Genomic DNA, 72,089 nt, shown 5'->3' with positions numbered 1-72,089 from the left:
CAAATTTTTATACAAGTACTACCACACATATAAGGTATACAAATAAAATTTTAACTAAATTTTATGACTTGGTTTTGTGGTCCCGAAACCACATTCCGACTAGGGTCAAATTAGGGCTGTTACATGATTGTTATGAAAGCATTAATGTTATCATGGTCGTTAACCACGACGTTACGAGCAAGTACGATGAAGATACTATATGAAACTGAGGAAAATCCCATTTGAACCTTAGGAATAGTTTAGGATACAAGTGACATGTCACTAGGAACTAAGAAGTTTGAACTCGTTCAGTGGTCCGGGTTCGTGAGATATGTAGCATCTGAGCTCGTTGAGAAGTTCGAGTTCATTATGGATGCGAGCATCCTAGCTTGTTGAGTGGTCTGATTTCATTATGGATGTGTTACATGTTATGTGGTATCTTCGGCTACGTTTGTATATGTGGCACTTATGTGCAAGGTTTTCGCGTATCCAATAGTATTCTGAGTGCTCAACGGGTAATGTAAAGATTGTAATAAAAGTCCCAATGAGGGCATATGAAAGACGCATGGTTATCGATACTCTACGATGAGTACAGGTACGTATGCTAAACCTATGAGCAATGCTTTGATAAAGATCGATTTAAGATGAGCAAGTATGTATGAGCATATGATGAGTAAGCAAAAAGGTTTGAATGGAAAAAAATCTTTATGTATATGTTACCATGTTTTTACATGTTGATTGTTTATTACTTTTACATATTATTTGTGTATGGACTTACTAATCTTTAATGCTTACTCCCCTCTCTTTCCATCCGTAGTTCCACCAAGCTAGCTTGGGGACCGGAAGCTGTCAGAGTATTTGATCACACTATCAAAAGACTATTGGGTATAGTGAAATTATTATTTTGAGTATGGCATGTATAGGAACTTGGTCATTTTGTGATATGTGATCGCGTGATTTCATGATAGGTTTTAAATATTTATGATTAATCGTTCTTGAAACTAACTATTATCGTGATGTAGGCAAGTGTACCTATCGAACAGTAGTATAGTTTTAGCAAGACCAGATTGTTGAACCCAAAGGAGCTAAAAGTACTAGTAATGACTGTCTTTTTATTATCTAGCCTAGGAATAAAGAGGTTTTGTTTTTAACTAACTAATTATCTAAACTAAGAACTCACAGAGAATAGAATTGGGGAATTGCTTTTGGTAAAATCGATTGAATTAAGACATTACCTAAGGAAAAATCCACCTAGACTGCACTTGTTATTCTGGCTCCGAATCGGATGATTTATTCATTTAACTTGTCCCGTAGAAATCCCTAAGTTATGTTATTATCCCTATTGAAAACTAATAACGTTTAATCCCTAGATTGAATAATTAAGACCTTTCTCTAATTAACACCCTAGGGTTGCATTAACTCGATCTATAGATCCCCTTATTAGGTTTCACCCTAATCCAGCAAAATCTTGTCACCCTATGTCTAGTCGTGCAAATAACTCCGCTTAATTATGATAAATGTACTCTTAGACAGGGTCTATTCCTCCTCTAAATAAGAGCTTATCTTGAATCAGTATGTTGGGATATCAAAACAAGAATTAAGAACACATAATTAAGAACAAGTTAAATATTTATCATACAATTCAGAAAATAATAACAAGATTCGTCTTAGGTTTCATTCCCCATAGGTATTTAAGGGTTTTAGTTCATAACTAAATAATAAAACATCTCAGAATAATAAAGAATATAGAACATAAAGAAAACCCAACGCTCCTGAAGGGGAAATTGAGGAGAGATCTTCAGCCTTGATGGTGAATCCAGCTTCTGAGATGGATCAATCGGCTTCCTTGGAGTAATTCCTTACTCCCTATTCTGTGTGTCTTATTTTCTTCCTCCTCTAGGGTGTATTTATAGGCTTAGGAATGCCTAAAAGCCCTCAAAATTAGCCTTTTCTGAATTGGACTCAACTTGGGCTCGGCAAGGACATGCCCGTGTGACACGCTCGTGTACGATTACTTCAGGCTGTGCTCGAGCCTGCCAAATTGACACGACCGTGTGGTCTGCCCGTGTGAGGAGGTCTAGGCCGTGTTGATTTCGTACTTTGGCCCATTTTCTCTGTTTTTGGCCCATTTCTCGTTCCTGACGCTCTCCTATTCTCTCCTAAGTATAAAACATGAAATTAAAGCATTAGGAGCATCGAATTTACCAATTCTAATGGGAAATCATACATAAAATGTGTTAAACATGAGGTAAAAATATGTATAAATTACGGTTTATCAATATGTGTCATGTTATTTGGCCAATGTGTGAAAGCCTATGATGATGATGATTCTTTTGTAATGGCCATGTGATATGGCTCATATTTGATCATTTGGGTTGTAATCTAATTAACCATGCATGCATGTGCTAGTGTCTTAATGGTAGGATATGTTAATGCTTGGTGAATGCATGATAATGATGTGGTATGTTGTTGATTGATGAATGTATGGTAAAGTGTGGATTAAGTGCTAAAGGCTAAAGGATGACCTAATGACTTAAAATGGCTATGTGCATGAATACAAAATTTGAGGTTATGGTAACAAGTTTAATAATGCATGAAATGGGTGCAGAATGCCTCTAATGGTGTAACAAATGAGGGTGCAATAAGATGACATTATGAAGATGTGAGAGTGCCATGGGGTGGAATATTTGAGTGTATAAATATGTCATGTTGCATGTTGTAAAGTGTGTTTGAATGTATGAGTGATTGAGGGTGACCAATGGCTTGGAAAATAGGCTCCAAAATGTGTCTAGGTCGTGTGTCACACGCAGCTAGTCCCTTGGGCGTGTTGCTCAGCCGTGTGTCCCCTGCACCTAAAATTTCTAATTCAATTTGCATGGTAGTATACACTCGGGTAGAGACACGGTCATGTGTCTCAACTGTGTGAAAGACACGGCCTAGCACACGGGCGTGTGCCATGGTTGTGTACCCCTAAATAAATGATAACATCATAAACAGGATGTCCAAGTTTTTGGACACGGGCATGTCTATTCCATGTGAGGGACATGGGCGTGTGCTCCACCGTGTGAAAACCCCTGTAGGTTTGAAATGAAAAAAATAATTTTTAAAAATCCCACACGGGTAAGGGACACGGGCATGTCCCAAAGAACACGAGCGTGTGTATTGCGTCCACACAGGCATGTGAGGCTCAACCCTAGAAATTTTCTTCGATTTCTCTTAAGTTCTTAGATTAGTCCCGGATTGTTTTTAATGTATATTTTGGACCTCGTAGGTCCATAATGAGGACAATATGGTTTTGTTTGATTGGTTTTAATTTGGAATGAAATTTGATGACCCATGTGTTTTAAAAATACCCTGTCTATGTACGGTAATGCCTCGTACCTTGTCCCGATCTCGAGTACTGGTAAGGGGTGTTACATTTAGTGGTATCAGAGCTATATTTTAGTCGATTCTCGAACTAACCTAGCGTATTTAAGTCTAGCAATACATGTCATACGTATATATATAAGTAATGATAGTGTGGCCACTCCTCACAATATTAAAATGTGTTTTCATATAGTAAATGGATCTCGACAGAGCAGTGGCGGATGACGTAGAAAGTAACGTGCCTGCTCCAGTGGAAGGAGTGGTGCCATCTGAAAGTAGGCCCGAAAATATTAGTAGAGGAGAAGGAGGCAGAGAGGCCTTTCCCTGCATGATGAACGCATGGTACATAGACTTCGTTCGAACGAACCCAAATGCTCAACCCCCCTACCTCCCCTAAATCCTCAACCCGCACCTGCGATGCCTCAACATATGGATTTCATGAGATTTGCTAGAACACCTGTTGATAGAATTTGAAAATAATGTGCTGAGAAATTTAGGGCAAATGCTAATAATGACCCTGAAAAAGCAGAGTTCTGGTTAGAGAACTCGATACAGGTATTTGAAGATTTGTCATGTACACCCGAGGAGTGCTTGAAATGTGCCATATCCCTGTTGAGAGATGCGGCGTATAACTGGTGGAGAACGCTGATATCTGTAGTATCGCCAAAGAGGGTTACTTGGGAATTCTTTCAAGAGGAGTTTCGAAAGAAATATATTAACAAATGGTTCATCAAACAGAAGCGTAAGGAATTCCTAGAATTGAAACAAGGTCGTATGACAGTTAGCGAATATGAGAGAGAATTTGTCAGGCTTAGTAAACATGTTAGGGAGTGTGTACCCTCTGAAGCTAAGATGTGTAGAAGATTTGAAGATGGGCTCAATGAGGATATTAAGACATTAGTGGGTATTCTTGAGTTGAAATAATTTGTGGTACTTTTTAAACGGGCTTGTAAAGCCGAAGACTTGGTTAAAGAAAGGAAGAAGGCTGAGTCTGATGCTAGATGTAACATCCCAAACCTGACCTAGACGTTCTAGCCGAATCTGGCATGTCACATTAAAATGCTTTTTCGAAAAAAATTGTCTTATTAATAAATCTCGCTTGAAAGATAAAAGCCCCTTTGTTTAATTCTAAAGTCAACTTAATTATTTGTTAACCATTTTAAATTAGCCTTACTTTTAAAAACATGTTTGTTGCAGAAGCATTTCAACAATGTTACGAAAAAATGATGTTTTGAAAATAGATTTCATTTTGGAAAACCATGCCCTACCTTTAACAGAAATAAATCATAATAGTTAAAAACCCCAAAATTAAAAGCTAGAAAATTAGAGAAAAGACCTTATTACATCAAAAACCCAAAGAGAAAGCAATTTAAGTAATGTAAAAGTAATACAAAAATTTAAAGCTGTTCGTAGTATGGCCACCTCAGAGTCCTCCCATACTTCGAACCGCCTACTGAGGATTACCTAAAAAATTTAAAAGAGGGGGGTGAATTTACGGAAACTCAGTGTGTACAACCCTCATCGATCATAAAGCATGCATCACATCAATTTGGGCCTAAGCCCATTACAATAATGGTGGCACTTGGGCCTTAGCCCATACTAGCCTCAGCTGGGCCTAAGCCCATGTCATAATCAGAATCAGATTATGCAATGCACAAATACCCAACCAACCCTGCACTCCGTATCCTATCCAACCCTACACTCCTGTGGGGATTTAATCGACCCACCCATCCCTACACTCCTGATGCAGCACCGGTTGCGGCACTAACCAATTTCGCAGCAGAGCTGTCAATCACATAATGGCTTTAAGTCGTCGGTGGATCCACAGTTGTCAAGTGACCATGTGAACCTAACAAATCATATACTTCCTCCAAATCAATGATCCCGTCCCCCATGCAGCATAATATCACATGAATGCAAACATATCATAAATGGCATACAATAACAATCATATAACAAGTAGAGGCATTTTAGTCATTTTGCCCTTCGGGGGCATAACGGTCATTTCAAAAATCAGGGTCTAAGTACACTTACTGAACCATCAGTAGGTTTACAGTCGTCTCACGCTACCTGTGGAACATTTAGCAAACAAATCGTGTGATTGGGCCCAAAGCCTATTTAAGCAGGCCCATAGGCCCACACGACCCATTAGCCCACCAAGCCCAAATTCGATCCAAGCCATGTGAGTGACACGGCCGGTCCAATGTTTTCCCACCTATTGGTGAGTTTTACACATCTAGCGCCTACGAGCCCATTAGGCCCGTACGGCCCAAATTGGCCCAACATGGCCCATTATGGCCACAGCCCATGAGTTCGCTCATAGTGGCCTCTACTATTGTATCAAGTTTTCCACACGTGCATTCGCACGCTCGTGTAGTAACTGTTGCTGTTCTTTCAGCTTTTCGGTATTTTGGGATTTGCTGATCTAGAGTTAAGGTGGTGTATGTACACACCTGGTTTACGAAACGTGCTACGAATCCCCTAGCAACGAACCTTAAATGATAAAGTTTACACCCCTAGACAGATCTGCGTTTACAAAAGCCTTGTTAAAAGGGATTGTTAAAACATGTGGTTTAATCCACACTTGGCACAAACACTTACTTGATCAAAACTAGATGTGAGATATCGATTGCTTCCCATCACTTTCCCTACTATCAACCCTTGAGCAAACCTAGGTACCAACCAACATCAGACTAAGAGAGATAGGAAAGATTTAGCAACAGGGAAAATAAGAACACCAACAATGAAAACCAAAATAAAGAAAATGAGTCACCATGAATTACACTTGATCTAGGCAAAAGAGGAGAAGAATGCAGCCTTATGATAGGAGAATAAAAGGAAGACGAATTCGGAAATAGCTGATAGAGAGAGAGTAGGGAGTATTCAACTTTATACACCTTAAGATCAAAGAAAAATAGCGTTTTGGCAAGGGAATTCGGCTCACAAGAAGATGGTTGAGAGAAGAGGGATTTCGGCTATGAAAGACTAGAGGGAAAATAGAAGAGAAAGGCCACGGTTTAGAAAAAGAAGAGGGTTAGCATTTTGATCATGTGGTTTCATGATAGGTTTTAAATATTTATAATTACTCGTTCTTGAACTAACTATTATCGTGATGTAAGCAAGTGTACCTATTGAACAGTAGTATAGTTTTAGCAAGACGAGATTGTCGAACCTAAAGGAACTAAAAGTACTAGTAATGACTATCTTTTTATTATCTAGCCTAAGAATAATGGGGTTTTGTTTTAGTTAACTAATTATCTAAACTAAGAACGCACAGAGAAAAGAATTGGGAAATTGCTTTTGGGAAAATCGATTGAATGAAGACAATACCTAAGGAAAAATCCACCTAGACTTTACTTGTTATTCTGGCTCCGAATCGGACTATTTATTCATTCAACTTGTTCCGTAGAGATCTCTAAGTTATGTTATTATCCCTATTCAAGACTAATAACGTCTAATCCCTAGATTGAATAACTGAGACTTTTCTCTAATTAACACTCTAGGGTTGCATTAACTCGATCTATGGATCCCCTTATTAGGTTTCACCCTAATCCGGCAAAATTTCTAAGCGCGCAATCAACTCCGCTTAATTATGATAAATGTACTCTTAGACAAGGTCTATTCCTCCTTTGAATAAGAGCATGTCTTGAATCAGTATCCTGGGATATCAAAACAAGAATTAAGAACACATAATTAAGAACAAGTTAAATATTTATCATACGATTCAGAAAATAATAACAAGATTCGTCTTAGGTTTCATTCCCTTTAGGTATTTAGGGGTTTTAGTTCATAACTAAATAAGAAAACATCTTAGAAGAATAAAGAGTACAAAACATAAAGAAAACCCAAAACTCCTGAAGGGAAATTGAGGAAAGATCTTCAGTCTTAATGATGAATCCGGCTTCTGAGATGGATCAATCGGCTTCCTTGGAGTAATTCCTTACCCCTTCCCCGTCTCCCCCTTTTTCTCCTCTTCTAGGGTGTATTTATAGGCTTTGGAATGCCTAGAAGCGCTCAAAAGTGGCCTTTTCCGAATTGGACTTAACTTGGGCTCGGTAGGGACACGCCCATGTGACATGCCTGTGTGCGATTACTTTAGGTCATGTTCAAGCCTGTTAGAATGGCATGGGCGTGTGCTATACCCGTGTGAGCCGTGCTCTAATTCTGTCAGATTGACACGGCCGTGTGGTCTGCCCGTGTGAGGAGGTCAGGCCGTCTTGATTTCGTACTTTGGCCTATTTTCTCCGTTTTTAGCCCGTTTCTCGTTCCTTTTGCTCTCCTATGCTCTCCTAAGTATAAAACATGAAATTAAAGCATTAGGAGCATAGAATTCACCAATTCTAATGGAAAATCATCCATAAAATGCGTTAAACATGGGGTAAAAATATGTATAAATTACGGTTTATCAAATACTCCCACTCGTAAGCATTTGCTTGTCCTCAAGCAAAATCCTCAACTCATAATCAAAATAAATTCTTCTCAACTTATAATTCTTATCGATAATATCTCAAAATATTCTATAGGTAATCATACATTGAGAATTCAACTAAAAGAACATAAAAGTTTCAAACATTCCAAGTTGAGTATTTCATCATGCAAACATAGGTGTCTCTCCGCATCTAAGTAATTACCTTTGATTTAGAATATCACAGAGTTTCACATCCTCACAAAAGATTCACTCAAATCACTCGCGGTGTTTAAGGACAATAAATGAAGCACTCAATAGTCAGTAATGAAAAGTCATTAGCATAAGCTTGCATGAAAATCAAATCTCCACCACTATAATTTAAGATGATACATCAATCAAAAGGTCTTTAGAGGGTTGTAGTGAGGCTTGGTTAGGAGGGTGTGGTCACAAGCTGAAAGAAAGGGTTAGAATCGAGATTGAATTGAAAAATTGCTTAACTAGAAAAAGAGTTAATCTTCACTTTCGTATAACAGAGCTTCTTCTTAGAATATGAAATTACAGATATGTATACATAGTTTTTTTAAGAACAATTTAAATAATATAAACTAACTATTAAGAACAAAACATAGCTAAGCAATTCATTCAACTCAAATCTCGACAAAAATAGGGATTAATTTAGGGGATTTCAACAATAATGGGTTAAAGGTTAATATTAAGGTAATGCAAGAAATGGGTTGTTAGGCTCAAGGGGTTTACTAAGGGTTAATCGTGGAGGTAGGCTTTTCATGGCATGAGTGGGTTAATCCTAAGTGCATTAATCATTTTGATATATCAAATCAAATGGTGTGGTCTTGACATGCATAATCAAGCAAGTTCTAGAATAACAGTTCAATACTAACGCACTCAAAGCAATAATAAAAGTGAGCATGAAATGATTAATAGATGCTCAAAAGGCTCAAAAATATCACAAAAATTATGGCTTTTTGATGTTTAGACTCGTGAATTCCAATTCAAAGTAATACCTAGACTTAGGAAAACAACCTATAATTTTAAATTCTTAAAAATCAACTTATCATGCTTGATTCTCTAATGTCTTAAAGTTTAAACAATCAATGCATAAATGCCTATGTTTTAATTCAAGAAATATCAATCAAAATCATAAATCAATTAAAATTTATCCTAAATATGATATGCAAGTTTTTCAAGAGAATAAGGTGATTATTCAGGGATTTTTCTAATAATGAATGAATGCCCCCCCACACTTAAGATGTACATTGCCCTCAATGTACAAAGATAGATATTAGAGTATAAAAATGAGATAGGGAGAGAAGTGAAACTTCCTGTATGATGAATTCCTCGAACTAGAGTTTTAGAGAGTGAACGGTTTGAGAGTGGAGGAGGATACTCCGGCAGTCGTAGAGGCTCATTAGGCCATGAGTCCTGCGCCAAAAGAATATTATATCTAGTGGTAGCTATGGTCGTGGTCGAACAGGACATGGTAGTCATGGAAAACCTTTCCCGGTGGAGTTTTAGTTCCTATGTGATGATGAGCTTAAGAGCTCTATATAACTGTGATAAAATCAGGAACTTTTTAAGGAATATTAGGAAGAATAATTACTCGAAAAGAAATGACCGAATTTAATAATTAAAAATAAAATTTCTAAAATCTAATAAAAATAAAAAGTAGTTTCAATAAAAATTAAAAACATAAAATAAGAAATAAATATTTCTAAACATCTTCATCGCTGGATGGTTCGCGAGGTGGGACTGGCGATGAGATGTGGAGGTGCTGACAAATCTGCTGTAGGGTAGCATCAATGTTGTCAAAATCATTGAAAACACTGATGCTCAAATCGGGTGAGGCACTCAGAGATGTAGCATATGAAGCCGCCGCATGAACTGGACGAGAGGGTGGTGGTGGCTGAGTCAGTGGGTCCTTATGTTGTGGGGGGACATCATCGGGAATGTCCTCGTAGGCCTCCTCCTCGGTAGATTAGGCAAGATGATATTGGGGAGGGTAGGTTCCTCGGCGCCTCTCAATCATCCTCATGCTACGCATGCTCGAGATGCCTTGTGGAAACATCTGGCCGATGAGGGTGAGGGATGATTCTTGGGCTGCGGTGTTGAAGAGCCAATGGAGATGACCCCCTTCCGATGCCGCTCCGTCTGGTGCTGAATCGCAAGGGCAATAAAATAGGCAAGGTCGATGACGTGCCCTTGCGACATGCACCATAAGAGGTAGACGTCGTGGGTGTTGATGACGCCAGTTCTTTGTCGCCTCCTTATAATCGTGTGAGCTAGAATAGCATGTAAGTACCTCAGAGATGGTGGGAGAACTAATGCCTTGGAGTGGCTAGGATTGTACGAGGCCGTGCAGGGGTCAAAGTGTGTCAGCACTTCGAGGGGGAGAAATGTATATGGCGACTGAGAGCATGTAGTTCATTCTCCTCCTTGAACTCCTCCATATATAGGCCTAGTGCAGCACCAAACTTTGAGACGCTTAGCTGGCGAATTAACCCACCTAAGCAAAACTGGACCGCGCCTGGATCATCATACCTTGTCATTACGGTCTGAAGATGGAACGTTGTGCAGAGTTCCATTGTGAGCTCGAGGTATGTCAGTTCAATAATCCCAAAGAACAACTCCCAAGGGTCAGTGGTTAGGAGAGCCCAAATCGTGTCAGCCATCTGAACTTATTCTATGGCAACCCAGTCGATGCAGTGGCCTGCAATTAAGGGTCGAGCCCGAAGTATTTGAAAAAGCTCTTCTTGGGGCCTTCAGGGGAACTGTAGGAGAGGGTGACTAATTTTCGCGGTTGGACCGCAGAAGATGACGCTCCCTTCCTCTTCTTCGAGGCTGGTACGACGGTTTTCTTTCCTCCTGAAGACGACATGGTACCTACGATCAGAATCATCAAGTCATCTTCATGAGTGGTCAAATTAGAAGGAATACAATTTTCAATTAAAAAGTCGAATTTCAGCCACAACCAAACATAACTAATATAATAATTTCGTGACTTTATCATTGTATGTAGTAATGGCATCTGTAAGACAAAAGAATGAAGCTTTCCTAACAACATGAAATGTATGATAAATAATTGAAAATTGTAAATTTCATGAGAGACATTGGCATGGAAATGTCATGAGGATGGGCATGGTAAAATCATGGGTATGAAGTTTCCCTAATCACTTGATCATACATTGTATAATATCTAACCTAAGATTGCAAACTAAAGGATAAAATAATGAGCAAAATGAAAAATAGTTCAAAAGAAATGAAGATTATGCTAATAATAAGCATTAGTAATGAGTAAAATAGAAGTGAAAGGAGTAAACAAACGCTAAGGGAGAGAGATTGAGAGTTAAAAACGAAGTTGGAGGTGGCGCACGGGCTTGGCAGGGAGGCCGTGTGGAGTAGCAGCGGCTAGGGTTAGGATTTTTGAATGGAGAAAAAAGTGAATAGTGCAGAGTATTTATAGATTTTGGGGCACACCGCCATGGCACACTCCCGTGTTCCCCAATTTTAGCCCTTGTGATTCGCGAAATTCAAAATTTGGGCCCGTCTGAGTTTTAGTACACGCCCGTGTTCCTCGAGTGTGTGAGTACACATGGCCGTGTCGCACGGTCGTGTCTAGCTTTGTTCACTTCTCCCACTCCTGTATGTTCAAGCTCCACGCCGGTGTTAATTTGGCAGGTTTAACCACGAGTGTTAGACACGGGCTTATCGCACGCCCGTGCTATTTTATCAGGTTTGCCCATGGTTATTCCACACGGGCGTGTGGTACGCCCGTGTTGTTTTGGCAGGCTCGACCACGGCCATATCACACGGCCGTGGCGTTTAATTGCAGCCCGTGTTGGGGAAATCTTTTGCCCTGTTTTCACAAGGCCTGAAGCATGCCTGTGTGCTTGGCCGTGTCTCTGTGAAAGCACTTGTATTCAAGATTTCTATTAGTAAGTTAAGAGTTAAATACCAAAATTTAAAGAAATTAATATTGTTAGCACTCGAGTTGCCTCCCGAGAAGCGCTTATTTATAGTCTAAGCTCGACTTACCTCTCCAGCGAATGGTCATGGTGGTTTGAGGAGTTTATACTCCTCATTCCTACTATCAATCTCATCAAAATAGGGTTTTAATCGGGTGTTGTTTACCTTAAAAGTGCCGAACTTGGGATGACTCACCTCTACCATACCGAATGGAAAAATACTGAGTACCGTAAGAGGGATTTTCTCATTCAGTGTGGTTGTGACAATGTGGGGATCCGCAGCATCTAATAAGGCCTTATCACCAACCTTAAGTTGATTTGGAGAGGTATCGGGCACGTTTTGGCGTAGTTTCGATTTGTCGGGTGTTCGTGGTTTGTGTGTTCGCCATTCATCAGGTTCCTCAATTTGTAGTCTTCAATCTTCATGAACAAGTCCACTACTATTACTTGAGAACGACTTGTGTGCTTCCTTCAGACTCATTTTCTGCAATGTAGGTTGCACCATATTGTTAGTTTTAGTAGGATGGTTTAAATAATTACCTTCAATCCCTAATGTGTCGTCAGAATTTTGAGCTTGAAGGGTGATTGTTTTGTCTCCCACCCGGAGTGTGAGTTCACCTGTGCTAACATCAATGATGGTTTTAGCAGTTGCTAAAAAGGGCATCTTCAATAATACCTCTAGGGAATCTTATAGTTTTATCTGCTAATTGAATGCTCATCCTAGTCTGTTTGGGTTTCCCGAGACCTAGTTACTTAAACATTTTGTAAGGCATAACGTTGATACTAGCCCCTAGATCAGCCAATGCATAATTAATATCTAAACTCCAATTAAGCAAGGAATAGTAAAGCTCCCTGGGTCTTTTAGTTTGGTGGGTAGTTTATTTTGGAGAATGGCCAAGCAAACTGCGTTCAGCTCCACATGCAATGCCTTGTCCAACTTTCGCTTATTTGCTAAAAGTCCTTTAAAAATTTCATTACGTTTAGCATCTGCGATAGAGCTTCAATAGACGGTAAGTTAATATGTAATTTTTTTAAGAGTTTAAGGAATTTACCAAATTGTTCATCTGAGTGGTCTTTCCTTGTCGCGTTGGGGTATGGCACACGAGGTTTATATTCGACAGTTACTAGTTTATTTATATTTTGATCTACCTCACCTTGACCTTTGCTTACCACAGTTTCTTGCCTTGGTTCTGGTTCAGGCTCAATGACTACTTCATCTTGAATATTAATTGTGTTGAGTTGTTCCCTTAGGTTAGGTTCGGTATTACTTGGAAAACTACCTTGTGGTCGTTCGGAGATCAGTTTGGAAAGCTGGCCTATCTGAGTCTCGAGCCCTTGGATCGACACTTGTTGATTCTTAAGTGCTATCTCAGTGTTCTGAAAACGGGTTTCGAACACTGATATGAACTTTGAGAGTATCTCTTTAAGATTTGACTTCTTTTCCTGTTGGTAGGGTGGTTGTTGGTAGCCCGGAAGATGTTGTGGTCTTTGATTTCCTTGACCACCCCATAAGAAATTGGGGTGGTTCCTCCAACCTGCATTATAAATGTTACTGTATGGATTGTTTTAAGGTCGAGGATTATTACCCATGTAATTTAATTGCTCGTTATCCATGTTGTGGGCATAAGGTTGATATTCTGAATTGTTTGTTCCACCACCACTTGCTTCGCACTACATTACTAAGTGAACCTGTGAAGAACTAAGAAAACCATCAATCTTTTTATTTAAGAGTTCTACCTGATTAGAGATGTAACACCCCAAACTCGGCCCAGACGTTATGGCCGAATCTGATGTGCCATATTGAAGTTAAAAATCCATGCTTCATTTTAGTATTTTATAAACTGACTTTTGTTGAGCTAACAAAGTGAATGGAAGTTGGGCACCAGGTAAGAATCCGTAACAGAGGAGGTGAGCCATGAAGGCTGCTTAAGTATCAAGCTCTTCGATTGGATCCAATCCTAGACATGCCCACAACCATTGCCACACTTAGTTACAACGAGTTGAAATTTTGGAAAAAACGCGTTGCAATTCATTTAAGTTGATATTGTTGATAAACCGATTATTTGTATCGTTGCGTTATTTCGAAACAAGTATCGTTTTGAAAACGCGTCCTAAGTCTAGCCCATTTGAATTATTAACAACCAGTTTAAAGTTATTAAAAATAAAATAATCCTAGAAAAGAAAAGAAAATAAAGTTAGAATGGCCTTATTACAACCCAAAAATAAATAGTAAATAAGATAATTAAAGAAAACCAGTCACTCGTTTCAAAGCCCAAAATCGATCACTGTGGCCACTCTGAATCCCCTCCGGCTCTAAGTCCCCAAATCAAGGCTCACCTGCAAGGTTAAGGAAAGGGGGTGAGTTTGGAAACTCAGTGTGTAACAAGCTCCTTTCAGAGCCCAAAACAATATCAGCCTGCTGGGCCTAAGCCCAAATTCAAACTCAGCGTATACTGGGCCAAAGCCTTTTCATATTTCATATTACTAGGCCGAAGCCTTTACTGTAAAGGGTATGGCCCGTAGGCCCATTTCAATATCACAAGTAATGTCAATGAAAGAATGCAAACCCATTTGGGGAGACTACTCGACCCACCATCTGCTACTCTCCACCCGTACCAACCAAGCTCTCCATGTGGGGAATAACTCAACCCACCCAACCAAAACTCTCCACTGGCAGCATAGCTGCTTTATCATATAACTGGAGGCCTAGCCTCTTTTAATAACTGGGGCATAAGCCCTTTTCGGTAAACTGAGGCATAAACATTTTTCGATAAACTGGGGCATAAGCCCTTTTGCACTTCCTCCATCCATATAAAAACCCAACCCAATGCATTTATGAATACATCATGTGCAGATCATACATATCATATACATATTGTACGTATCATGTGCATATCATATCAATATTGTATATCAAAATCCCATGTGTCAAATTCATAATTAAACCCTAGGGGTATAATGGTCATTTTTACCTAGGGGCAAAACAGTCATTTTAGTACTATAAGGGTAATTTCGTACTTTTACCAACTATTAGGGTTTTCCATGTTTAATATCAGTTTCCAACAATTTCAAGTGTTTTAACAGCGATTCTGGCCCATTCTTAGCTATACCGAGTTATTGGGCCAAAAACCCCTAATGGGCCCTACATAGCCGAATTAGTCATCTAGCCCCATTTAGCCTATATTCCTCAAGGTAATAGCAGTCTTAACGCACAATTTAACAGAATTCCTTTTTCTCCCAAATTTACCCAAATGGGCCTGGAAGCCCATTGGGCTCGATTTCAACCCCTCGAGGCCCAACTTACCGTGATGCCAAAAATCGTGCTCTTACCTATTCCAACAATCTCGATCATCAACTTAGCGAATATAACTAACCAATGAGCGTGAGTAAGGTGTTCGCTTGCTCACAAGTCCTCGAAATGCCAGAATTTCTGCATTTCGACTTTTCGGCATTTATCGATTTAAGCTACGAAAGAAGGTTCGTTACACACCTGATTGCGATATTCCTCGACGAGATCTCCTATACAATTTCTCCTATAATCAACCACTTATCGATCAGCTCACAATAATTAAACCAAAACGAGAACCATCTATTATCAACACTTACACATTCGGCCACCATCCATAATGGCCTTAGAATCCATACCTTTGCCGAAGTTGATGACTAGATCTAGTCACTTCGATGATTCGAGCTAATCCAAGTCGACACTATGCCTTGCTGCTCCTCCACTATACAAACCATAAAAAAGATTAAAAGAAGAACCCAATAAAGCCTATACCCACATTCGGCCACCTCCCTAAACTATAGAGGTTTCGGCTTTTGTCAACAGTTATTATTGAAATCGTTTAGAGTTCGAGCACTTACCACAGTCTCTCTTTTTGAATCCGTCTATGCCTAGAAGATAAGAGAATTGACCACTAAAAAGTGAAAAGAAAAAGAGGGTTGCTGGTCAACAAAGAATCGGCACCACCTAGCTTCACAGATTTTGACTTTTGCGGTATTTCGGCAGAAGTGGAGGTAGGGGAAAGAAACAATAGATGAATGGAGGGAAGTAGTGGGCTGGGTTGGAAGAAGGAAAAGGAAGAAAAGATGAAAGAAGAGATGGTAGATTCAGCTGAAAAAGAAAAAGAGAGAAAATACTAAACAAAAGGAAGGAAACGGCACAACCTAGACCCTAATGCCGAAAATCCCCAACTAAAACCCCTCTACCGAAATCCCCTCTCTAATCCCTTCAAATCGGCTAACTCTATCCCCCTCTCAAATCCCTAAAATCTCTCCCCTTATCCCTCCTTAATCCATGCATTTGACTGATTCAAACTCTCTCCCACAGAGTTCCATCTAGCTTTAAACTCTAGCATGCACATGCATAAAAATAACATTACCTTTGCCATCACAGGGAATCGAACCCAAGTCTTCCCTTAACCACTTACACGCCACTTTTCTAGCCCCTTAGTGGCGTCACTTAGCCACTTTACTAGAGGCTCTTCTGTGATACATTTTACCCACAAATTTTAAGAAGACCACCTATCCAAGGCCTCTAACTTCTTAAGTCCAAAATTCAAAAATTCTACCGGGTTTTGGCCAACACATGGGCCTTCCATAAGCCCATTTATACACTCAAATTATGAATTCCACAACCGAATACCAAATTATAAAAACTTTACCAAAATATCGAGTATCGCGGTAAAACCCGAAAATCAGGATGTTACAACTCTACCCTCCTTAAAGAAATTTCGGCCTCGAAATTTACCTGATCCAAACAGTTGAGGGTATTGTTGACGCATTGCTTCCTCAGTTTCCCAAGTAGCTTCTTCCTTGCCATGGTTTCTCCAAAGTACCTTCACTAATGGAACTGACTTCCTTCTCAACACCTTGACGTCGTGATCAAGTATTTGCACTGGTTCCTCTTTGAAAGTCAAATCTGACTGTACTTCGATTTCTGCAACTGACACGATATGAGTTGGGTCAGATCGATATCTCCTTAGCATAGACACATGAAAAACGTCGTGAATGCGATCCAGCTCTAGAGGTAACTCTAGCTGATAAGCCACCCGCCCTATCCGCTTAATAATTCGAAAAGGCCCAATAAACCGTGGACTCAACTTGCCCTTCTCACCAAATCTCAATATATTCTTCCGAGGCGAAACTTTCAAGAAGACCATGTCCCCTATAGCATATTCAATATCCTTACGTTTCAGATCGGCATAAGACTTTTGTCGATCTGCCGCCTCCTTTAATCGATTCCTGATCACCTTAATCTTGTCTTCAGTATCTGTTACCAACTCTGGTCCAAGTACTTGCCTTTCCCCCAATTTTGCCCAACAAGTAGGCGAACGACACCTTCGCCCATATAGTGCCTCATAAGGAGCCATCTGGATACTTGCTTGGTAACTGTTGTTATACGCGAACTCTGCCAATGGCAAATAGTCTTCCCAACTGCCCCTAAATTCAATAACACAACCCCTCAACATGTCTTCTAGAATCTGAATAACCTTCTCTGACTGCCCATCCGATTGAGGGTGAAAAGCCGTACTGAAATCCAATTGCGTTCCCAACACCTCATACAACTTCTGCCAAAATCGAGATGTAAACCTTGGGTCTCGGTCAGAAATTATCGATACCGGTACTCCAAGCAACCGCACTATCTCCGCCACATACAACTTGGCCAACTTCTAAAGTGAGTAATCGGTTTGGACAGGTATGAAATGGGCAAATTTCGTGAGCCTATCCACAATTACCCAAATCGAATCCTTCTTAGAAGGTTTCAATGGCAACCCACTTACAAAATCCATAGTTACCCTTTCCCACTTCCAAAGTGGTATCTTTATCGGCTGTAACAATCCTGAAGGCAGTTGGTGCTCGGCCTTCACTTTTTGACACGTCTAACATTTCCCCACAAATTTGGTCACTTCTCGCTTAAGTCCAAGCCACCAATATAGCTCTCACAAGTCTCGATACAACTTACTCACTCTTGGATGCATAGCACAAGGTCCATTATGTGCCTCTTTCAAAATCATCAATCTCAAGTCAGAGTCCTTCGGCATACAAATTCTTCCTCGAAAACAAAGAACTCCATCATTATTTAACCCAAAGTCGGGGTTCTCCCCCTTCTCAACTTGCTGAAATCGAGAAACCAATGACTCATCCTCCAACTGCTGCTTCTTAATCTGCTCCACCCAAGTCGGTTTCACTTGTAACTCTGCCAATAAGCTTCCATCATCATACAAACTTAAAGGAGCAAACACTGCCTTCAACTCTGCCACAGTCCTACGACTTAACGCATCAGCCACGACATTTGCCTTACCTGGATGGCACTCAATCGAACAGTCATAGTCCTTTAACAACTCTATCCACCTTTGCTGTCTAAGATTCATCTCCTTCTGAGTCAGCAAGTACTTAAGACTCTTGTGATCCGTGTAGATAACGCATCTCTCCCCATACAAGTAATGCCTCTAGAAAGTGACTTCCTTTAGCCAAAACTCGCACTTACTAAACTTTGCATAAAGTTGCTTTTCCCTTAGCACTTGTAGCACAACACAAAGATGCTTATCATGCTTCTCTTCCATTTCCGAATACACCAAGATATCATCGATAAAAACGACTACGAACGGATCCAAGTATGGCTGGAACACCTGATTCATTAAATCCATGAAGGCTGCCGATGCATTAGTCAATCCAAAGGGCATAACTAGAAACCCGTAATGACCATATTGAGTCCTGAATGTCATCTTCTAATTATCCACCTCTTTGACTCTCAACTGATGATATCCTAACCGAATGTCAATCTTAGAAAATACCGAGGCTCCTTTTAATTGGTTGAACAGATCATCGATTCTTGGTAACAAATACTTGTTCTTGATCGTCAGTTTATTCAACTGCCGATAGTTGATACACATTCACATGGTCCCATCTTTCTTCTTTATGAACAACACTGGTGTGCCCCACGGGAAGACACTTGGTCTTATAAACCCTCTATCCAACAGTTCCTGAATCTGATCTTTCAATTCTACCAACTCCTTTGGTGCTATCCTATAAGGCGCAATGGACACAGGAGCTGTTCCAGGTAACAAGTCCATTCCGAACTCGACTTCTCTGTTTGGAGGTAATCCAGGAAGTTCCTTCGGAAATATATCTTGAAATTCTTTAATGGTCCTAACCGACCCCACAGTCATCCCCTCAGGTTCAACTTGACTTACAAATGCCAAGTACGCCTCACAACCTTTCCGGTCTCCTAAAGCCGAAACAACATTGGACAAAAAATTCCTTCGTTCCCCTATGACCATTATCTCCTCATCTTCGGCAGTTCTTAGTACCATTCTCTTAGCAGCACAGTCCAACGTCACCCTACGCTTAGCTAACCAGTCCATTCCCAAGATAAGATCAAAATCCCCAAATGGCAGCTCCATCAAATCTCCTTCAAAAATCTTATCTTGTGTCTCTAAAGGCACCGCCCTAAAGAGTTTATCTACCTTAACCGAGTGTCCTAAAGGGCTTATCATCGATACCCCACTCACCGTCTCCTCGGGAAGCACCCCCAAAGCCCCAGATACATCATAAGCAACATACGAGTGAGTGGAACCCACATTAATCAAAGCAGTGTAAGGCGTGCTATGAATGAAGAACGTACCGGTTATAACATCAGGAGCGTCACCCTCCTCACGGCGTTGTGAAGCATAAACCAACTCTGGCTGTCGAGCTTCAGCATGTCTAGCACCCCTGCCAAGTACCCCACGTCCTCGTCCATTTCCATTGCCACCTCTACCTTGCCCATGACCTCTCTGTGGTGGTGGTCCTCCTCGTTATGGTTGGACATCCCTTTGCTCCCCAGCTATTTCCTAAGCTGTTCTCCGAGGACATTCTCTAAACTTATGCTCCTTGGACCCACATCGAAAACATGCTCCAGTTCGTTTCCAGCACTCCCCTATATGCACCCTACCACAATCCCTACAAGCCTGCGGTCTAAAAGTATTCACTGGAACTGCTCGAACCGGATCCTTCATTCTTGCTCTTTTAACATTCCTATTTACAGCACTTGGGGGTCTAGAATCCCTCCTAAATCTGGGTTGATCCTTCTCACGATTCTGCCGCTCAGTCCGTTTTACCTCCTCGGCTCTCTTAGCCTTCTCTACCAATGTAGCAAAATCACGCTCCCACTGTGGAACTATCAATATCCTAAGCTCATCGCGGAGGCCATCCTCAAATCGAACATTGCACTCATATTCAGTTGCAACTATCCCGCTGGCATATCGACTCAGCCTCAAGAATTCTGCCTCATACTCCGCGACAGTCTTATTACCCTGAGTCAGATTCAAAAATTCCTTCCGACGGGCATCCACATAACTAGCTCCAACATACCTCCCCTTTAAAAGCAGTTTTGAACAATTCCCAGGTTACTCGTTCAATCGGGGTACTCTCCCTCACGGTGATCCACCAACGATATGCCTCGTCTCGTAGTAGCGACACAGCCCCCTTCAGCTTTTGCTCCACGAGCAATCTAAATAAATCCATAATCCACTCTGTTGCTTCCGTAATATTCACCACATTTGGGGCTACTCCAGATCGCCCTAAAACTTACGCTCCATTAGCACAGAGTCGCTCAGAGATGGATCCCTATTCTTGTCCCATGCTAGCTCCAAGAACTCTTTCTAAAACCCTTAACATTGCTTGGGACAAAGCATCATCCCCCACAGCCCGATCATAATACCCAGTCTCAGTAGCCTGTGGCACGGATGCCTCCTTAGCTGGCCTATGCCCTGAGGATGAAGATTCAGCCTGCACCCTTCCGCGACCACGTCCGCGGCCTCATCCACGAGCTCCTTTTGTACTCATATCGACTTATCTGATTACGAATTTTATGACATTAGTTTAATGTTTAATTATTTATTACGAGATGTCTTATGGAGATATAGCAGTTCAAGGATTGTTTTCGCATCGTCGTAGCTTAGCTACAGTTCTCACTCCTACCGTTTTATAGTTTTACCCTATCTAAAGTATCATAGTAGGGTCTCAGTTCTATTTATAGCATCATATCAATATCACATAACGTAAAGAGGGTATACTTACAGACTTGGTGCCGGGGATTCAGTGCGCCACGTCTTTCTCCAAACCAAAAACCACAAACCATGTATTTAATCACAGAAAATAAAAAAATTGAAAAAAAATATCTTTGTTTTGAAATTCTCGATTTTAGACTCGTTTTAAAAAAAACTTAAACCAAAATATTTTTGAAAAGATCTTTCCAAAACCATTTCCAAAAATACCCTTCTTGGTCTAAATTAATTTTTTTTCAAAAAGTTTTTCGGACCCGATCCACAGCTGAGTTATTGCAACTTGGCTCTGATACCACTAAATGTAACACCCCAAACCCGGCTCAGACGTTATGGCCAAATCTGACGTGCCACATTGAAGTTAAAAATCCATGCTTCATTTTAGTGTTTTATAAACCGACTTTTGTTGAGCTAACAAAGTGAATGGAAGCTGGGCACCGTAAGAATCAAGTAACGGAGGAGGTGAGCCATGAAGGCGCTAAGTACCAAGCTCTTCGATTGGATCCAATCCTAAACATGCCCACAACCATTGCCACACTTAGTTACAACGAGTTGAAATTTTGGAAAAAACGCGTTGCAATTCATTTAAGTCGATATTGTTGATAAATTGATTATTTGTATCGTTGCATTATTTCGAAACAAGTATCGTTTTGAAAACGCGTCCTAAGTCTAGCCCATTTGAATTATTAACAACCAGTTTAAAGTTATTAAAACTAAAATAATCCCAGAAAATAAAAGAAAATAAAGTTAGAATGGCCTTATTACAACCCAAAAATAAATAGTAAATAAGATAATTAAAGAAAACTAGTCACTCGTTTCAAAGCCCAAAAACGATCATTGTGGCCACTCTGAATCCCCTACGGCTCTAAGTCCCCAGATCAAGGCTCACCTGCAAGGTTAAGGAAAGGGGGTGAGTTTGGAAACTCAGTGTGCAACAAGCCCCTTTCAGAGCCCAAAACAATATCAGCCTGCTGGGCCTAAGCCCAAATTCAAATTTAGCGTATACTGGGCTGAAGCCTTTTTATATTTCATATTACTGGGCCGAAGCCTTTACTGTAAATGGTATGGCCCGTAGGCCCATTTCAATATCACATGTAATGTCAATGAAAGAATGTAAACCCATTTGGGGAGACTACTCGACCCACCATCCGCTACTCTCCACCCGTACCAACCAAGCTCTCCATGTGGGAATAACTCAACCCACCCAACCAAAACTCTCCATCTTTGGCAAAGATAGTGCTTTATCATATAACCGGAGGCCTAGCCTCTTTTAATAAGCAGGGCATAAGCCCTTTTGATGGCTGGGGCATAAACATTTTTCGATAAACTGGGGCATAAGCCCTTTTGCACTTCCTCCATCCATATAAAAACCCAACCCAATGCATTTATGAATACATCATGTGCAGATCATACATATCATATACATATTGTACGTATCATGTGCATATCATATCAATATTGTATATCAAAATCCCATGTGTCAAATTCATAATTAAACCCTAGGGGTATAATGGTCATTTTACCTAGGGCAAAAGCAGTCATTTAGTACTATAAGGGTAATTTCGTACTTTTACCAATTATTAGGGTTTTCCATGTTTAATATCAGTTTCCAACAATTTCAAGTGTTTTAACAGCGATTCTGGCCCATTCTTAGCGAAACCGAGTTATTGGGCCAAAAACCCCTAATAGGCCCTACATAGCCGAATTAGTCATCTAGGCCCATTTGGGCTATATTCCTCAACGGTAATAGCAGTCTTAACGCACAATTTAACAGAATTCCTTTTTCTCCCAAATTTACCCAAATGGGCCTGGAAGCCCATTGGGCCCGATTTCAGCCCCTTAAGGCCCAACTTACTGTGATGCCAAAAATCATGCTCTTACCTATTCCAACGATATCGGTCATCAACTTAGCAAATCTAACTAACTAATGAGCGTTCGCTTGCTCACAAGTCCTCGAAATGCCAGAATTTCAACATTTCGGCTTTTCGGCATTTATCGATTTAAGCTACGAAAGAAGGTTCGTTACACACCTGATTGTGATATTCCTCGACGAGATCTCCTATACGATTTCTCCTATAATCAACCACTTATGGATCAGCTCACAATAATTAAACCAAATGAGAACCATCTATTATCAACACTTACACATTCGGCCACCATCCATAATGGCCTTAGAATCCATACCTTTGCCGAAGTTGATGACTAGATCTAGTCACTTCGATGATTCGAGCTAATCCAAGTCGACACTATGCCTTGCTGCTCCTCCACTATACAAACCATAAAAAAGATTAAAAGAAGAACCCAATAAGGCCTATACCCACATTCGGCCACCTCCCTAAACTATAGAGGTTTCGACTTTTGTCAACAGTTATTATAGGAATCGTTTAGAGTTCGAGCACTTACCACAGTCTCTCTTCTTGAATCTATCTATGCCTAGAAGATAAGAGAATTGACCACTAAAAAGTGAAAAGAAAAAGAGGGTTGCTGGTCAACAAAGAATCGGCACCACCTAGCTTCACAGATTTTGGCTTTTTCGATATTTCGGCAGAAGTGGAGGTAGGGGAAAGAAACAATAGATGAATGGAGGGAAGTAGTGGGCTGGTTTGGAAGAAGGAAAAGGAAGAAAAGATGAAAGAAGATATGGTAGATTCAGCTGAAAAAGAAAAAGAGAGAAAAGACTAAACAAAAGGAAGGAAACGACACAACCTAGACCCTAATGCCGAAAATCCCCAACTAAAACCCCTCTACCGAAATCCCCTCTCTAATCCCTTCAAATCGGCTAACTCTATCCCCCTCTCAAATCCCTAAAATCTCTCCCCTTATCCCTCCTTAATCCATGCATTTGACTGATTCAAACTCTCTCCCACAGAGTTCCATCCAGCTTTAAACTCTAGTATGCACAAGCATAAAATAACATTACCTTTGCCATCATAAGGAATCGAACCTAGGTCTTCCCTCAACCACTTACACGCCACTTTTCTAGCCCCTTAGTGGCGTCACTTAGCCACTCTTCTGGGATACATTTTACCCACAAATTTTAATAAGACCACCTATCCAAGGCCTCTAACTTCTTAAGTCCAAAATTCAAAAATTCTACCGGGTTTTGGCCAACACATGGGTCTTCCATAAGCCCATTTACACACTCAAATTATGAATTCCACAACCAAATACCAAATTATAAAAACTTTACCAAAATATCGAGTATCGCGGTAAAACCCGAAAATCAGGATGTTACAAGAGAGCATGGTGACCTAATCAACGTTATAAACGCCGGTTGTTTTCGTTGGCTTTGTCCTCATGGCTTGCCAATGATAATTATTCAGTGACATCTCCTCTATAAACTCATAGGCATCTTCCGGTGTTTTATTGTTGATGGTTCTACCAGCAGCTGCGTTAACAATTTACCGAGTCGAATGATTCAGACCATTGTGAAATGTTTGTACTTGGAGCCAAAGCGGTAACCCATGGTGAGGGCACCTTCTCAAAAGGTATTTGTATCTCTCCCATGCATCGTAGAGTGTTTCTAAATCCATCTACACAAAAGAAGAGATATAATTGCGTAATTTAGCTGTTTTAGCCGGCAGAAAATATTTTAGTAAAAATTTTTCAGTCATTTGTTTCCAAGTAGTAATTGACCCTCGTGGTAATGAGTTCAACCACTGTTTAGCTTTGTTCCTCAATGAAAAAGGAAACAACTGAAGACAAATGGCATCATCAGAAACGCCATTGATTTTAAATGTATCACATAGTTCTAAAAAGTTGGCTAAATGAGCATTGGGATCCTCATCCTGCAAACCATCAAACTGAACAAATTGTTGTATCTTTTGAATAGTGTTAGTTTTAATTCAAAAGTATTTGCAGCTACAGTAGGTCTCACTATGCTCGATTCAGTTCCTGTTAAAGAGGGTTTAGCATAATCATACATAATGCGTGGAGCAAGATTTTGATTAGCCGTAATTGTAGGAGGTAGCTGATTGCCTTGGTTTTCAGCCATCTCTTCGGTTTGAGTATTGTCTTCTTGCTCGTTGTCTGTGTATCTTAAGCTTTGCCTTATTTCTCTTTCGTTTCTATGTACTGTGCGATCGATTTCTTTGTCAAAAAGTAATGGTCCCGACGAGTTTCTTCTAGTCATAAACTATGAAAACCTTCCAAAAGAAGGAAAAAGTAAGTTAATAAATAATAATGAAATTAAATTAAATTGCAAGAAAAATAAATGGCTAAAGTAATAAAAATTTAGCATTCCTAATATCTTAGTTCCCCGGCAATGGCACCAAAAACTTGAACGCATGGTTTTGTTATAGGTTTTAAATATTTATAATTACTCATTCTTGAACTAACTATTACCGCAATGTAGGCAAGTGTACCTATCGAACAGTAGTATAGTTTTAGCAAGACTGGATTGTCGAACCCAAAGGGACTAAAAGTACTAGTAATGACTGTCTTTTTATTATCTAGCCTAAGAATAATGGGGTTTTGTTTTAATTAAATAATTATCTAAACTAAGAACGCACAGAGAAAAGAATTGGGGAATTGCTTTTGGGAAAATCGATTGAATGAAGACAATACCTAAGGAAAAATCCACCTAGACTTTACTTGTTATTCTGGCTCTGAATCGGACGATTTATTCATTCAACTTGTTCGTAGAGATCCCTAAGTTACATTATTATCCTATTCAAGACTAATAACGTCTAATCCCTAGATTGAATAACTGAGACTTTTCTCTAATTAACACTCTAGGGTTGCATTAACTTGATCTATGGATCCCCTTATTAGGTTTCACCCTAATCCGGCAAAATCTTGTTACCCTATTTCTAGGCGCGCAATCAACTTCGCTTAATTATGATAAATGTACTCTTAGACAGGGTTTATTCCTCCTCTGAATAAAAGCATGTCTTGAATCAGTATCCTGGGATATCAAAACAAGAATTAAGAACACATAATTAAGAACAAGTTAAATATTTATCATACGATTCAGAAAATAATAACAAGATTCATCTTAGATTTCATTCCCCTTAGGTATTTAGGGGTTTGAGTTCATAACTAAATAAGAAAACATCTCAGAGAATAAAGAATACAAAACATAAAGAAAACCCAAAACTCCTGAAGGGAAATTGAGGAGAGATCTTCAGTCTTGATGATGAATCCGGCTTCTGAGATGGATCAATCGGCTTCCTTGGAGTAATTCCTTACCCCCTTCTCTGCACCCCCTTTTTCTCCTCTTCTAGGGTGTATTTATAGGCTTTGGAATGCCTAGAATCCCTCAAAAGTGGCCTTTTTCAAATTGGACTTAACTTGGGCTCGGCAGGGACACGCCCGTGTGACATGCCCATGTGCGATTACTTTGGGCCGTGTTCAAGCCTGTTAGAATGGCACGGGCATGTGCTATACCCATGTGAGTCATGCTCCAATTCTGCCAGATTGACACGGCCGTGTGGTCTGCCCGTATGAGGAGGTCCAGGCCGTGTTCATTTCGTACTTTGGCCCATTTTCTCTGTTTTTGACCCGTTTCTCGTTCCTTTCGCTCTCCTATGCTCTCCTAAGTATAAAACATGAAATTAAAGCATTAGGAGCATCGAATTAACCAATTCTAATGGAAAATCATCAGTAAAATGTGTTAAACATGGGGTAAAAATATGTATAAATTACGATTTATCATATTCGACTCAAGCCAGAAGGAAAAAAGAGAGGTAAAAGGATTAGAAAAGAAGGGAGAGGGCTAGAAGATGAGAAATGGTGAAGAAATCGGCTAACAAATGGCCTAAATGGTAATGTACTTTCAGCTAAAACAAAACAGCGGATAACCCGGAGTTAGAGAGTCTTGAAAACAAAAGGCAAAGGTACCAAAACGAGTGAACAAAACAAAAGAAAACACCAAGAATTCTTCTAGCAAAATTTGGCTATACCAAAACAATACCCCAAATGTCGAAAATGAACCAAATTCCCCCTTGCTGAATTCTTGTGCAACCCAAAGTCCCCATTCAGCTAGACTTCCTCCTAGTTCAAATCCTCCTTGATTTCCTTCAACAATTAACTCTATCCCTTAACTTCCTCCTCATATCCCTTTAAGTCTCATTCAACCTTTTTCCTATAGAGTTTTGATCAAACTCTACCACCTACACGTCTTTGAAGAAAAATAAAACATCCAGTGCTCCTTCCAAGCCTCAAACCCCAGTCCTCACTCTCTTATGAGGCATCACTTACCACCTAAACCACCATGCTTCTTTTGTCAAATTTTACCATTCAAAATTTAAGAAGCATTCAACCTAACATCAGGGTTCCCTTAATGCTAAAAACTAAAATTTTTCCTATGCCAAGGCTTGAACTCGGGACTTCATCGAGCCCCCCTAACATCCAAAATCGCTAACCCAATAGGACTAACATGTAATTGAGTCATTTTCTTGCTCTCAAGAATTTTAGGCGCTTCAAACCCAAGGCCCAATTCTTCTAAGCCCAAAATTCTGGGCGTTACAGCTCTACCACCTTAAAAAAATTTCGTCTTTAAAATTTCCAACTCTCCAATAGTCACACAACCTAGGTTACACCACTATGCTTCTGCTGCGCACTCTAATTTTAATTTCAAAATAGATAAATAGTGCACTATGGATAAAGTACGTACCAGTATTCGCATCTAGAGCGTCTTCGTCCTCTCGGCAGTGTGTTGCATAGACCAAAGCTAGCTGCCTTACCTCAGTATGATCAGCTCCTCTTCCTAGTACTCCACAACCCAAACCGTTTCTATCCCTAGTCTGACCACGACTTCTAGGCAGCTGCTAACCACCCCTCAGTGGCTATACATTACCTTTACCAAAGACCTGCATCTGATCTGGTCTTCTAGAACACTCTCTAAGGTGATGCTCCATGGAACCACAACTCAGACAGGCTTCTGTTCTCCTCCAGCACTCTCCTGCATGACTTTTTCCACAAATAGCACAAGGTGGTAACCTAGTAGTAGCAACAGGGGGCTCCGCTTTGACCGGCCCATCCACTTTGGCCCTTCTCTTAGGCCTCTGATCGTAATTAGAGGGCTCAAAATCCCTTTTATTTCTGCCCCTTTCTCTTTCTTGGTTTAGCTGCTCAGTGCACTTTAAATCTTCAGTAATTTTTGCTTTCTCCATCAATGCTACAAAATCTCACTCCCTTTGAGGAGAAATCAGTACCCGAAGACTGTCTCTAAGGCCATCTTCGAACCTAACACAACATTCATAATCTGTTGCCACTATTCCTTTCGCATACCGACTGAGTCGTAAGAACTCTGCCTCGTACTCCGCCACAGATCGGTCTCTTTGAGTCAAGTTCAAGAATTCCTTCCTTCGGGCATCCACGTAGCTTGCGCCCACGTACTTCCTTTGAAACACCGATTTGAAGAACTCCCAGGTTATCCGATCAGGCTGAGTGCCCTCTTTCACGGTAAGCCACCACTAGTAAGCTTTCTCTCATAGCAGCGAAACTGCTTCTTTTAGTTTTTTTCTCAAAAGTGCAATCCAGGTCATCCATTATTCTTTCGATGGCCTCCAACCAATATTCAGCCACATTCAGTGCTACTCCCATGATTTTTTTGAAGATCACGACTCCATTCAATCGGAGTCTCTCAAAAATTGACCCTTGGCTCCCAATACTAGTGTTGGGCCCAGCGACCCTTTCTAGAATCCTTAACATTGTTTGGGACAATGTATTGTCCCCAGCTGCTCGATCATACGACCCTGCCTTAGGTATTGGTGAAGTCGGTGCTTCTCTTACCTCAACGTTGGGCATGTGACCTGATACCGAAGATCCAACCCTAGCACTTCCACGGCCTCTACCGCGGCCTCTTGCACCCCTTCTAGTGCTCATTATCACTTCGTATATAGTCTGGTTTTGAAATTTTATGCAATTTAGCTCATAGTTTTAGTAATTAAGCTGATGTTTTATGACAGTAGTAGTTAAGAGTTGTTTTTGTAATCGCAGGCTCGCTACAGTTTTAGTTTCCTATAGTTTTTCAGTTTACTCTAGCTAAAGAGTCTCTGTATAGTCTATCATCTAAAGTAAGCCCAGTAACTATTTATAGTATAACATTTTAAAATAGATTTCAGTATCGGGAGAACTTACTTGGTTCGACGCCAGAGACTCGGTGAACCACATAATAAAAATCTTTCAAAATGCTTCAAAATCATTTGTAAATAACTTTAAAATCCAAAAACTAAGGTTCATTTCCCAGTCAAGTTTTGCAACTTGACTCTGATACCACTAGATGTAACACTCCAAACCCAGCTAGACATTATGGCCGAATCTGGCGTGTCACATCAAAATACTTTTTTGAAAAACTTTGTCTTATTAATAAATCTCACTTGAAAGATAAAAGCCCCTTTGTTTAATTCTAAAGTCAACTTAATTATTTGTTAACCATTTTAAACCAATCTTAATTTTAAAAACATGTTTGTTGCAGAAGCATTTCAACAATGTTGCGAAAACGTGATGTTTTCAAAACAGATATCATTTTGGAAAATCGCATTCTACCTTTAACAGAAATAAATCATAATAGTTAAAAACCCCAAAATTAAAAGCTAGAAAATTAGAGAAAAGGCCTTATTACATAAAAAACCCAAAGAGAAAGTAATTTAAGTAATGTAAAAGTAATACAAAACTTTAAAGCTGTTCGTAGTGTTTCCACCTCTGAGTCCTCCCACACGTCAAACGTCCTACTGAGGATTACCTAAAAAATTTAAAAGAGGGGGTGAGTTTACGAAAACTCAGTGTGTACAACCCTCATCGATCATAAAGCACGTATCATATCAATTTGGGCCTAAGCCCATTACAATAACGGTGGCACTTGGGCCTTAGCCCATAGTAGCCTCAGTTGGGTCTGAACCCATGTCACAATCAGAATCAGATTTTGCAATGCACAAGTACCCAACCAACCCTACACTCTGTATCTCGTCCAACCCTACACTCCTGTGGGGATTTAATCGACCAACCCATCCTTACACTCTTGATGTAGCACCGATTGCGGCACTAACCAATTTTGCAGTAGAGCTGCCAATCACATAGTGGCTTTAAGCCATCGGTGGATTCACAATCGTCAAGCGACCATGCGACCCTAAAAAATCATATATTTCCTCCAAATCAATGATCTCATCCCCCATGTAGCATAATATCACATGAATGCAAACATATCATAAATGGCATACAATAATAATCATATAACATGTAGGGGAATTTTTATCATTTTGCCCTTCGAGGGCATAACAGTCATTTCAAAAGTCGGGGTCTAAGTACACTTACTGACCCATTAGTAGGTTTATAGTCATCTCACGCGACCCGTGCAACCTTTAGAAAACAAATCGTGCGATTGGGCCCAAAGCCCATTTAAGCAGGCCCATAAGCCCACACGACCGATTGGCCCTCCAAGCCCGAATTTGATCCAAGACATGTGAGTGACACGACAGGTCCAATGTGTTCCCACCTATTGGTGAGTTTTACACATGTAGGGCCTACGAGCCCATTGGGCTCTTCCGGCCCAAGTCAGCCCAACATGGCCCATTACGGCCATAGCCTATGAGTTTGCTCATGGTGGCCTCTACTATCGGATCAGATTTTTCACATTTGCGTTTGTGTGCTCGTGTAGTAACTGTTGTCGTTCTTTCAGCTTTTCGGCATTTTGGGATTTGCTGATCTAAAGTAATAGTGGTGTATGTACACACCTGGTTTACGAAACGTGCTACGACCCCCTAGCAATGAACTTTAAATGATAAAGCCTTGCTAATCTCCCTATTCGATGTTAAAGTTTACAACCCTAGACAAATCTGCATTTACAAAAGCCTTGCTAAAAAGGATTGTTAAAACATGTGGTTCAATCCACACTTGGCAAAAACACTTACTTGATCAAAACTAGAAGTGGGAGATCGATTGCTTCACATCACTTGCCCCACTATCAACCCTCGAGCAAACCTAGGTACCAACCAACATCAGACTAAGAGAGATAAGGAATATTTGGCAATAGGAAAAGGAAGAACACTAACAATGAAAACCAAAATAAAGAAAATGAGTCACTATGACTTACACTTGATCCAAGCAAAAGAGGAGAAGAACGTAGCCTTGTGATAGGAGAATAAAAGAGAGATGGATTTGGAAATTGCTGATAGAGAGAGAGTAGGGAGTATTCAACTTTACACACCTTAAGATTAAAGAAAAATAGCGTTGCGACAAGGGAATCCGGCTCACAAGAAGATGGGTGAGAGAAGAGGGATTTTAGCTATGAGAGACTAGAGGGAAAATAGAAGAGAAAGGTCACGATTTAGAAAAGGAAGAGGGTTAGCATTCGACTCAAGACAGAAAGAAATAAGAGAGGTAACAAGATTAAAAAATAAGGGAGAGAACTAGAAGATGAGAAATGGGAAAGAAATCGGCTAACAGATGGCCTAAATGGTAATGCACTTTCGGTTTAAACAAAACAGCGGACAACCCAGAGTTAGAGAGTCTTGAAAACGAAAAGCAATGGTACCAAAACGAGTGAACAAAACAAAAGAAAACACCAAGAATTCTTCTAGCAAGATTTGGTTGTACCAAAACAATACCTTAAATGTCGAAAATAAACTAAATCCCCCCTTGTCGAATTCTTGTACGACCTAAAGTCCCCATTCGGGTAGACTTCCTCCTAATTCAAATCCTCCTTGATTTCCTCCAACAATCAACTCTATCCCTTAACTTCATCCTCGTATCCATTTAAGACTCATTCAACCTTTATCCTGTAGAGTTTTGATCAAACTCTACCACCTACACGTCCTTGAAGAAAACTAAACCATCCAGTGCACCTTCCAAGCCTCGAACCCCAGTCCTCACTCCCTTATGAGTCATCACTTACCACCTAAATCGTCATGCTTCTTTTGTCAAATTTTACCATTCAAAATTTAAGAAGCATTCAACCTAGCGTCAGGGTTCCCTTAATGCTAAAAACCAAAATTTTTCCTATGCCAAGGCTTGAACCTGGGACTTCATAGAGACCCCCTAACATCCAAAATCACTAACCCAACAGGACTAATATGCAATTGTGTCATTTTCTTACTCTCAAGAATTTTAGGCACTCCAAACCCAAGGCCCAATTCTTTTAAGCCTAAAATTTGAGACGTTACACTAGAGATACAAGGAAGAGGTATATGAGTAAGTCATTACCATCCCAGTCTAAGAAATGTAGAGAGATGTATTCTCATATGCATGTGTCAATTGGACATTCATACAGGAACCATAGGAAGTAGAATTCAGGTTTCAGATCTCAAGCTACGCCTGTGGCAAGCATGGGTAATGCTAAACCTTCCAAGGCTGAATGTCCGCACAGTGGTAGGTGTCATTCTGACAATTGTAGAGTGAGTGAAGGATCTTGTTTTAAATGTGGTTCTCTAGACCACTTTATTAAGGATTGTCCTGAGAGGATAGAGAAAGAAAGAATTCAGAGTCCAAGATCGACTGACGCAGCTTCTAGGGGAAGACCCTCGAGAAATGATGGGAATGAGTCTGGTAGTAAGAATGTGACACGAAATACAATAGTGAGGTCTAGCTAGGGCTCCGGCTAGAGCCTATGCCATACATGCACGCGAAGATGCAACTTCTCCTGATGTGATCATTGGTAAATTTTCTCTCTATGATACTAATGTTATTGCTTTGATAGACCCTGACTCCACTCATTCATATGTGTGTATGGAATTGGAATCTAGTATGAATATACCTGTTGAGTCTATAGAATTTGTAATTAAGGTGTCTAACCCGTTAGGAAAGCATGTGATAGTTGATAAAGTATGTAAGAAATGTCCTTTAATGGTTAAAGATCATTATTTTTCGGCCGACTTGATGTTGTTGCCGTTTGACGAATTTGATGTCATACTGGGTATGGATTGGTTGACACTACATGAGGCTATAGTGAATTGTAGTCAGAAAGTTATGTAATTGAAATGTGAAAATAGTGAAATTCTTCGGGTTGAATTAGATGATACAAATAAGTCGTCAATGATGATTTCTTCAATGATTGCTCAGAGATACTTGAGAAAGGGGTATGAAGCTTATTTGGTATATATATTGAATACAAAAGAATCCGATTTGAAAATCGAATCAATGCCGGTTGTGTGTGAGTTTGAGGATATATTTCCAAAGGAATTTTTGGGTTTGCCTCCAGTTAGAGAAGTGGAATTCGGTATTGAGTGAATTCCAGGAATGACACCCATCTTTATTGTTCTATATAGGATGGCCCCAACTGAGCTAAAAGAATTAAGGCCATAGTTGCAAGAGCTGACCGATAAAGGTTTTGTGAGACCAAGCTTTTCGCCGTAGGGTGCTCCTGTACTGTTCGTGAAAAAGAAAGATGGCTTTATGAGATTATGCATTGACCATCGACAACTCAATAAGGTGACAATAAAAAATAAGTATCCTCTTCCAAAGATTGATGAATTGTTTAATCAACTGAAGGAAGTTACGTGGTTCTCTAAGATAGACTTGAGTTCTGGATACTACTAGTTACGAGTGAAAGAGTCTGATATGCCTAAGCTGCCTTTAGAATGAGGTATGGCCACTACAAGTTTCTTGTTATGCCATTTGGGTTAACAAATGCTCCTGCCATGTTTATGGATTTAATAAACAGAATTTTTCGGCCATATTTAGATAAGTTTGTTATGGTGTTTATCGATGATATTCTGATTTATTCTAGAAATGAGGCAAAGTATGCCGAGCACTTGAGAACTGTTTTACAAACTTTGAAGGATAAACAGTTATATGCCAAGTTTAGAAAAAGTGAGTTTTGCCTTCGACAGGTTGGGTTTTTAGGCCACATTGTTTCCGGGGACAGTATACGAGTTGATCCCAATAAGATTTCTGCTATTGTTGAATGGAAGCCACCGAGGAACATAACTGAAGTTAGGAGCTTTTTGGGTCTAGCTGGTTATTATAGACGATTTGTGAAAGGATTTTCAATGATAGCCACCCCAATGACGAGATTGCTACGAAAGGACGTTAAGTTCAAATGGACAGAGAAATGCCAGCAAAGTTTTAAGAAATTGAAAGCGTTTTTAATCGAGTCACCAGTGTTAGTACAACCGGAATCAAGGAAAGAATTTGTGATTTACAGTTATGCGTCCTTGAATGGACTAGGTTGTGTACTTATGCAAGAAGGAAATGTGGTAGCTTATGCTTCGAGGTAACTGAAGCCTCATAAGAAGAACTATCCTACGCACGATTTAGAGTTAGCCGCTATTGTATTTGCTTTGAAGATTTGGCGACATTACCTATTCGGGGAGATATGCCATATCTATTCAGACCATACAAGTCTTAAATATCTGATGACTCAAAAGGACTTCAACTTGAGGCAGCGAAGATGGCTTGAATTGTTAAAAGATTATGAACTTGTGATATATTATCACCCTGGTAAGGCAAATGTAGTTGCCGATGCCTTAAGCAGAAAGTCTTTATTTGCTTTGAGAGCTATGAACGTACGGCTAGCCCTATCTCATGATGGTGCTATTCCAATAGAGTTAAAAGCTAGACCGACTTTTCTTCAACAAATTTGTAACGCTCAAGAGGCTGAAGAGTTATAAGCCAAGAAAGCTCAGTGTGAGTCGGACAGTGAATCTGATTTTCAGAGAGATCTTAATGGTTGTCTGAGATTCCGTGGAAGGATTTGTGTTCTGAAGGATGCTGAGTTGATTCAGAATATTTTTCATGAGGCCAATAATGGAGGTATGTCAGTTCACCCGGGTAGCACAAAAATGTATAATGATTTAATGAAAATGTATTGGTGGAATGGCATGAAAGGAGATATATCTAAATTTGTGTCGAGATGCTTGATATGCCAACAAGTAAAGGCCGAACAGTATTTACCTTCAGGTTTACTTCAGCCTATCTTAGTTCCCGAGTGGAAATGAGATAGAATTACTATGGACTTTGTGATAGGCTTGCCGTTAACACTGAGAAAGAAAGATGTCGTATGGGTAGTGGTTGACAGACTGACTAAGTCGGCTCATTTTGTACCGATACGTATTTATTATTAACTTGATAAGTCAGTTGAACTGTATATTTCTGAGATTGTGAGACTTCACGGAGTATCTTTATCGATTATTTTGGATAGGAATCCGAGATTTACTTTGCAATTTTGGAAGAAGTTACAAGAAGTTTTGGGTACAAAGTTGAATTTTAGTACCGCTATTCATCCACAGACTGATGGACAATCTGAGAGAGTAATTTAGACACTTGAAGTTATGCTTAGATGTTGTGTTCTTAAATTCCAAGGTAGTTGGGAAAAGTACCTACCTTTGGTTGAATTTGCCTATAACAATAGCTATCAGACGAGTTTGAAGATGGCACCTTATGAAGCATTGTATAGACGTAAATGTCATACACCGTTGTATTGGACTGAGCTTAAGGAGAATAAGATTCATGGAGTAGATTTTATTAAGGAGACTGAGAAAAAGGTGAAAGTAATTCGTGATAGTTTGAAAAAGGCATCAGATAGACAAAAGTCGTATGTGGATTTGAAAAGAAAAGAAATTGAGCATCAAGTTGGTGACAAAGTATTCTTGAAAGTATCACCATGGAAAAAGGTTTTGAGATTCAGTAGAAAAGCCAAGTTAAGTCCTCGTTTTATAGGACCGTATGATATTACCGAAATGATAGGGCTTGTTGCTTATCGATTGGCTTTGCCGGCTAAATTAGAAAAGATTAGCAATGTGTTTCATGTGTCTATGTTACACCGGTATAGATCCGACCTTTCACATATGGTTGTACCGACTGAAGTTGAAATCAGACCGGACATGACTTACGGTGAAGAACCTGTTAAGATCTTGGATCAAGAAGTCAAATAATCGAAAAACAAAAGTGTTACTCTTGTGAAAGTTTTGTGGCAAAGACATGGGGTTGAAGAGGCTACATAGAAGCCCAAGGAGGCTATGAGGAAACAATACCCAAACCTTTTTACCGGTAAGATTTTCAGGGACGAAAATCCCTAAAAGGAGGAGAGTTGTAACATCCCGAATTAAGGCTTAGTCAGAATAGTGGTTTGAAGACCACAAATCTGAGATATAAATAATTATTTTATGATTATTATGAGGTTTATGTTATGAATGCATGCTTGCGTGAAAATTTCATGAAGAAATTCTATGCATAAAATGTCTAATTGCATTTTAGGGGCCAAATTAAATAAAGCGCAAAACTTGCATTCTAGAAGCTTTAAGCATGAAATTGCATTAGATTATTAATTAGAAGGTCCTAATTAGCAATTTGAGAAATTTCTAAAATTTCGAACAAAAATGGACATGCATAGAAAAAAATTGGAAAGAGAAACCCTAAGGGCATTTTGGTCATTAGGTAATTAAAAGAATAAAAAGGGAAAATCAAACCAAAAATGTGTCCATCTTCCTCCTTGGCTGCCTAAATCACAAAACACCATAGTTAGGGTTTTGTTAACATTTCCAAGCTTAATAGTAAGTGTTCCCTAGCCTCATTTTTAATGTTTTTTTATATTTTTGAAGTCCTAGTAACATGATCTACCAATTTCTAGCTATATTTTGAGCTAGGGTTCATGTATGAAAATTGACCCATGCATGAAATGCTTGTATTTTGATAATTTATGGAGGAATATGAATGTTTGATGCGTGATGAACATCTTTTATTAGGTGATTTTTAGTGAAAACACCTAAACAAGGGACTTGTTTGTAAAAGTGTAAAAGTGAGTAGTAATAATGTGAAATAAAAGAAAATATGGGCTGATATAAGCATAGAAAAGGTTCAACCAAGCTTGGGTAATCAAGAAAATGCATGCATTTCATTTTACTAGCCTGGGGACTAAATCGTAAATATGTGAAAGTTTAGGGGTCAAAATGTAACTTTGCAAAGTATGATTTATGGACCCGTTTGAATAATGTGAATAATAAATAAGTTAAATTTGACATTATAGATCAAGAAAAACATGAATCGGGACTTGATCGAGGAAAGAATAAAGTATACGACGACTAGGCTCGATTATCATCTTTTTGTACTGAGGTAAGTACATGTGCAAATAATCTGGTATTGTAGTATGTTTTAATGCTTTAATATGATGTGATAAATGTTTTATTGTAATTATGAGTTATATGCCTATTGATTGTTATGAAAGCATTAATGTTATCATGGTCGTTAACCACGACGTTACAAGCAAGTACGATGGAGATACTATATGCAAGTGAGGAAAATCCCATTTGAACCTTAGGAATAGTTTAGGATACAAGTGACATGTCACTAGGAACTAAGAAGTCTGAACTCGTTGAGTAGTCTGAGTTCGTGAGGTATGTAGCATCCGAGCTCGTTGAGAGGTCCAAGTTCATTATGGATGCCAGCATCCGAGCTTGTTGAGTGGTCCGAGTTCATGATGGATGTGATTCATGTAACATCCGAGATCATTGAGAGGTCCAATTTCATTATGGATGTGTTACATGTTATATGGTATCTTCGGCTACGTTTGTATATGTGGCATTTATGTGCAAGGTTTTCGTGTATCCAATAGTATTCCGAGTGTTCAATGAGTAATGTAACGATTATAATGAAAGTCCCGAAGAGGGCATATGAAAGAGGTATGGTTATCGATCCTTTACGATAAGTACAGGTACATACGCTAAACCTATGAGTAATGCTTTGATAAAGATCGATTTAAGATGAGTAAGTATGTATGAGCATATGATGAGTAAGCAAAAAGGTTTGAATGGAAAAAAATCTTTATGCATATGTTACCATGTTTTTACATGTTGATTGTTTACTTCTTTTACATATTATTTGTATATGGACTTACTAAGTTTTAATGCTTACTCCCTTCTCTTTCCATCTTTTGTTGTTTCGCCAAGCTAGCTCGGGGATCGAAAGCTGTCGGAGTATTCGATAACACCATCAAAAGACTATTGGGTGTAGTGAAATTATTATTTTGAGTATGACATGTATAGGAATTTAGTCATTTTGTGATATGTGTCATGTTATTTGGCCAATGTGTGAAGGCCGATGATGATGCTGATTCTTTTGTAATGGCCATGTGATATGGCTCATATTTGATCATTTGGGTTAATCTAATTATCCATGCATGCATGTGTTAGTGTCTTGATGGTAGGATATGTTGTTGCTTGGTGAATGCATGATAATGATGTGGTATGTTGTTGATTGATAAATGTATGGTAAAGTGTGGATTAAGTGCTAAAGGTTAAAGGATGACCTAATGACTTAAAATGACTATGTGCATGAATACACAATTTGAGGTTATGGTAATAAGTTTAATAATGCATGAAATGGGTGTAGAATGCCTCTAAATGGTGTAACAAATGAGGGCGCAATAAGATGACATTATGAAGATGTGAGAGTGCCATGGGGTGGAATGTTTGAGTGTATAAATATGTCATGTTGCATGTTGTAAAGTGTGTTTGAATGTATGAGTGATTAAGGGTGACCAATGGCTTGGAAAATAGCCTCAAAAAAGGTCCGCACGGGTAGACACACGGGTATGTGTCTTGGCCATGTGTGACACATAGCCAGCCCCTTGGGCGTGTTGCTCAGCCATGTGTCCCCTACACCGAAAATTTCTAAGTCAGTTTGCATGGTAGTAAACACACGGGTAGAGACACAGCTGTGTGTCTCAACCGTGTAAAGGACACAGCCTAGCACACGGGTGTGTGCCATGGCCGTGTATCCCTAAATAAATGATGACGTAATAAACAAAATGTATAGGTTTTTGGACACAGGTAAGGACACGGGCGTGTTTAGGCCGTATGAAGGACACGGACCTCTGCTCGGCCAAGTGAAAACCCCTGTAGGTTCGAAATGAAAAAATAAATTTTAGAAATCCCACACGAGTAAGGGACACAGGTGTGTCCCAAAGCACACGGGCGTGTGCATTACCTCTACACGGGCGTGTGAGGCTCAACCCTAGAAATTTTCTTAGAATTCTCTTAAGTTCTCAGATTATTCCTGGATAGTTTTTAATGTATGTTTTGGACCTCGTAGGTCCATAATAAATACAATATGATTTTGTTTGATTGGTTTTAATTTGGAATGAAATTTGATGACCCATGTGTTTTAAAAATGCCCTGTCTATATATAGTAATGCCTCGTACCTTGTCCCGATCTCGGGTACAGGTAAAGGGTGTTACAAATGTGGTTGCCAAAAAAAAGCATAAAACTTGCCCAAAAAGCTAAAGTTATCTTTATACAGATATACATGGTAGGAAAAACTTAGTGGATAAGTTTGATTTCCCTCCAAACCCCTCGTTCTTTGTAACTAAGCACTTCTCTCTTTTTCATAAATGTTGGTCTTACAGGTTATAGAAACTTAGTCCTATACTAACCAAATTTTCATTCTTCTACCCAAATTGTTCAACCAGGATAATAAAATTATAATAAAGTGTACGATTATTTCAAAATAAGATTTTAACACCAATGGTTTAACATTTTGTCTAACAACTATAGTGGCGTATACTCTTCAAAAGAGTCTGCCAAACCACCAAGCTCACTTACTGCAGGCTTCGCCCGAAGACGCACTCAAAGAATTTTTATACTTAGTCTAATTTAAAACCTACCTACTCTAAACTTACTCTACATGCCTTACTTCTATAAATAGTATTCGAACACTAGGGCTTTATTGGGCGGGATTTTACATGTCTACCTAGTAGAGTCTTGGTAAAACAAACCCCAAGGTATGTTCTCAGATGCGTTCTTTAACTACATGCTCTTCTATCAAACACTACCATCTCCTTAATGTGTTATGTCCTTATGTGGTTTCTTTTAGGTTTAGCTATATCCACATTGTTATAGTGTTATAGCTTTTTCATACCTCATATTCGTACCTCCATAGTGAAGTTTTGAATATGCAATAAATGCTTAAGTTGCTTCATTACAATGCACAAAATGGGTATTCAAAGAAAGTTGGGAATATACACTAGTTATGAGCTTCCTTGTATTATTAAATGTGTTGAATAAATTCGAGATTCAATTATAACATGATTTGATGATTACAACTTTGACTTTACAAGTTTTTCCAACATCAGGGGGAGAGAAATGATAACAGTTGGATGAAATAAATTACTTGGACTAAACCATAATTATCTAGATTCTCGTAGAAAGTAATTTAAAGCAAAAGTTCAAAAAAGATAATTCATTTTATCTCAAGTTAACTACCAAATGCATTTACTAACTTGATGAGAATAACAAAATGCCAAGTATCAACTAATGTTTTGATTTGAATAGAAGTCCTAATAGTATAACTTATTAGAATAAATGAAAGTAATGCATGCCTAAATATGGTAAATTTATTGGTTCCAAATATGAGAAATCTCATATAAGAAAATAATAAATATAGATGGTCATATAATGGAGGCAGGTGCTTTAGAAGAGACCTAAGACAACTAATCATTAAAACTCCAAAAGAGGTTCGGGTAACTAAAGATGAAAATAAAGTGATCTCGATAAATTATGTCAATATGAGAAAATATGGAACCGTGAAAAGTAGAAAGTTGCCGACAACAATTTTGTATGCAATACTATTATTGAAATAAAGAAAGAAAATAAGGATATTAAATAAATATGTTGGGAAATATTGACATAGATTAGATTGACCAAAAATGGAAAAACGTAATTCGAGTAGAATTAAATTCATATTTTTTTGGACCAGTAGTCTAAACATCTAAAGGTATACAACCAGTGGGGGGTACAAATGAGTAAATTTTGCAAAAACTGAAATAAGAAAAAGGAAGTTTTTCACAAAGTCTTGACATTGATTATAAATGGTTTCTTTTGTGGTGGGTGCAATAACCTTTAGATATCTTGTTAATTTGATAGTTCATGAAAGATTTGGCATGTGACTAATTAGTGTTGTTATAGACTTTTATACAAATCACTACATAATGAAAGTTTATATGAAAATTCTTAAAGGATTTAGAATATTGGAAGCATATAGAAATTTTTGAGAAATTGTTCAATATATGGATTAATTTGATTTTAACATATGTATTTTTATATAAGATCATGATTAAAGTTTGTTATGATTAAAGAATGAATATATAAAATTTGAGATATCATGTGATGTTGTTATGAAGGGAGTAAATACGCACTTTATTTTTTTTTAGTAAGATTTTAATAAGGCACATTCTCTACCAAAGGACATTCAAAGGAACTATTATGATTATTTTATAATTCAACGTTTATTAGTAGAGTTTTATATCATGTATAATTCTTATGTCTATAAACCCATTGATTAATAAAATTCATAGTTCTATTTTTGCTCTCCCAATTTCTTTATTCCTTACTCTTTTTTATCTTTATTTCATAATATAAAAAATATTTTTCAAAATATTTTTACTTTTTAAAAATTAATTAATTACTAACATTACATATATATAGACTATCACCGAGTACCACATACTAAATCGGATGATGAAATAAATCATTATGTTTTTTATTATATCAATTTTTCAATATAATTTAAATAAGAATGCGTGTTAAGTTTAATGATAAGAAATTTTGAACTCATTTTTTTAATATTTAATAGAAACTACTTGCATGAAACTTCGAAGAGAACAAAAAAAAAAAAAAAGGAATTATTATCAGAGAGATTTGTCCAACAAATGACATAGCCACTACCCACTATTTTATTTATATGCAAATTCCTTTAATTGTTGCAACAGCTACAAAGTTGATCATGACAGTAAAAAAGAATTCTAAGTTCATGATTGCATGATTAAGTAGCTAATTTGTTTGTTTCAAGAATAAAAGCTCTGCCGCATCGTCTAAACCCACAATGGCTGCCTGCTTTTAGATCTCTGAAGTTAACGATTTCCTTGTATTAGATCCTCCTGCAGCCAAAAATGAAGCTATTGTTACTACATAAAAAGACCTGCAATTTAATATATTTGAATGTATTCAAAGATAAGTATAAGATATAACTAATATCCGAATTTAGGGTAAGGTCGGTGGACATAGGTTAAGTAATTAATTGTTATATTGTATGTAGTATGTAGTATGCGGTACTCAAAAGCAACCTTTTTCTTTTCACTGAAAACAAGACCACCTAAAAAAGATTATAATACGTTTCAATTATTTGACAAATGGCAAATCCATAACCAACAAGGAAAGATAGTGCAGAAGCTGATGACTGCAACTTTTCATCTCATACAATATGTCTATATATGCATTCTTATTGTTACAAGCTACTAGGCTACTGTAGCATCATTTACTTCATCAATGAAAATTGAAAATTAGTGTCCTTTAATAGGTAGGTAAAATGAAACTATCTAATAAGGGCACTTTTATCTTTCAAAGAAGGTGTGAAGCAAATCTCAGAGGACAGGTCAATATCATAGGATTTAATCTATTACGCCAAATTCCCACAAAAATCCATTCTATTTATTTCACCTCCTTTTTGTCTCATGCTTGCTACAAAATCTAGTGCACTAAAGTATCATGATATTTTTTTTTTCAAAACAAGCTAAACCAAAGCCTAAAAGAAAAGGGATAACTGTTCATTCATTTCTTTTTCCTAGTACTGATCATTTTCCCAGAAAATTTCATTAAGGAAATAGATTAGACAAGAAGAAAAGAGTAATTTCTAGCTTTCCCCTTAACATTTATAAAATGAATATAGGCAAGGCATAGACAGTAAGTTAAAGAGGCAGGGAAAAAACAGTTTACCTAGAGTGAAAGATTGGTGCCATGAAAAATAGGAAGCATTCAATCTGCAAACAGAGAAAAGAATAGAGAGGCTTGTTTTTTTATTCAACAAGGACCAGTACTCGTACCCTCCTCACTTTCTGATCTTAAGTGTACTTGTGGTTGTTCTTGTAGTGGCTGAAGCAAAAGCTGTGATTGAAATGGAAGAGTTCCATGAGAATGATGATGGGGATGATCTTGCTCTTGTGGCTGAATCTGATAAAGGTTATCAAAGCACCCTAAAGCCAAAGAAGGTGACATGGCGGCTATCTGATTAAACCCTGTTGCAGTGACTGAACCAGCCCCTTCAAACCCACTATTATTAAACCTCAGCATATCTGGCTGCTGTTGATGATGTAGCTGTTGCTGTTCATATCCTCTAAGAAAATCTTGTTGTTCCCTTGCTGCTACCACTGCAGCCATTCGCTGTTGAGGCTCAAAAAACTGCTGCTGTTGTTGTTGTGGTTCTCTTATCACCAACTGGCCCCCATGGGAAAGGGAAGCTGCCGTTGGAATGCCCATCATTGGCATCATGTTATGTTGCATCATAGAAGAAGGGTTGCCAAGATGTTGTTGTGGAAAAAACACAGGCGGTTGTAAAATAGGAAGCAAAGCTTGAGGGCCAATGTAAGTGGAGAGCTCTTTCTTGGCATTACCAAGATCATGTTGCATTTGTTTAAGCCGGTGTTGTAAGATGGAGATGAGGCCAACGCAGCCATAGACAGGGTCTTGGAGACGAGCCTCGGCTTCGTAGGCTAAAGAGGTGACGGCCTCTTCACGTTGGGAAGGGTTGAGTTCGTTCAAGAGCTTGGCTACGTTGCTGGCACCGTACACTTTGTGGACGTTCTGGAATTTCTGCGGATGGTCTGGCGGAAAATATGGTGCAAAGACGCATTCTTGGGTGCATTTTCGTCGAAGAAACTTGCACGCCGCGCAAGGCGAGTTGGACGATGACATCTTTAATTATCTCCTCTCTTCTCTTCTAATTAATGAACTGAAATCAACCCCAGATCATCAATATTCCATTTACATAGATTTCGCAACATCAAAAAAGAAGAAAAACCAAGGGATCTACTTCAATATTTTCATCCAAGAAGAAAGATTTTGAATACTATCTTTCCCTTACCCTTCCATTAATTGTCCAAAAGAGAATGAAAAACCTTACCTTGCTTTTGCTGAAACTGCCTCAAGAAAACCAAAAATGTCAAAAAGAGAAACCAACCCAAGTTGCCTTTGTTTTTCTAATTCTAAGAATAAATTTCAAGATCGAGTCTTTGCACCTTCCAGAACTTACAGATGAAAACTTTATTATCTGCAAATCTTCTTCTCTCTGATTTATAAAACTTCTTTTTCACTGTTAAAAACGAATAAATAAATAAATAAATTTATTATTTTCACAGGGCTGACTCTTAGCATCAATTTATTGAATGAGTCTCTGAGTTACCTCTTTGTCCCTGTATTGTCTGGGTCTATTACCCAAATTGCCCTCCTTATTTAATAATTTCAAACAAGACAAAGTTCCACTGGAGAAAGGCATCAATTTTTTTTTTTATAATTTTTGGTTGAAGGAAACTCTATTGTAGAAATTATTCTGGCAATATTACACTTAATTTTGGTAAGCCAAATAATTATGTACTATCAATCTTAATTGCATGATAATAGAAAAAGTTTAAAATTAATTGCGTAACTAGTTTTGAAATTAAACTAACTCAGAAATGCGTTTAGATAATTTTTAAAATAAATATTTTAAATTTTAAATAAGTATAAAATTAATTTTATTTTTTATCATTCCAATATTAGGACAGTATTATCAATAGAGCTCTAACAATTTCTCCAAACAAATTTTAAACTCTTAATTATTATTGTATTGATAGTTTTAGGGTTAAAAAGCAAATTCGACACCATATTATCATTTAATATTGAAATTTATCACTTTATTTTATTTTAATTAATATTTACTATTATATTTTGAGAAATATGATTAAATTTGCTACACAACTTTTATATTATTAAATTTTACAACTAACTTTGAATTTTACTAATTTTTGTCACTAATCTTGATTTTTAATAAAATTTTACTAATTAATATTAATTTTAATAATTTGAAAATAAAATTAACAAGAAAGTATTAATTCAAATATTTTTATCATATATTTATATAATATGGTACACAAAAGCTAAAATTGCGACAAGTGGCTCATTTATGTTCTTTTAAATAAATATTTAATTAAAGCAAAAAATTAGATAATGTATCCATTTTATTTAACTTAAATAATTATTTGTTATTTGTTATGTATATCTTATTAAGTGGATATTCATCAAGATCAAGATAAGTTTTGATGTACTTTAAATTCTAGTAGTCATTTGAAGTAAATCTTTATTCCATTTATACTTCTTATAACTATAAATAGAGATTTTGCGAAGCTTTATAAATATTCCTATTTGATCAATAATCCTTATGTGGGTGATGATGATATTAAAGATCTTCATGTATATTTTATTATGATTTATTTATTAGATCATGTTTATTATAATTGAACACTAATCATGAAAAACATGAATAGATAGATTTTGATTTGAAATCCACTCATGTTTGCTATGATGATTATGAAATAGAGAATTTTTTGGGACATTTATAAGTTCATCCTAGTAAATCTATTGCATTTCCCGAAGTGAACGCAAAAGAAAATATAAACCAATATTATTTCAATATTTGGTAGTACAAAATTAGTCAAAAGCTCCAGAAGAACTAATCTAATAATATCTTGTGATGGTTAATCCATTGGTTTTAAAATATATTCATAATGGATCTCATATTGAGATTGTGAATGAGGAAAAGATTATATTTCATTTGAATCAAAAGAGGATTGAATTATTGATTACTCTTGTTATTAAATTTTAATTGACTATGACTATCTTAGCAATCTTCTATTTTCATCATCCCCATTAAGGGATTGAAAGCAAAATATTTTACTGTGGAAGATCTACTTATGAGCAATAGAATAAGGTAATTCTATCTTAAGCTCGTTATGGTTGGATGCACCTGAAGTTGCAAGTTTTTTTTTAAAAAAAAATGTGAGTATAACTCTATAGTATTCAAAATAAGTTCTCAATTAAAAAATTACATGAAAAAATATTATTGGTGAGAACTTGTAAGAAAGAAAACTTATATATGAAAAGCCATTGGTTATGTACATGTTGTACACTTGAAAAATAAGATTCACTCTCAAAGTTTTCTATTAAAATTTTTTTTTGGATATTTGAAAATTTTGACATATCTCCTGAAGCGAATATTGCATATAATTATTTGGAAATTATATTTATTAACTTAGTAGCATTATAGACTTCACATTGATTTAGACATTTCTAGTAGTAAATTTCATGATAGTACTTAGATATGGATACAAAGTAAAATGAATGATAGTAGAAGTATCAATTTGTTACAATTTAGTATAATTGAAACGCGTATTAAAGTAAACCAGAAGTTTACTGATACAAACAAATACATTTACTATTTGGCATGACCAGTTAGACCATCATGGATCATATATGATGCAAAAATTAATTGAGAATTCATATGGACATTCTTCTGATTCTTTAATTTAAAGAATTCCCATTTGTTGCTTGTTCTCAATGAAAATTAATTGTTAAAAACTCACTAGCTAAAGTTGAGATTTAATGTCTTACGTTTTTTAAATAAATATAGGTCCATTCATCCTCCAAGTGAATGATTTTGATATTATATGATTTTGGTAGATGCATCTACAAAATGATCACATATGTGTTATCAACTTGAAACCTGTCATTTGCAAGATTGCTTGTTTAAATAATCAATTTCAGATCATGCAATTAAGACAATTTATCTTGCTAATGCTGATGAGTTTATATCTCATTCTTTTATTGATCGAGTTTGAAAAACTTTCATTATTTATGTGCATAATGGTTTAGAGAAATTATTGATTGAACGCCTTTGGTTAATATCTAAACCATTACTTATGAGAACTAAACTTCAGGTTTTAACATGAGATTATGTTGATTTACGTGTTGTACGAATCAAACCAATAAGTTATAAATGCTCCTAATTATAATTGGCTTTTAATCAAGAGCTAAATATTTCTCATCTTTAAATTTTTGTATGTGTGTATATGTTCCAATTGCTTTACGACAATGCACAAAGATGAGTGAATCCTTAAAAAAAGTTGAGAATATATATTAATTACCAGTCTCCTTGTATTTTGAATGTATTGGAGATTCAATTATGACATGATTCGTGATTACTAGATAGTTTTCCCGACATTAGGGAGAAGAAATAATAACTTTTAATGAGTTAGGGGGAGAGTAATTTGAACCAGAAGTTCAACATAGATAACTCATTACAAGTTCCAAATATGAAAATTCTCATAAAATAAAATAATAAATCTAGATGGTCAAATAGTGAAGGTGGGTGCTCCAGAAGAGACCGAAGACATAACTAATAAGTAAAACTTCAGAAAAGATTCAGGTACCTGAAATTGAATATTAACATAGTGAAAATAAGAGATCTCGATAATTATGTCAATTTGAGAAAATGTTGAACTGATAATAAAAGTGGTAGACAATGGTTTTGCATGTAATATTCTTGCTGAAATAATAAAATAAAAGGAGGATCTTGAATAAATCTATTGAGAAATATAGATATGGAATAGACTCTCAAATACAATTAAATTTGTGGAGTTTTTGGACCAGTAATCCAAATATCTAAAGGTATAAAGCCAATGAGAGTGCAAATGAAGTAGTTTTGCAAAACAGAATAAAATATGAAAATTTTGCTAAGTCCTGGCATTAATTATGAAAAGATATAATATTCTTTTGTGATGAACGTAATAACCTTTAGATATATTATTAAACTAACAATTTATAAAAGATTTAATATGCGTCTAATGGTTGTTGTTGCAACCTTTTATAAATCACTATATTGTAAAGTTTATATTAAAATCCTTGAAGGATTTAGAATGTCAAAAGCATATTGAAATTCTTCGGAAATTGTTCATTTGTATGAATTGAAATAATTTGAACATATGTGGTAAATTTGACTTAGTGAATAATAGTTGAAGCGGAATCATAAAGTGATAAAAAAAACCTATTTGTATTTTTATAGAAGAATCACGATTAAAATTTGCTATGATTATTGTTGAAATTCCTGAAGAGATCAAAATATATTTTCCTCAAAATTTTCTTCACTCGTGACTTTCAGAAGAATGATGATATAAGTGCTTAGCAAATACATTCAAATAGTCATTTAAAAAACTAGTATTCAAAATTGAATACGTAGAATATGAGAAAGTATGTAATGTTTCGTGAGGGGGAGTGCATATGCATTGTACTCTTTTTTCCCTTAACCGAGGTTTTGTCCCATTGAGTTTTCTTGATAAGGTTTTTAATGAGGCAACATATTATGTGTATTATAGATATGTGTACTATTTTTCCTTCACTAGGAATTTTTTCTCATAGGATTTTTATCTTAATAAGGGTTTAACAAGACACATTATCTACCAATGGACATCCAATGGGGTGTGTTATAAATATATTATTAAGTGGATGTTCATCAAGATAGATAAGTTTTAATGTAATTTAAATTCTAATAGTAATTAGAAGTAGATTTCTACTTCATTTATACTTCTTATGCCTAAAAAAGAGACTTTAGAGAAGTTTTGTAAATATTCCAATTTGATCAATAAAATACACTCGCTCTTTACTCTCCCATTCTCTTTATTCTCCCACATTCTTTATTCTTTACTTTTTGTCTCTTTATTTTATAGCATTATTGAAATTATTATTTATTTTATATTTTGATTTTAACACAAGTTTTAAAATTAATTATCACATTTTTTAAAAAGTATTTTTTAGAATGACGTAATTTATCTATTCATTACATTTTATCATTATTTTCAAATAACTTTGAAAATAATTATTATATAGTTATATTATCCTAAATATTTAATTAGATATCGAGTTTTTAAAATTTAGATAAATATTTTATTAAATAAAAATTAATTAGACAATTTATCCATTTTATGTAACTTAAATATTTATTTATTATCTATTTTAAAATTTACTTTTAGCATAAACTTTTTTAAAAAATAATTATCAATTTGTTAAAAGAACTATTTTTATATCACATAATTTATTTCTGTATTAGATTTATCATTATTTTAATATAAATTTAAAAATAATTATTAAATATTTATATTATCTTAAATAATATTAGGCAAAAATAAAATTTAATAATCAAATATATATTAAATTTTATTTTAAAATTTAAATTATCTATTAGGTTAGATTTTTTGAAATAATCAAATATAATTTAACTTTCACTTTTTTGTATGCAATTTCTATTTTTTGTATTCATTTTTCATAATCTATTAGATTATATTTTTCAAAAATTTTATCAATTTTATTTTGCAGGATTACGTGATTTATTCAAATTTTCTATCAATTTTTATTTATCTATGAGATTAAATTATTTATCTTTCAAAGAAAATATTAGATTAGATCTTAAAATTTATTATCTTTTAAGTTTTAAAAATCATTATTATCTCTTAAAATATTAGATTACGTGATTTATTCAAATGTGCTCTCTCTTTTTACCTACTTATACCTTCCATTTTCAAATTTGCTTTTATTGAGTTTTTTTTTGAATAAAGTCATTTTCTTTGCTTTTATGTTTTAACTAACTTGAACTTTTAATGTTTTAATATATAATTATATGTTTTAATGTTTTAACTAATATTTTTGTTTATCTTTTAACGTTATTTGTTCTTACTAGATTAAGTTAAAGGAGATTTTAAAATATGCTTTTGTAATCTAAATTAATTTTTAAATATTTATTTAAATGGATAATTTTAAATTTTAAATTTTTATTTATCTTAAACATAAAATTTTAAAAATATTAACTTAATAGTTAAATTATATGGATATTTTTTCATATTAAAAATATTAGTGTATAATAATTATTAAAATAAATTCTATTCAATATAATATAGATAATATTATCTATATTTTAAAAATTACTTATTTCTTAATTTGAAATTTTTAGAATTTTATTCTTAAAATAAATAATTATTTAGATAAAAAATTTTAGAAATTTAATTTATCCTCTTAATTCACTTTAAATAAATATTTATTTATATATTATTTATATTATCTATAATTATTTTTCACATTTATAAAGCTTCAACACTCCTATAAACACTTTTGTCATATTCAAAGATATCAAATCGAAATAAAATACAACAAAATTTTAAATTAAAATTGATTATTTTTGTACTTTTCTTTTTATATATTTTTCCTGATAACTTTCATTGTAATATCTGTTGATAATGCAAAAGAAAAAGACAATCTATAACAGTCCAATTTCGATGAGGTCGGAACAGTGGTTTCGTGACCATAAATTTGAGTTAGAAAATAAAAATTATTTTATTTTATTTTATTTTATGGATGACATCATGATAAGAAGGTCACATGAAAATTTTGATATGAAAATTTTATTGATTGTGTGGTTAATTAGGTAAAGGACTAAATTGCATAAAATGCAAAAGTTGAACTCTAGAAGCTATAGGCATCAAATAGCTATGAAATTCAAAACTTAAGGTCCTTCTATGGTAATTAGACCATTTAAGAGTAGTTAGTAGATATTTTAATGACTCATCCATGGAAAAATTAGAAAAGGCAAGGGACTAAATTGGAAATCACTAAAATTAAAAGATGGAAATTAAATAAAAAGAAACATTCATCTAATTTCATATCATCTTCCCCAAAATTTCTATGGAAACCTTAGGAGAGAGGAAGAAAACTTACCAAGCTTAAAAAGGTATGAAATCAAGTCCCGTTTTTAATGATTTTTATATTTTTGAAACCGAGATAATCTGATCTCTATATTTAGGGGATTAATTTGAAAAGTTATCAAGGTATGAAATTTGGGTCATGGATGAATATGCTGAAAATTATAAATTTATGGTAGAAAATGAAAATTTATTCATAGATAAACAACTTTTACAAAGCAATTTTTGATGAAAACTTGATTTAGGGACTAAAATGAAATATGGTAAAAACCTTGGAATATTCTGAAATTTGGGAAAAATGTGTGCTGTAAATGTTGTTTATAAATTTTGGCTAGGCTTGGAAAGAAGGTTAAATTTCAAAATTCCATTTTCCGAGCTTAGGGACGGAATTAGAATTTTTGAAAAGGATAGGGGCAAAATGGTAATTTTGCCTAGGATGCAATAGAGTGCAAATGTATGTGAAATGTGATAGATTAATAGTTAAATTTATCCATATAGATCCGAAAATACGAACTATGGAACTAGATCAAGGAAAGCAAAAGGTTTCGGATTAGTTGAAATTCAAAAACGAACCATTTTCAAGGTAAGTTCGTGTAACTTAAAAATGCATGTTAATATGCTTAAATTGAATTGTATGATTGTGTTGTTATGTGTGAGATGATATATATACATAATGAAATAGTTTTAAGTTGTGTAATATGGACATATTATTGTGTTTCGGTCGAATGTTGAATTTTGATGGGTTGAAAATAATAGTGCATATGTTGCAAATAGAATTTAGCCCGGACAGGTAATTCTAATGTAAGCTCTCTTGAGTTAGGTTATAAATTGGATTTAGCCCGAAAGGATAATCCATATTAAGCTCTTTAGAGCATATGCTACTAGAAACACAAAAAATTACATACTTTTTCATACCCTTTTTAAGTTAAATTCATGAAAATTCGGTTAAATTCTTGTCAAAAAATAATTAATTATTATAAAATAATTATATTATACTTAAATTATGAAAATGTTTAATTTCAATTAATTTTTGTTAATTTTGGTTATTTTCGATAGAATTGCACAAAGGGCGAAAAATGGCTTAGTAGACACTACTAGAAGCACAAAACCGAGAAGCAATTTGAAGTACCAAGGCAAATTAATTTCCAGCCTAAGACGGTCCAAAATTATGTGTATTAATTCATAATATAATTCATTTTAATTTATATCTAAGTTAATTTGGGTTAATAAATTATTATTAATTAATTATGAAAAAATGGTCCAATTGAACCGAATAGGCCAAGAAAAGGACAGCCCAAAACCGTCCAAGTGCTGACCCAATTCAAATCATTAGCTGATTATTTAAGCTTGCAAAGATGCCCTTGAAGACTTGTTCAAATTACAATTCAACCCCTCCGCAATTGGTGACTTTGTAGATTTGCCCCAAGCCATATTTAGCAAAGTTGAAGCCATCAACTTTGCCACATAGGTGGCCAGCCAAGGGGTGGCTCTTTGGCTGCTATTTTTAGAAATTTTAGCTGCCACAATCAGCTATAAAAACCCCCCTTGGCTGATCATTCAAAGCATCCCTCATTCATTCACATCTCTTCTCTAACAATCCTTCTCTCCTCTTTCACTTTTTCTCTCATTTTTCCCATTCAAAGTTACTTGCTCTTTTGCCGATTTCTCCCCTTGAGAAAGGATTCTTCTTCAGCCATTTTGGAGCAGCAATTGAGTGTTCATATTAGCCTTGATCAGCGAGGACAACAAAGAAGGAAAAATGGAGCAACCTAGTCAAGCCACGGAAAAACACCGGATTTGATTCTTGTTCCCTATCTCTTTAAATTTTGTTGTTTTTGTGATGAACACATCTATGAATATTTATGTTGTTGGAATGATTAATTTAATCAGCTTAGCTTGAATTTAATTCATTTTGGGTTGATTGCATTTCGTCCTCTTAAACTATTAAAATTGTGTTTATGCTGTTATAGGCCTCAGTAAAATGCTTGATTAAGTAAAATCATGCCTAAGTTATTCTTGCATTATAATTGTGAGGGAACTAATGAATTAATTATTTAAAAAGATTGAAATCGTAATTAATTGACACAATACTTAATCAGTGCATGTTTATTCTTCTAAGGTAGCTAAAGGTTAAATTAGCATTGTATCTGGCGATACATTTGCCTTGCATAACTTGCAAGATTATTGTGATTAAACTATTTCAAGGTAAGGATACCTTGTTACCTCACATAGTCTTTTATGTGCTTATTAGATTTAATTAATCATTTGAATTGACATAGGAATATGCAAAAGATTAGTTCAATTTAATGAGTATGTATGTGCAATAACATGTTTGCTTATTAGAATCTATTTAATCGATTGAATTAACACAGGGATATGTTAAGAGATGAATGATTTGTGTAGGTGAGTATGTTCATAAGTTAGTAAATTATCGAGTTGTCGTGAATTTATTCGTAACAACATAAACATGAGTTTAATAATTCTAAGTTAAAAAAATATAATTAATCCAATACAATTATGCCATCTTGATTAAATCATATTTTGAGATTATGCATTAGAATTTTTTATTTTTATTTAGTTTAAAATCTTATTTTTTTATCACCCTTTTTGAAACAAATTATTTTTTTCACCAAAGTGTTTTAAATTGCATTCATATATAATTCTTTTCACAGTCCCTGTGGGTACAATAACTCGAAATTTACTTGTCACTTTATTACTTGTTGTGATTGTGTACAATTTCACATTTTTGTCATTCCAGTTACAGATAGGATTTAGCTTGGACTGATAATCCTACGGCAAAATGTCTGGCTCAAGGGTGTGCCCTTTCATTTACATGTGTATATTACTCGAACATCCATCGAGATTTCAATAGTTCGACGAAAAAGACTCTTGAAGAGTGGAAATGTGAAATTGATGGAAGCTTGTAATGTGATGAACTCATCTATGTTTACTTGATATTCATATGAGATTATGTGACTAACTTGTTTGAATAAGTGTTTATGTTTAGGTAACTTATCAAATATTGATGGAATATGTATTTATGTATGCTTGTGTTAATAAATAAGACCAGTAAGTTTATTTCCCGTTATACAGACTTACTAAGCAAAAAAAGCTTACTTCGTTTATTTTTCCTGTTTTATAGTGCTCAAATCTCGTGAAGGTTGGAAGTCGGTCAGAGCAGTCATCACACTAAACACTATCTCATTTTGGTATAATGGCATGTATAAGCTTAGTTGGCCAATGATCGCTTGTAATGGTTGTATTGTAACCTAACCATTGGAGTGGCTAATGATGGTCTAAGTTTGGCTATTTTAAAGGTGATGTTTTGATAATCACATAAGTGCTTATTATGAATTGGTTTGATGAAATTGTGATAACATATGAGTTTATGACATGAGTAAGTTTATATCTATTGATGCATGAGATAATACTATATGATTGATGTCAAATTTCTTGTGAATATGATGTTGGATTGGTGGATATATGCTTGTGAGTTTTAGTGCAGGAAAATGGTAAGTTTTGGGTGACAAATAAGGCTAAGAAATAACCTTATTTTGTCCACACGGCTTGTCCCATGGGCGTGTGGTCTGGCCGTGTGTCTCCTGCATCTTAAAAATGAAAAATAGAATGCTTAGAATTGGGCACACGGGCACAGCCTTGGACACAGGCGTGTTACATGATCGTGTGAAAACTATACCTAAATTTTGAAAATAAAAATTTGCCACACGGCCTAGCACACGGGCATGTGACTTGGCCGTGTGACTTCAATTTCTTCATGCTTTAAAAGTCAGAGAGTTACACGAGTTAGGGACACGGGCGTGTGTAGTACACGGCCTAACCACACGGGTGTGTGAGCCCTGCTCGTAGGAAAATTTTTAGAATTTCAAAAAAAATTCTTAGAGTTTTTGATTAAGTCTCGACTCGATTCTAATGCTCGTATTGGGCCTCGAGGATCCATTTAAGGGGCATTTTGAATAATTTTGGTTAATGAATAGTAATTTATGTAAATTAATTGAAAAATATTCTGAATGTTCTGGTAATACTCTGAAATCTTATTCCGACGACGGATACGGGTTAGGGGTGTTACATTTAGTGGTATCAGAGCTACGGTTTAGCCGATTCTCAGACTAATGTAGCCAGTACTAGTCTAGCTATACATGCTATTATATAAATTATGATAGTGGGATATCTCCTGACCACTTTTAAATGTATTTTCATATAGTAATTTCTTCCAACCAAGCTAGAGCCGAGACTGATGAAGTTGGGAACACTGCTCAAGCTTCCGTGCAGCGAGCTACATCTAGTGGTAGTAGAAGGCCCGTATCTGAGGGTCGAAGTGAGGCGGAAAATGCAACCTTCTTTGAATTGATGGATGAATGGTTTAGTGAATATATGAGAAGAAATCCCGCTGTTCAACAGCCTCCCCCACGTGCTTCACAACATGATGAAATGCCACAGGATGCTAGATTTGTTAGAATTGGTAAGGCTTCAATAGATAAAATTAGAAAACATAGGCTGAAGAATTTAGGGCTACAACCAATGACGATCTAGAGAGGGCTGAGTTTTGGCTAGAAAATACTATTCGGGTTCTAGAAAAGTTATCATGTGCATCAGCCGAATGTCTGAAATGTGCAGTATCTTTTTTGAAAGACACGCCCTACCATTGATGGAAAACCATATCTTTTGTGGTACCCAGGGAAAATATTACATGGGAATTTTTCCAAAAAGAGTTTAAAAAGAAGTATATTAGTCAGAGATTCCTAGATTAGAAAAAGAAGGAATTTTTAGAGCTCAAACAGGGGAATATGAAAGTGTCCGAGTATGAATGGGAATTTGTTAGATTGAGCAAGTATGCTAGTGAATGGGTTCAAACCGAAGCCAAAAAGTGCAAACGATTTGAAGAAGGGCTAAACGAAGATATCAAGCTATTAATTGGAATTATGAAATTAAAAGAATTCATGGTGTTAGCTGAGCGAGCACATAAGGCCGATGAATTAAGCAAAGAAAAGAGGCAAGCGAAAAGGGAAGCTCGGGTTATGAGCAAAAGATTTATGACCAAGACGCAATCATCTAATTCAAAGAAATCAAAGAATTATCATGAGTGTTTTGATACCTTAAGGGAGTATTCGGGAAAGGAACAAAGTTCTAAACGTACCAACCCGAGGTCTTCGTCTCCCTTGACCACCAGTGTTGGGAGTGTTGGAAACCCCAAACCATGATGCAATGTCTGTAATAAATTACATTTCAGAGAGTGCCGGATGAGAAGTTGGGCTTGCTTCAAGTGTTGTTCTCTCGACCATTTTCTTAAAGATTGCCCGGAAAGGGTTGAGAAAGACATTGAACAAACCCTGAAGTCGAGTAATCCTATCTCGAGGGGTAGACCACCATGGCATTTCAAAAATGTCAGTGGTAGATGTAGCGCTGCAAAGGATTCCACAACTAAATCTGAGGCTCGGGCTCCAGCAAGAACATATGCAATACGTGCAAAGGAAGATGCTTCGGCACCAGATGTTATCACTGATACATTCTCTCTGCTTGATACTGATATTATTGCTTTGATGGATCCTAGTTCCATGCACTCATATATATGCACAAAATTTGTATCTGATAAAAATATGATTGTTGAATTCACCGAATTTGTGGTTAAAGTTTCAAACCCCTTGGGTCAACATGTTATAGTGGATAAAGTTTGTAAAAATGGCCCATTGATGATAAAGGGTTATTGTTTTCCGGCTAATTTGATGTTGTTACCCTTTGATGAATTTGATGTAATATTGGGAATGGATTGGTTAACCCAACATGATGCAGTGGTAAATTGTAAGCATAAATACATTGTATTGAAGTGTCAGAATAGTGAGTTACTCCGGGTTGAATCTGAGAAACTGGATGGATTGTCTAATGTGATTTCAGCAATATCAGCATATAGATATATTAAAAAGGGGTATGAGACTTATCTTGCAATTGTACTAGACACCAAATTGTTGTCAGAGTTGAAAATCCAGTTAGTGCCGGTTGTTTGTGAGTTTCCTGAGGTATTTCTAAAAGAACTATGGTTTACCCCCAGCTAGAGAGGTGGAATTTTCCATAGACCTTGTGCCAGGGATGACACCGATATGTATAGCACCTTATAGAATGGCTACTGCTAAATTGAAAGAGTTGAAGGTACAATTGCAAGAGTTGATTGATAAAGGATTTGCCCGACCCAGCTTTTTACCATGGGTGCACCGGTATTGTTTGTAGAGAAGAAAGATAGATCATTGAGATTATGCAGATGGATCATTGAGATTATGCATTGATTACAGACAGCTTAATAAAGTCACAGACAAGAACAAATACCCATTGCCTCGTATAGATGACTTGTTTGATCAATTAAGAGGTGCCACTGTATTTTCAAAAATTAATCTATGATCTGGTTACTATCAACTACTAGTAAAAGATTCAAATGTACCAAAGACAACTGTCAGAACCAGATATGGGCATTATGAGTTTTTGGTGATGCCATTCGGATTAACAAATGCCCAGTAGTATTTATGGATTTAATGAACAAAATTTTCAGACCATACCTAGACAGGTTTGTAGTTGTTTTTACTGATGATATTTTGGTTTACTCTCGGGATGTGAATGAGTGTGCTAGACATCTGAGAATTGTTTTGCAAACTCTTTGTGAGAAACGACTATATGCTAAATTCAGTAAATGTGAATTCTGGCTAAGGAAGTTAGTTTCATTGGACATGTTGCATCGACAGAGGGTATTTGGGTGGACCCGAGTAAAATTTTAGCTATTGTAAGTTGGAAGCCACTGAAGAATGTTTCAGAAGTTAGAAGTTTTCTAGGATTAGTAGGATACTATCGGAGATTTTTTAAAGGGTTCTCAATGATAGCTTCTCTGATGACTAGATTGTTGCAAAAGAAGTGAAATTCGAGTGGACTGATAAATGCCAGCAGAGTTTTAATAGATTGAAAGCTTTATTGACGAGAGCGCCCATGTTAGTCCAACCTGGACCAGGTAAGGAATTTATAGTTTATAATGATGCCTTGTTGAATGGTTTAGGATGTGTATTGATGCAAGATGGTAAAGTAATGGCTTATGTATCTAGGCAGCTAAAATTGTATGAAAGAAATTACCCGGTACATGATCTTGAATTAGCAGCTATTGTTTTTTGCATTAAAAATATGGGGCATTATCTTTTTGGTGAAAAATGTCACATCTTTAAAGATTACAAAAGTCTGAAGTATTTAATGACATAGAAAGAACTGAATTTGAGACAACATAGATGGTTGGAATTATTGAAAGATTATGATCTCGTTATTAATTACCATCCGGGGAAAGCTAATGTAGTAGCAGATGCCTTAAGTCAAAAATCCTTGCTTTCCTTACGGGCATTAAACACCCAGTTGTCTTTATCTAATGATGGTTCACTCATAGCTAGGTTAAAAGTTAGACTGACGTTTATGCAACGAATCTCAAAAGCTTAGAAAAATGATGATAAGTTGCAAGTGAAACAGATACAAAGTGATTGACTCCTGACTTAGAATTTCAGATCAGGATTGATGGTTGTTTATTATTCAGAGACAGAGTATGTATACCAAAAAGTTCAGAACTGACACAAAAGATTTTGAATGAAGCTCGTAATGGTAACATGTTTATACATCCTAGTAGTAATAAAATGTATAGTAACTTGAAAAGGATATACTAGTGGCCAGGAATGGAACGAGATATTTATGAATTTGTATCAAAATGCTTGATATGCCAACAAGTAAAGGCCGAAAATCAAGTACCTTTGGGATTATTGTAGCCAATCACAATACCATAGTGGAAATGGGAAAGAGTTACCATGGACTTTGTAACAGGATTACCTTTATCACCAAAAAAGAAAGATGCTATCTGGGTAATTGTCAATCGTTTAATGAAGTCAACACACTTTATCCTAGTACATATGGATTTTTCATTGGATATATTGGCTGAATTATATGTTTCTGAGATTGTGAGGCTTCACGGGGTGCCAATCTCCATTATCTCAGATATAGACCCTTGGTTTACATCTAGATTTTAGAGTAAGTTGCATGAAGCTCTAGGTACTCGTTTACACTTTAGTACTACATTCCATCCTCAAGCAGATAGATAATCTGAACGCGTGATATATATTCTAGAAGACATGCTTCGGTGTTGTGTACTTGAATTTGGAGGTAACTAGGAAAAATACTTGCCTTTGATTGAATTTGCTTACAATAACAGTTATCAGTCCAGTATTAAAATGGCGCCGTATGAGGCTCTATATGGTCAAAAGTGTAGAACTCTATTGTATTAGACAGAGTTAAGTGAAAAAAAGATATATGGAGTTGACTTGATCCAAGAGACCGAAGAAAAGGTGAAGATAATTCGAGACAGTTTGAAAACAGCCTCTGATCGTCAAAAGTCCTACGGTAATTTGAAACGAAAAAAAATAGAATTGCAAGTTGGTGACAAAGTATTCTTGAAAGTGTCACCTTCGAAGAAAGCACTTCAGTCTGGATACAAAGGAAAACTAAGTCTATGGTTCATCGGGCCATATGAGATTATTGAACGAATCAGGCCTATTGCATATCGGATAGCGTTACCTCCGGAGCTTGATAAAATTCATAATGTGTTTCATGTGTCCATGCTACGATGATATCGATAACATCCTTCACACGTTATTACTCCAATAGAAGTTGAGATTCAGCCTGATATGACTTACAATAAGACACCGATTAAGATACTGGCATATGAGACAAAAGAGCTAAGAAATAAAAAGGTGGCTTTTGTAAAAAGTCCTCTGGAAACGACATGGATTAGAGGAAGCTACTTGGGAGCCTGTGGATACCATGAGGAAGAAATACCCTAACCTCTTTTTTGGTAAGAATTTTTTAGGACGAAAATTTCTATGGGGGAGAGTTGTAACAGCCCAATTTCGGTGATGTCAGAACAGTGGTTTCGAGACCACAAATCCGAGTCAAAAATAAAAATTATTTTATTTTATTTTATGGATGGCATCATGATAGGAAGGTCACATGAAAATTTTGATGCGAAAATTTTATCGATTGTGTGGTTAATTAGGTAAAGAACTAAATTGCATAAAATGCAAAAGTTGGATTCTAGAAGCTATAGGTATCAAATAGCTATGTAATTCAAAATAATAGTGTTCCAGTCGAATGTTGAATTTTGATGGGTTGAAAATAATAGTGCATCTGTTGCAAATAGAATTTAGCCCGGACGGGTAATTCTAATGTGAGCCCTCTTGAGTTAGGTTATAAATTGGATTTAGCCCAGACGGGTAATCCATATTAAGTTCTTTAGAGCATATGCTACGGATAGGATTTAAGGACTGGTAATCCTACAGTAAAATGTACGACTCAAGGGTGTGCCTTTTCATTAAATACCCAATGGGTACTTTTGCACATGTGTATATTACTCGAACATCTATCAAGATTTCAATAGTTCGACAGAAAAGACTCTTGAAGAGAGGAAAGGTGAAATTGATGGCAGCTTGTAATGTGATGAGCTCATCTATGTTTACTTGATATTCATATGAGATTATATGACTAACTTGTTTGAATAAGTGTATGTGTTTAGGTAACTTACCCAATATTGATGGAATATGTATTGATGTGTGCTTGTGTTAATAAATAAGACCGGTAAGTTTATTTCCCGCTATATGGACTTACTAAGCATAAAATGCTTACTTAGTTTATTTTTCCCTGTTTCATAGTGCTCAAAGCTCGCGAAGGTTGGAAGTCGGTTAGAGTAGTTGTAATAGCCCGATTTTGGGGCTAGTTAGAATGTGGTATCGGTACCACAAATCCAGAATCGAGTAAATTATTTTATTATATTTTAGAGTCATAGCATGATTATAGGAGTGCATGAAAAATTTGGTGAGTTAATTTTAACGTTTGTGAGCACAATTGTGAAAAATGACTAAATCGCATAATGTGCAAAAGTCTTGAATTGATAGCTAAGGGTGTTAAATAGCTAGAGAACCAAAATTTTGGGTCTTTAAAGTGCAATTAGACCCTTAAATGAAAGCATAGCCATGAGACAAGGAAATCAATTAGTCAATATGTTAGGTTTTGATGACATTAGCAAATTGAGTAAAATAAAGAAAAGTTGTCATCTATTCTTTTCTTTTCCCATACACCACCGAAAATCAGCCATTGAAGGGCATTTGAAAGCTCAAAATTTTCAGCTACTTAGTTGACTCACAAGTAAGTGATTTCCATACCCTTTGTTGATGATTTTTGCAGTTTTAAGACCCTTAAAGCATGAGCTTTCAAATGAGGGGTATATCTTACAAAATGGTTGAAGGTCTAGGGTTTTTCCATGAGAGCATTTAGGGTGTTTTCTGAAATTTTATGGAAGAATATGAGTCTTAGTTGTGTAATAGACAACTTTTGTGAAAAGTGTTACCATGAAAACACCTAAAGGGACCATTTTGCACAAGTTGTAAAATGAATGATAAACGTGTGAAATAGAGAGAATTTTGGGTTGTTATAAGAGTAAAAAGAGTTCAGTTAAGCTTAAGATGCGAAGAAATTCGATAAAAATTGATTTTGAGCTTGGGGGTAAAATAGTCATTTTGCCAAAGTTTAGGGGCAAAACGTCATTTGACCGAAGATGTGAATTTTAATTTCTTAATTTTATTTAGTGATTAATTGAGTGCATTTTGCTATTTTAGATCAAGAATTGCCAAATCCAAACCTAGATCGGGGAAAAGCCAAGCAAATCGACTAAATTGACTATTCGCCATATTTGTAATCTGAGGTAAGTTGTATGTAAATAATACAACTACATTACTAATGTATGTGTTGAATTGTATTTGAATTAATATAGCATGAATTGCTTGATTATGGAATTGAGATGGTATGATGATAATAGAGATAGTAGAGTTTCTGTTCGAACCAAAGAAATAAATCAGATATTCATGTCGTGACGTTTGGGTCAATCGTGTGTGAGCTAGTGTAAGACATGTCTGGGACATGCATCAGCCACCTTATGAGAGCCAGTGTAAGACCATATTTGGGATATGGCATCGACATTGAGACGAGAGCTAGTGTAAGTCATGTCTGGGACATGCATCGGCCTCGAGATGTAAGCCAGTGTAAGACATGTCTGGGACATGCATCGGCTATGAGATGATAGTCAGTGTAAGACCATGTCTGGGACATGGCATCGACTTGAGATATGAGCCAGTATAAGACCATGTCTAGGACATGACATCGACACCTTACCCATGTCTGAGGCTTAATGAATATCTGTTAGTGTTTGAAATGGTTCAACGGTGAACATTATATTCTTAAGCTAATGAGGAAAGTATAACCGTGTTGTGAGTGGGACAGGTACCCAATTGGTATGTATGAGATATGAGCTTATTGAACAATATGCGACTAGTATGGATGGTAATGAGTAAGTTATGCTTATGCCTGCCTTGGTATCATGAGCATGTGGATCATTGATAAAATGTTGTTATTGTGTACTTATTTATATGCAACTTACTAAGCTTTTATGCTTACTCCTTTTCCTTTCCATTTCCTTACAGTGCCGCCTAACTAGCTCAAGGATTCCAGAAGTCAGAGATATCGATCACACTATCAACCGAAGCATTCGGTATAGTTGAATTTATATTTTTGAATATGGTATGTATAGGACTTAGAATTTATTATTTTGTGTCTTTGAGAATTGGCCAAATGTGTTGGCTTGGGTTGGAAACCCTTTAATTTGTATTAAGCTTTGAATGATAGTTATATTCATTTTGAATTTATAAAAGATGTATTCTCATGGTTGAATGAATGTCTATTATGGCTGATTTAGTTATAGGAGTTATACTTGTTTCGATATTGGTTGGTATTTGTATGGAACTATATATGTAAGGGTGGCAATGAGGCTTGGTAAATAGCCTTATACTGTCTACACGGATAGGCACACGGGCGTGCGTTTAGGCCGTGTATGACACACGGTCTGCCCCATGGACTTGTGGTTCTGCCATGTGTCCCCTGCACTTAAAAATTTCAAGCTAATATGCATGGTAATAAACACATGGGCAGAGACACGACCATGTGTCTCAGCCGTGTGGAGGACACGGCCCAACACATGGGTGTGTGCCTTGGCCGTGTGACATTATGAGCATACTGATGTCAGAAACAAAATACCCAGGTTTTTGCACACGGGCTCGGACACGGGCGTGTCGTGTCCATGTGAGGGACACTGGCCAATGACATGGGCGTATGTCTGGCCGTGTGAAAACCCCTATAGGTGTGAATTAGAAATTAATTCTACACGAGTGTGGGACACGGGCGTGTCCCAGGGTGCTTAGGCCGTGTGAGCCACACGGGCCATCAGCACGACCATGTCGAGTTGGTCACACGGGCGTGTTGCCTTTCCACACAGGTATGTGCCCTGTTTTAAGGACAAAATTTTTGTAGTTGGTTTAAAGACCCGGTATAGTCCCAAATGGGTTTCAACGGTCGATTTGAGCCTTGTAGGCCCATAATAAGAAGTTTAAAGTAGAAATTGAAAAACTTTTAGGTTTGGATCGTGTAACACCCCGAACCCGAGACCGTCGCCGGAGTCAAACACGAGGTGTTAACAGACTTCAAACCACTTATTGAGAACTTCCCAGACAAGCTGCCAATCTGTGTACTAGTTGCTTCAAAAATCATAACTTGAGTTTTACAACTCGAAAATCAGTTTCGTAATTTTTCCATAAAACTAGACTCATATTTCCATCTACATATTTTTTTCTAGAATTTTTGGTCTAGCCAATTAGTACAGTTTATTAGTTAAAGTCTCCCATGTTACAGGGGTCGACTACACTGACCTTCGTGCATTACAACTCGAATAACTACCTGTGCAGGGCTTCAATACTGATTCCATTTGTTTCTATAGAAACTAGACTCAAAGAGGAATTTATACATATATGGTATGACTCCTAATTATTTCTGGTTAATTTATAATGAATTTTCAAAGTCAGAACAGGGAATCCAGAAGCCGTTCTGGCCCTGTTTCACGAAAAACCAAATATCTTTTAACATACAACTCATATGACCGTTTCGTTTCTTCCATATGAAAATGGATTCATCAAGGTTCATTTAAATAATTTATTCACTATTAAATTCCATTCCTACTATTTTTAGTGATTTTTCACATCCACGTCACTGTTGCTGCCAGCATCTATTTCTAGGGTAGACTTTCTCTAACACATAGTTTCTATGATTCAACCACCCCTTTTACATATATAGTCCAAAATATAATCATGATGACCCATTCTAATGGCTGGTCATTGCCAAACATTTCCGTGCTTCTTAATGAGCATATACATACCAAATGATTATAACATTATGCTCAAAACATTTATAAGCCATTTTCGCATGGCTATTCAAAATTTTACATACCAAGTTCAAACAAAACATAATAGCCTATACATGCGAAATGTACTCCAAGACCAACTACGAAGAAAATACCAAAAGTTGTTAGCGGTGTGATGACTTCGATGACGGTCCCGAATACGCAAAAAGTCGAGTCCAAGAAACCTAAAATAGGTGACAAGCAAAACACCGAATGAGTATATAACTCAAGAAGTCATAAGCAATGCACTAACAACCATTAATAACATTATCGCAAGAGGAAACAAAATGGAACGAGGCTAATTACTCCATTCAAACCGAACTATACCATAGTTCCTTAGACCTTCGATTCAATCATACATCTACATGACCTTTCACTCATTCCGCGATAATTCATATGTATGCGTGACTTCAATTTACGTTGTCACACGTGTTCAAACTTACCAAGCTCGACCCCAAATATAAACATAGCGCCTATTAGCCATGAACTCAAGGTACTTACCCGATCCGCTGTCCGTGATCAACTCAATAGTGTCGCACACTCGGTGTCAATAGTGATTCAAAAGCATATAGTGAGTCCGCACACTTAGTGCTATATAATCAACTCGCACACTTAGTGCTACATGATCAAACTCGCACACTTAGTGCTGTACAAGTTTTAAACCCGCACACTTAGTGCCATTCTCATGATCACAAATGTTTATACCCGCACACTTAGTGCCAAATCAACAACTCAATACATCTCACCTCTTTTCCTTCCATTCAATACTTCCATCACCACATACACACATGTATATAAATTCATCATTCCTTTCGGCATAATTACATAGACATTATGTCTATTCAATTCAATACAAAATATATGCTTAGTGACTTACTTTGTGTTGGGTAAAACAGTCCAAGTCGGCTACTCGATGACCTTCGTCTTTCCCTTGCTTGGTTCTCCTTCTTTAACTCCTTGAGCTTAATCAATAAATTAACTAGTTTAACCATCTTGCTAAACATTCATAATTCAATTACACATGCATATGTATGTTTGTATATTCGCAACCATCCTCACTTATTACCCATTTAGTCAATTATCTAAGCCAAGATAAGGCTTCAATACGGTTGCCTCTAACCGAATACATGCACACCAATCTACTTCATTTGGCGAATATGCATGTCTATGTTGAGGCCAATTTTACGCTTAATACCACACAAAAAAAACAGCATACATTTTACTAACTAACGATTACATATTGTAGCTCAATACACATCTCTCATTTACTACATAACCGAAACATCATCACAAGCAAATATACACCTTGAAATAGTATATATGTCATACCAATTCATCATGTGCAAACACATATTCATGTAGGTGCAAGGGCGAATCTCAAGTTGTTTATATCCAAATATAAACACATATCCAAAGCTCAAATCTTACCTACCATGCAACATGCATGAATCATACTTATGGATATACCATGACCGAATACATCACAACACCATAATTTTGGTCATGATTAAGCAAAGAACTTAATGTCTTACTCAAAAATACTAAAAAGAAAGTCCAAGAGCCATCAATCCCCCATCACATATACCATTAACAAGCTTCATATTTAACATGCAATGGCATTAACACAAAATCCACCTTGGCCAAATACCATCCCCATGATATAACAAAGGTTTGAACCATGGGCTAACAAGAGCATCAAGCTATCAACTAAAAACATGCATGAATCTCATGGCACAACCTCAAACATACCTTAATCTTGATGCAAGTATAGCCAAACCTCTTCCTAATCCTCTTCCAAACCAAGCATGAAGCAAAATTCCTCCCTTCCCCTCTAGTATTTTCGGTCAAGAGAGAATGAAAATGGAGGAACAAATTTTTTTCTTTTCTCTTCCTCAATACACGGCAATGGGGCATGCATGAGACCATTTTTTTCTTTTTCCCTTTTCTTTATTACCCATGCTCTTTAATTTATTTTTTCCACCCATGATTCACCAACAAAACATGTCTATGACATGTTTTGCCCATATTTCTTTGTCATGGCCGGCCACTAGACTTGGATTTAGGGATATTTGACATGCAAGCCCTCCTTTGTGATTACATGCACTATTAGATGCTTATAGATTAGCCTATCACATTTCAAAAGTGTCACACAAGTCCTATTGGCTAAATTCACATGAAATTTACTAAATCGAAACTTAAAACTTTCACATATTCATAATCACATATTTTAGACAACAAATACTACATTCAAACATTTTGGTGACTCGGTTTAGCGGTCCCAAAACCACTTCCCGACTAGGGTCAATTTTGGGCTGTCACAGATCGAGTCTCAGTGACTTGAGATTGGTTGTATGCATGAGATCAAGTTAGGTAAAGCCTTGTGCTCCTCCCCGGTGTGGGTTACGAGTAAAGGGTGTTACAGCAGTCATCACACTAACCGCTATCTCATTTTGGTATAAATAGAAATCTCATTTTGGTATAATGGCATGTATAAGCTTAGTTGGCTAATGATGTCTTGTAATGGTTGTATTGTAACCTAGCCATTGGAGTGGCAAATAATGGTTTAAGTTTGCCTATTTTAAAGTGACGTTTTGATAATCACATAAGTGCTTATTATGAGTTGGTTTGATGAAATTGTGTTAGCATATGAGTTTATGACATGAGTAAGTTTATATCTATTGATGCATGAGATAATACTATATGATTGATGTCAAATTTCTTGTGAATATGATGTTGGATTGGTGGATATATGCTTGTGAGTTTTAGTGCAGGAAAATAGTAAGTTTTGGGTGACAAATGAGGCTAGGAAATGGCCTTATTTTATCCACATGGGCAGACACACGGGCGTGTGTCTTGGCCATGTGTGATACATGGCTTTTCCCATGGACATGTGGTCTGGCTGTGTGTCCCCTGCATCTTAAAAATGAAAAATAGAATGCTCAAAATTGGGCACACAGGCTGAGACACGGGCGTGTGTCACAGCCATGTGGTTGACACGGCCTTGGACACGGGCGTGTTACATGACTGTGTGAAAGCTACCCCTAAATTTCAAAAATAAAAATTCGCCACACGACCTAGCACACAGGCGTGTGACTTGGCCGTGTGACTTCAATTTCTTCATGCTTTAAAAGTCAGAGAGTTACAAGGGTTAAGGACACAGGTGTGTGTAGTACACGGCCTAACCACATGGGTGTGCCCCTAGACCAAACGGGTGTGTGAGCCTTGCACCTAGGAAAATTTTAAGAATTTCAAAAGAAATTCTTAGAGTTTTCGATTAAGTCCCTACTTGACTCTAATGCTCATATTGGGCCTTGAGGGTCGGTTTAAGGGATGTTTTGAATAATTTTGGTTAATGAATAGTAATTTACGTAAACTAATTGAAAAATATTCTCAATGTTCCAGTAATACTTTGAAACTCTATTCCGATGACAGATACGGATTAGATATAAACTTTTAAGAGGGTTTATATATAGATTTGCTCCTTTATTTCATTGAGTAAATGTAGCTAAAGACCTAACATGCACACGTGCTGCGCATGTTTACTTAATCTTTCATTATTATAAGTTAAAAGATATTAATTTTTTTCTAATTTACACGTTTTATCTTTCAACTATAGAAATTAAAAGTTCATTTAAAAAGTACAAATTTGATGGTAAAGATAAAGTAATTAACATTAATTATGAAAACAAAATGATTGATTATTTAAGGCAAGAGTTGGATTTATATATGATCTATACTAATATTGGAATTAAATATAAAAATTTGTTAAAAGGGTTTTTAATTTTAATTTGACCATAGGTAATTTTTTATATTTGTATTTTTAAAATAATTTGTATTTACTCATATTATATTAGCATTATTTGTTTTTATATATGTCTCTTGTGTTTTATTATAAATTCTACAAATTGTTTAGTATTATTCAAAAGTATTTTTTATTTTAATTTATAATAAGAATTAATTGCTCTAATAAAGTGACCATACTCTTACAACATTTTTAAAAGTTAGGTTTTACTATCCTTAGGCTATTTACTTTTAGCACAATATTATTTACTGTTTCATATTATTCATTAAATGAGAAATGCACTACTTATTTTTAATAATAAGTCTATTTAATTTTAAAACAAATTAAATACACTTTTTAAAGGGTTCATATGAAGAACAATAAGAATAACAATGAAAAGATTAGATTTTTGTACAACTGACTTTGCAAACTTGTTTCTTGTCTTCAATATGGAGTGCTTGACTTATATTTATGTCTTCTAACTCCCTTGGAGACATTAGAAATGAATTAGAGCCATTGCAACAATAAATTTGAGCACTCTTTGCAGTATGTAGGCAAGTTGTACCCTGTATCGGTAGAAGTCTTTAAAAAGTGACCATCGGAACCTATTCTATCCCTACAACTATGTTTGCATTGGTAGAAGTTTGAGGGTTTCAAGAGGGAGAGACTTGTAATGATACAATTAATCAATTGTATCGATAGAAGGTGTAGGAGAATCCAAGGTAGCTCACTATCTACCTTGTTTGGGTAGAAATTTACCTATGTATCGCTAAAAGTCAAAGTGCTTTTAAGAAATCAGCTGATGAAATATATTTAATGACAAGTTTGACCATTTTATAACTTTGTAAACAGTTAAAAATAATTTTATAACATTTTATCATTTAATCACAAATTTTACTAAGTGAGAGTTTAATTTGACTTTGTTATATCAAAACATTTAAAAACAAAATTTACAATCACTCATTTTTATATAACAATACCATTGAAAAATTTGTTAACCCCTTCAACTCAAATATTATTTTCAAGTTAGGCTCCTCAATTAAAAATAATTGATGAAAACATTTTAAAGATTATTTTCAACTTTCCTAATCAAATCATTTTTAAAGATTAGTTGAAAAGAATTTAGTTTTCAAACCATAATATATAAAATAAAATAAAAAAACTCTTTTGCTTGTAGAAATATAAATGCACTTTTGCAAAGAAAATTTATTTTCTTCATTTGTGATATAAAAAAGCCATAAATCAAAACATTTGAAAAAGAACGAGTAAGATAGAAGTACAAAGAGAAGAACAATAGAGGAGTAGATAAATAAGACAATAATAGGAAGTAAACACATAATTAAAGAGAAACTAAATATTGACAAAGACTAGTAGAAAATAAAAAACATGGTATCATCAAACAAACATAATAGTAGCCACAAGAAATCCAAAATGAATATCCAAAGTAGCATCCACCAAAGATAACATCTAAAGCATAGCACCCTAGCAAAGTATCAAACAAACTAAACCAACAATCATAAGTGTCAAGCAAAGAAACAACTTAAGCATTCGAAGTTGATGGGAAGGGAAAGGAAAGATTTTCTACTTGCTCACCCAAGATGTCGCACTGATCATTAACATGGGTTTTTAAAACATCAAATCGAACATCAACATGCAAGGGTAGACCATGAATAACAAGAAGAATAGAAAGGGTGTAAGGTGATGGAGGAGATGCCAAAGCGGGAATATTCGTAGCTGGTGGTTAAGTTACGTCTTCTTATGGAGCGCTTTCCCTTTGGGGACCAACAACGACTTCCTAACTGCATTGTGGATTCCTAGCATATACCCCACCAGTTTTAGTCTATCCACAAATTTGAGCAGTCGACACATCGAGGATAAAAGTAATGGCTTAATCGGGGTCAACATTAACTTTGAACTTAAGAGAACGAAAGAGATGGGAAAGAAAGAAGCCATACTTGAGCATTTTGTTACTAGACATCGATCGATGGACCATTTCAACAATGTTGAGAAAAATGATAGAGGAAAGGTTACGACGCTAGTTGGTACTAACACAATGAAACATCCAATAGTCAGAATTTCTAAGACTGAAATGTTTGTTTTTAGATTTGTAAAATAAATCTAAAATAAAACTTAATAAACCAAGATCTATCATGTCAAATCATCAAGAATAAATCAAGAACAAATCAAGAACAAAACTAGATGTAGAAGCGTACCTAAATCCATGAATTTCTTGAAGTTTTACTGGATCTTGGAGATTTGATCTTCCAAATTAGCACACAAGAAATTCAAAAAATATCTGCTCTCTCTTTCCTAATGATGGGATATTAGAAAAGATATCTTGTGTATAATTTGGGGACCATAACCCTAATATTTATAACCTTGGCATATTAGTTCTAATTAAATTCTAATTAGCCATCATTAATTAGAATTTAATTAGAATTCAATTACTAGAGTATCTACACATTTTTGACTCATACTTTATTTAATAATTAAAGCCCAATAAAATTCTTAACCAAATTAGATCACTTTTAATTTGGGCTAACCTATCATGATAGTAAATAATAACATGTAATTACCCTTATTATATATGTGATGTCCATATTTTCCAACAGTCTCCCACTTGGACCACATATATATACTAATTACTCTATAATTACATGTTATTATATAACCTTATGAGCTCAAAATTTTACTATCATATCCAAAAGGTATTCTGGACAATCTCGTCCATTAATTATGTTAACATAGAACCAAGGCGACTTTCGTTACATATATCGTAACTAAATCCATCAATGATCATGTATATTAACATAAGAAAATGACATAGATCAAGTATGGATGTGTAGCATGGAAATTACGTACAATATGATCTAGCCATGTTTATTTCCAACTGGTCCTCCTTAGTGAGATCAAACTTTACCAAAATCAGAGTGTGAATAAACCAAATAAATTTTATTTCTACAGAAAATAAACTTAATATCTTTAAAATGAAATAACTGAAAATGTGTCTATAACATAAAAGCATTTAAAAATACAAACTCCCACTAAAACCAAATATCCTTTAAATGACATTACACCCATATGAGCAGTGTGCTCTTATAAAACCTTAGGTGTAGTTCCTTAGTAAGCGGATCCACAATCATGGAGTTTGTCCTGATATACTTTATAGGCACCTAACCGCTCTGAACTTTTACTTTAATAATTAAGAACTTAAAGCCTATGTGTTTTGACTTTGATGTGCTCCTATTGCTATTGGAATAAAAGACTACAATTTGTTTTCACAATTTGCACCTTAGTGATAAAATCTTGTATCCATATTCCATCAAAATCGGAGTCTATATACCTGATGATCTCTAATTGATTAGTTCTCCGATATGTGAGCATGTAATCTTTTGTTCTCTAAAAATACCTTATAACCCTTTTGGGTGCTATCCAATGGTCCAAACCAGGGTTGCTTAAAATATCTGCCTATCATCCCAATAATGTACACAATATTCCAATGTATACAAACCTGAATGTACATTAAACTTTCCACTGCTAAAATATAAACAATCTTATGCATTTTTGTAATCTCAAAATCATTATTAGGGCATTGATTTAGGCTATACTTATTATTGACAAGCAGTATGTCATTAACATATAAAACCAAATATAGAACTTTACTTCCACTAAACTTATGGTATATACGATTATCAACAAAATTCATCTCTAAATCGAATGAGATAATCATTTGGTAAATTTTGTAATATTATTGACGAGAAGTCTACTTAAGCTCATAGATGAAGTTCTTTAATTTGAAAATCATTACCTTTGCATCATTAGACACAAAGTTTTCTAATTACACCATATAAATGTTTGATCAATGTTACCATTGAGAAACCATTAATTTTATATTCATCTGATGTAGCTTAAGGTCAAAATATTCCACTAAAGTCATTATAACCCTTTCTCTAGTGGACCTTTTTAATGACATTCATTCTTAAGGTTGTTGAGTTTGTTCTTTTGGACCAATTACCTCATCTTAAATAGGGATTTGTTTAACATTGTCTTATAAAGGTAAGGTTCACTGCTTAATCAATGATAGGTATGAGAACCAAAACATCGTCAAAAGTGATAGTAGGAACTGAGTTAGAATTCAATTCCTTTTTAAAAGCAATGTCTCTAACCTTATTTCTCCCTCCAAACTCAACATCCTAAAAGACTGTTTCAATTCTCATCTCAAAAATATTCCTAATTGTGGGATCATAAAACTCATAGGACTTAGATCACTCAGAATTTCCTTGACCCTTATACTTTATAGACATCAAAGAAGTCAGAAGTGATGTCATTTCAACATTATCGTATTTAGCAAAACGTTTCTCAATTTTGTTAAGAAAACTTTGGCTTGAGTAATCTTTTTAGATTCTTTACCCCTAAAGGCTTCTGAAATGTTGTACTTCATGATCATTAGACTCATGAAATTTGAATGATCCCACCTCCCAAAATCCCTTTTAACATAGGGGGTGCTTTCCGCAGTGAGAGGTACGAGTAGTTCTTCCTTTAGTGCAAGGTCTATGTTCATACAGCCAAGCACTATAAGTAAGCGCCTTTTCTATTAATTGAAATTAGTCCCATTAAGCATGAGTATAGAATATATATTAGTAGATATTGTGGCAGTAGAATATGAAATAGCTGAATATAGAACAAAA

General features: G+C 36.1%; 1 protein-coding gene across 1 annotated transcript; it reads right to left on the bottom strand.

Moving 5' to 3' along the window:
- Positions 1-41,350: 41,350 nt before the first annotated feature.
- LOC108478471 (LOB domain-containing protein 36) lies at positions 41,351-43,833 on the bottom strand. The gene is made up of 3 exons (XM_017780930.2): positions 43,609-43,833; positions 42,426-43,437; positions 41,351-41,590 (listed from the first exon to the last, which is right to left on the bottom strand). The coding sequence occupies exon 2, from the start codon at positions 43,398-43,400 to the stop codon at positions 42,510-42,512; it is 891 nt and encodes a 296-aa protein (XP_017636419.1). The 5' UTR covers positions 43,401-43,437; positions 43,609-43,833; the 3' UTR covers positions 41,351-41,590; positions 42,426-42,509.
- Between the last annotated feature and the right edge of the window lie 28,256 nt (positions 43,834-72,089).

Source organism: Gossypium arboreum, chromosome 12 (assembly GCF_025698485.1).
Source record: "Gossypium arboreum isolate Shixiya-1 chromosome 12, ASM2569848v2, whole genome shotgun sequence".
NCBI lineage: Eukaryota > Viridiplantae > Streptophyta > Magnoliopsida > Malvales > Malvaceae > Gossypium > Gossypium arboreum.
Note: the sequence above shows the minus strand (reverse complement) of the source record. Positions and strands in the feature narration are given on the sequence as shown.

Excerpts from the sequence above, each read along its gene's own strand:
- LOC108478471 (XM_017780930.2), bottom strand. The coding sequence starts at position 43,400 with ATGTCATCGTCCAACTCGCCTTGCGCGGCGTGCAAGTTTCTTCGACGA.